This window comes from Cyclopterus lumpus, chromosome 9 (assembly GCF_009769545.1).
Source record: "Cyclopterus lumpus isolate fCycLum1 chromosome 9, fCycLum1.pri, whole genome shotgun sequence".
Classification (NCBI taxonomy): domain Eukaryota; kingdom Metazoa; phylum Chordata; class Actinopteri; order Perciformes; family Cyclopteridae; genus Cyclopterus; species Cyclopterus lumpus.
In genome coordinates, this window is record NC_046974.1 from 8537082 (window position 1) to 8607754 (window position 70673).

At 40.9% G+C, this 70673-nt stretch overlaps 5 protein-coding genes across 16 annotated transcripts; 1 reads left to right on the top strand and 4 right to left on the bottom strand.

Moving 5' to 3' along the window:
- Positions 1–295: 295 nt before the first annotated feature.
- mxd1 (MAX dimerization protein 1) lies at positions 296–15841 on the bottom strand. Of its 6 annotated transcripts, none has more exons than XM_034541773.1 (7): positions 15666–15841; positions 14926–14995; positions 14215–14314; positions 9167–9196; positions 5284–5398; positions 4337–4493; positions 296–3659 (listed from the first exon to the last, which is right to left on the bottom strand). In XM_034541773.1, the coding sequence occupies exons 2-7, from the start codon at positions 14990–14992 to the stop codon at positions 3463–3465; spliced, it is 666 nt and encodes a 221-aa protein (XP_034397664.1). In that variant the 5' UTR covers positions 14993–14995; positions 15666–15841; the 3' UTR covers positions 296–3462. The 6 variants fall into 6 exon arrangements, with proteins under 6 accessions (XP_034397664.1, XP_034397663.1, XP_034397660.1 ...); XM_034541772.1 differs by having other exon boundaries at positions 14926–15006; XM_034541769.1 differs by having other exon boundaries at positions 14926–15108.
- A 911-nt stretch (positions 15842–16752) lies between these two features.
- Positions 16753–19897, bottom strand: snrnp27 (small nuclear ribonucleoprotein 27 (U4/U6.U5)). Its single transcript, XM_034541774.1, has 6 exons — positions 19730–19897; positions 18887–19022; positions 18436–18530; positions 18258–18337; positions 17411–17475; positions 16753–17064 (listed from the first exon to the last, which is right to left on the bottom strand). Exons 1-6 carry the CDS (start codon positions 19764–19766, stop codon positions 17010–17012), a joined length of 468 nt encoding a protein of 155 aa, XP_034397665.1. The 5' UTR covers positions 19767–19897; the 3' UTR covers positions 16753–17009.
- A 293-nt stretch (positions 19898–20190) lies between these two features.
- add2 (adducin 2 (beta)) lies at positions 20191–33453 on the bottom strand. 6 transcript variants are annotated; one of them, XM_034541766.1, is made up of 16 exons: positions 33304–33453; positions 32299–32495; positions 31702–31843; positions 30898–31049; positions 29281–29361; positions 28698–28847; positions 28370–28513; positions 27975–28073; positions 27498–27674; positions 25302–25550; positions 24071–24181; positions 23880–23966; positions 23657–23783; positions 23107–23193; positions 21750–21783; positions 21471–21565 (listed from the first exon to the last, which is right to left on the bottom strand). In XM_034541766.1, coding segments are annotated over exons 2-16 (1788 nt in total). In that variant the 5' UTR covers positions 32446–32495; positions 33304–33453; the 3' UTR covers positions 21471–21564. The 6 variants fall into 6 exon arrangements, with proteins under 6 accessions (XP_034397654.1, XP_034397655.1, XP_034397652.1 ...); XM_034541767.1 differs by having other exon boundaries at positions 21472–21565; positions 23107–23190; XM_034541763.1 differs by lacking the exon at positions 21750–21783 and having other exon boundaries at positions 20191–21565; positions 33310–33453.
- Positions 33454–37558: 4105 nt separating this feature from the next.
- On the bottom strand, positions 37559–45032 carry figla (folliculogenesis specific bHLH transcription factor). Its single transcript, XM_034542011.1, has 6 exons — positions 44847–45032; positions 42416–42562; positions 42216–42305; positions 40789–40941; positions 38598–38648; positions 37559–37602 (listed from the first exon to the last, which is right to left on the bottom strand). The coding sequence occupies exons 1-5, from the start codon at positions 45030–45032 to the stop codon at positions 38634–38636; spliced, it is 591 nt and encodes a 196-aa protein (XP_034397902.1). The 3' UTR covers positions 37559–37602; positions 38598–38633.
- Positions 45033–47510: 2478 nt separating this feature from the next.
- On the top strand, positions 47511–66287 carry hk2 (hexokinase 2). 2 transcript variants are annotated; one of them, XM_034541101.1, is made up of 18 exons: positions 47511–47789; positions 49464–49626; positions 50229–50377; positions 51438–51557; positions 52336–52431; positions 53822–53921; positions 56372–56555; positions 57454–57615; positions 57851–58084; positions 59018–59322; positions 59417–59565; positions 59708–59827; positions 60841–60936; positions 61466–61565; positions 61762–61945; positions 63255–63410; positions 64594–64830; positions 65145–66287. In XM_034541101.1, exons 1-18 carry the CDS (start codon positions 47727–47729, stop codon positions 65287–65289), a joined length of 2763 nt encoding a protein of 920 aa, XP_034396992.1. In that variant the 5' UTR covers positions 47511–47726; the 3' UTR covers positions 65290–66287. The 2 variants fall into 2 exon arrangements, with proteins under 2 accessions (XP_034396992.1, XP_034396993.1); XM_034541102.1 differs by lacking the exons at positions 47511–47789; positions 49464–49626; positions 50229–50377; ... (3 more) ...; positions 56372–56555; positions 57454–57615 and having other exon boundaries at positions 57970–58084; positions 59085–59322; positions 65145–65470.
- The last annotated feature ends 4386 nt before the right edge of the window (positions 66288–70673 follow it).

A 70673-nucleotide genomic window follows, 5' to 3' on the forward strand; every position in this document is an offset into this window, starting at 1 on the left:
TGAGCCGCAGTCAGATAGCTGTGATCAAGAAAACCTGGGATTTTGCCAGCAGATTACTCTGAAAAACACTGGATGGCTGGCAAAGATCAAACTCCCGGTGGAGGCTGTCTATCATCTGTTGTGCAAAAACCTCCTTATTACCATCTATTCAACCTCTCCATGAATATTATTCATTCTATGGAGACACTGGCGTGTTGGGTTCCCTGGTTAAAACCTTAATTTTCTCCCAAAATACAATTGCCTTGCAGGCTTTTGTGACGTGAACCACGCATCAAGACAATAACAAGGTGATAGGTAGGTAAAGAAGGGTTTCAAATGTTTTATTCCTTTAATATCAATAGCAAATACAAATTGCTGCTCCACGATTCATTTTCAAAGGGTTTTTGTTTCCTCCACATTTTAAGTGATTTCTTTAGACAACAGTGTCCAAATTATCCAATTTTTAAAAAGTAAGTGCACAAAACTCCCTCCTTTAATTTATTGTTCAATAAACATACATTTGACCTTTCTGAGGAGAAAGGCGGCAGGCGACAACGATGTTCATGGAGCTATGACGCTGTGTGTGTGTGTTGCTGTGTGTGTGTGTGTGTGTGTGCGTGTGTGTGTGTGTGTGCGCAACGCATGAAAGCACCACGCCTGTGACGGTCACAATGAAAAGGAATGGCCCTTGTGATACATGTCGGTACATATCATATATACTCATACTTATTGTATACTTCTGTTAGGTTGTGTCTGTTTTTAAGGCATCATCAGCCACTTGATACACATGAACACATGTTCCCCCTGAAGCTGAAACCTGTAGCTTAAACAACTGGTCTGACTGTAGTCTTGTTCTTTGAGATATTCCACACCTGCCTCTTTAAAAAAGGCAGATGCAGAGAGCACCAGGGGAGGAAGGGTGGAGGTGAAGAGCAACAGTATGCAGGTGATCGTTGACGCATACACTGCTCCACCACGCACACCTGCCTCGCCTGCACCATGGATGCACACGCACGCACACACACACACATACACACACACAGAGATGGAAAATAGGAGAAAACAGTAGACTCCCATAGACAGACATTAATGCTTAAAAGGTTAATACATGAAGTCTTTGTAAAGTGGACTTTTTTGCATTTAACTAGTAAACAAATGAACAAAGAACCAGAACAGAAATGTATCCTTACTATTTTCTTTTCTTTCTTTTTTAAAAACCACCCGCCCTCAACCACCCCAAATATTTCTCTCTGAAGACAGTGACGAAACACACACACACTGTACACATGCACACACAGATGGCCTTTCAGTGAACACAACTGCCCACTCGCACCTTATTTTCATTACATGTCCCCTTTAGTCCGTCCTCCTTTTAACGTGGCTACACAGCACCTCTCCGTTTTTGAAAAAGTTTCAATTTGACAAAAAAAAAAAAAACAGCAGCATTCCACAATCAAAACACTAAACATTCCTAGATCTATTTTTTTTTTCCTATTCATCTTCATGCTTTCGCTGAGATTTGCAAGCGGTGGAGAGCAGGGACGTCCCATTGGCACTGTGTTGCTACACTGCAGGGTGGAGGACATCTACATTCGAAAAGCTGCAATCCTCTCCCTGCCTGTGATGATTTTGAACCAAACAAAACGCTAAATCCTCACGAGGCGGAGCAGCCATTTTGTTTGAGGTTCCGAGGCACGGAGATGTGCAAACAGCTTTGCCAGAGGAATCGTCACCACCGCTTAACCTGGCCACCAGCTCCTCTCATTTTTATACTTTTTAATTTAAGTTTTTATAAATTATTCTGATTTTTTTTTCCTTCCTTTTATTCCCATATTTAAAAAGGGGAAAGAGAGCTTTGAAAACAGCAACAAAATTATGATCAACCACAGAGAAAACATTTCATTTTCGACACAAAAGCCTCGAGGCACAAGAGACATTTATAAATACTCTATGGGTTGACTAGGCTGTGCAAACAAACTACACATTATAAACTCTCAATAAACCTCACAAGAAGACCATAAGCTATGACTAATTAAATATAGTTCTATATATTCATATATATATCTAGTATATCTAATAAATACATTTGTTGATAGACATAGAGATATTTCTGTAAACTATTTACATTAACATTTTTGCAGAAACAATAAATAGCTAAGTAGGCAAAGCAAAAGAGGGAAAATCTGTTTTTTTTTTACATTTTAGTGCTTTTCATATGTGAACAGTGTGTGTGCTCACACAGAAAAGTCAACGCCTGCTCTTTTTCAGGCTGATTCGGCTGGTCTCAAACTGTACTCTCCCTTCATAAATAATTGGCAGGAACCTCTCCTTGCAAAAAAATGATGCTCTCAATCTTACCTGCCTCTCGTCATTATGGAATGTGCTCCAGTCTCTCGACTGCTCTCAGTGGATATGCTCTTCCCTTCCTATTAATACCTGGTGAACGGGGCAGCGATGAAGTAGTGCACACAAATGTCCCAGCCCCTGCCAAGATATACCAGCGTTCAGCCTGAAGGCTGGGGTTAAAAAGTTTCCAAACCTGCTCGTGACCTACTTGACATACACACAGTTACGATTAAAGGATGCTGTAAAAACGCCACAGTCATCAGAGAGAGGCAGAAAACATCAAACCCACCCCTAAAACCGTCCTTTATACCCCGGCCCCTTCACAATCTCATGCTGCACACATTTCTTTTGTTTTGGTGTTACTTTTGTACCTCTGAATGGCAGGTGGACAGATTACAGGGTAGTGAGTTACGAGCCTGCCAATGCCCGGGTACCAAGGGACGTATTGCTGCCGGCACAAACAGTCCAACACAATACATCGTTATACTCGAGTGGGGGGGGGGCTTTACGTTTTTCAGAGACAGCATTTGGGAAGAAAAAAAAAGAAGAATAGTTTTGTTTACAAAAGCAATCATAAGTGCAAAGTACCATGCACAGATGGTTTACCGGTGAGCAGGGCAGAAAAAAAGCCCGACATCATGTCAGTGTTACACCTTTGGGAGGACTCTGTCTCGCTGGAGGGATAGAGGGGTGCATGTGTGTCTAAGTGTGTGTGACGTTGGGGTGAAATCTCATAAGTGCTTCCCATGGCTCTTGAGGCGTAGAAAACGAGGCAGTGGGATATTGTGTGGTAACATTCTCTGGCTGAAAGTTGTGTTTCTGATGAATGGACGGAGAGACGGAGGGGTGGAGTGTCTTTAAAATCCCACTCGTTTGATTGGCGCCGAGCAGATTGGGTGACACCCTAAAGACTGACCGCTGACGATGGGCTGGATTGTGGGCGGGTGTCTTGGAGGTGCTGAAGTCTGCAGAGGTCCTGCTGGACTAGAGGCCTCAGACTTGGTCAGTCCTGGCATGTATGGAGCGAGTAGGGGAGGGAGGGGAGATGGTGAGGTCTGAGCGAGATTTGGGAGTGGTGAGGCAATCTAGGGGGTGGGGGGTTGGGGAGGCTGGAGTTGGGTCAGTGACCAGTGCCGTCTATAGGCTGCAGCCTAACTGCTTGGCCTTCTCCTGAGAGTCCTGCAGGAGCAGCAGGCTGGCGCTGGAGTAGCCCTCGTCGCTGCAGCTGCTGCGCAGGCTGCCTCGCTCGTCCCCCGAGTCGCTCACACTGCTGGTGCTCCACTCCAGGTCACCCAGCAGGTAGTCCGTCCCCTCCACATCCACATCCAGGTCCTCTGTTGGAGCAAAGGAACCGCACACATTGTAATAGATAGAAAGATAGTTGAATATTCTCGTCATTTGTTCGAGCAGCTGTACTGGTGAACTGGTGAACTGCAAACACAAAGAACCCTGTACTGGCAGCAGCAGTAGGCCGAAGCTAATTGCATAACTTACATCTGCACGTACATGCGTTCATGATACTGTATGCGCCTACAGTCCATCTCTGTTAGTCAAGATATTGTGTTTTGCTTTGCTCCCCTGTGTTTGATACCTTAATCTAACTTCCATTGTTCATACATACAAAACATTGACGGCCCTATTGTAGACTACAGCTGATCACTTTGTTAAGTGATTTAGACTCAGATTAGTTAGTTAAGCAGGCTTAAAATCCTCAAAGACACATCATTGTGATTAAGGGATCATATCCTGATTCATTAATCATCTCTCAAATCCTGACAATAACATTTGTAATTGATATTGTTTTAAAGTAAAGCAAGTTTGTTTATCACATTTATAAAGCTTCGACTTTGACTAGAGGTCACAGTACTATTAGATCACAGTATTCAGTAGTATTTTGCAAAATAAGGAGGATAGCGGTTAACAACAAGATAAATGACTGTTTTTTTTAGCTTCAAACCAAACTTTGATATCATAGGAGGCTCTGAGCAGTGAGTGCATTATGTGTGTGTACCTTGGTCAGAGTCGAACTTGTCGGACACAGTGGAGCCGGTACTGTCCATGCGGGTCCTCTCCACCCCGAGCTGCTCCAGACGCCTCCTCAGGTGTCTCCGCTCCCGCTGTAGCTGCTCCACAGTGTGCTGAGCTCTCCTATCGCTCTCCTCCAACCTCTGCAGGGTGGGACGAGAAAACAACACAAGGAGAAACTGTCAAAACTGTTGCTCTGTGTGTGTTAGGCAGAATCATGCAAAACAACACTGTTATCACAATTGTGAATGTTCACTGACTAACGATGCTCTAATAGACTTGATGCATCAATGCATTGCCCAACTAAATGGTTGCATGAACCAGAATGTTCCATTAAATAATGGCAACCCTGAGATCATTGTATTCAGTGCTAAAGACAACATAATACAAGTGGAGGCTCCTATTGATTCCATTTCTTTGAAGTAAAAACAAACGTACAAATCTTGTCCCTAAATCATTAAATGGCTCAAAGTCTTAATACATTTCTGACTTACTTGGCCAGCGAACTGTTCCCAGAGTCAGAACCAAACATGGTGACGGTGCATTTAGTTATTATATAAAAACCTTGACCAAAAAAGATTTGCACCAACTGAAACTACTTTTAAACTAAATACTTTTCAGTTGATGCCTACCTTTTAATGGAAATTGTTAGATTTGTCTTTTTAAAGTTTTTACTTTTATTGTATTTTTTATTTTATACCCTTTATCCTTCTTACCCGTTTATTTAAACTTCTTAATGTAAAAGGGTTTTATGCCATATTATTTCTCCTTACCCGTGTCTTTTTTTTAAACTTCAATATGTAAAGCAACTTGAGTTGCAATGGGATGGGCTACATAGCTAAACTTGCTTTGCCTCTTTGCATTGATTGTGTAGGAACCAAACACACACATGAACACACACACACACACACACACACACACACACACACACACCCTGATATGATCTTTGGCCTTCATCAGCAGGCTGAGGGTGGTGTGCCGGTTAGCATCTGCTCCTAATGGAACGAGCGATTTCAAGCGCTCCAAACACAGCCTTAGATTTGCCCGCCTGAAGACAGAAGAGAAGAAACAAAGAGAGAGAAACTGTCACACATGATTTACTTTTTTTCTAGTCTGTTACACACAAGCATGTGATTTGTTGAGTCTACAAATCCAAGTTTATTCTTGGCCTTGGAAATGGTAGTTCGACAATAAATAATAAGTAACTAACTCACGGTCGACTTCCAGTCCACAACTTTTTTCTGGAGCTTTCAACCACATCTCATGGTCGTCATCCCAGTTGTATTAAGTGACTTTAGTGTATTGAGCTTTTGTGGCATGATGCCAACTGAGCCGTCTCATCATGACAACTCCACCCGCTCATGATGACAATGAGATGTGGTTGAAAGCAACAAAAAAAACAAACAAAAAAAAAAAAAATTATATATATATATATATATTTTTTTTTTTTTTATACATGATTTGCAATTGTTGCAAGTCTGCATTAAACGGATTACTAGAGCAGTCGCAATAAATAGAAATTAATTGCAATGGTCATTTTTGGTACAAACATTCATGTTTCACATGTCATGACTTTGTTTTAAAAAATCCATTGTATCATCAGCCTTTTGCTGTACTTTGAGTTTGATGCTCCAGTTCCTCATTCGTATGCGCGGTCGTGACTAAATGATTTGCACATGTAGAAGTCAGGAGACTCTCCGGTTTGCTTTTTCTGCATTGCAACATTACTACATAATGATGCAAGGATTTCTGAGAAACAGTGTAAATCCTCACGTGTCCTCAAATGTGCTGAAATCCAACTGACTGACATATTTTCAGATCTGAACTCACTATTAATGTCAGCTGTCCTATAACACAGCTCACAGCCGCTCTAAGTTGGCAGCCTTGGCAGTTGCTACGGTCAGGTGGGTGTTTGCGACCGCTTGACCCGCTGTTACACAACACACACCTCCAGCTCCAGCCTCGGCAAAGTGCGTACGTGTCTGTATGCCCGTGTGTGCCTGAGCGAGTGGGCGTGTGTACGTCAGACTCTTCCTGAGAGCGAGTTTATAAAAAAAATGTTTGTTTGGCAGCCGAGGGCTGGCTGAATAAGCTGTTCATTTATTGTCTGCTGCAAGTAATCCTGATGTGAGCGTCACAGCCGGAAAGACTTTACACATGGAATGAGGGTAAGACTGATTTCACTGTGGGCAGAGGACACGCTCAAATATATTCTCATCCTTTGCCAGGAACGGACTGGGAATGAAAAACCCACCAAAACCCAATTACAAGTCCACCCACACAACCCATGCTACACTTAATGTAAACAATAATTGGACAATACAGCATTTTCAATAAACAACCAACCAATATTTATCATGTTGTAGGTTTAGTTCCTTCATTAAATCATTGACCAAGAAAATGGTTTAAATTGGTGGATCATCTCCTAATTTATTTAAAAGAGATTGGTAGCATTTCGATTGCCAACATGCTGACGGTCATAGCCAACGGTGCTAACGGCTCTAATAGTGCAGACGGAGCTAACAGCGTGTACCTGATGGGGCAACATAAAGGTGGATGCGACGCTGCCACGATGACGCCGCCGGTCGGTGCATCGTCATCAGCTGTAATTGTTTTTAAGAGGTTTTTCGAGGGCTGTGAGCAAACCAGTGGAGCACGCTCACATGCACTACGAGGATGCATGGCCGGCCCGGCGATGTCAACAAAGCAAAGAGAAGCTCGGATAACAACACGCACGGAGAGGGAGAGCGACTGCATTCTACGCTCAGGTAGCTTAATTGGCTGCTCTCACCTCTCTGCTGCTGTCAGACTCACGAAGCTGCGATCAACGACTCATTATGCCTTCTCTGAATGTCACCGGAGATGTGAAAAGGGGCAAGGCCAAGGTAACATAAGGCATAGTTCATACTCGCCATAGTGAAACTGGTGCAAGGATCACGAATCAAACGCTATCAAAATGTTTTTCTGTATAATACAAGACTTCTTTCTTTACAGAGCTAGTATAAAGGTGACAACGTAGTCCATGAATTTGAGATATGATATTGATATGATGAGGTTTATGGCCTTTTGACGGTTGTACTCATTGTCTTCTGCATTTTTCATAGATTTACTTTTGCACGCCATCTGGCGTCTCGGACAAACACTAACAGCGTTGAGCGTAAACGCCTTGGTTCATGCTGCGGTGCCACGCGCCAGTATGAACAAAGCTTTGGAATTAACTGGCTCAAAGGTAATTGGCTGGTAGCACACAGCACTTGGTTATTGTTATTCATAACATTTGTATATTTAGCATAGCATCGGCCCCAGTTGATAAGCAACGCATTGGGAAAACGCCCAGTGCTCCAGAAAGCCAGTCCATCGTCGCCCTCTCGGCAAGTGTAGCCTTCAATCCCAAACGCATACAAAACAGCTGTTGTGCAGTGTTCAGCTTCTGAAACGAAGTGCCCGTTTCTCAGCTGACTCAGTCCAAAGGGCATGAGGACTGCCATTACATAACACTGAAATGCCCTCGACAGTGTTATTCTAACATAATCAGCAGGGCGAGCTAATGTTCGTTAAACAACCCTGCCGAGCAGCAGACTCAGGAAAAAGCAACGGTCACATAATGTCTGAGTGATATAAAAACTCTATCAACACGCAACGTTATACCACCAACAGGTTATTCTGGTTCAGGTGAGGTTTGTGTGGAGCTACAGGCTTGTGTGTGCAGCCGAAGGCCAGAAGCTTCCTCTGAACTCTTCTCTGACCTAATTTCGCGCTTGTGTCCTTTTTAAATGCTCACGACTGGTCCAGCAGTAAATCACCCCACTGTCCTCGCTCTCGCTCTCGCCCTCACCCTCTGACCCCCCAACAGTAGCTGCTCATGACCAGCTGGGAGGAAGGCAAACAAGGCGTTGTGGTGGCTCGAGTCGTGTTACGCGGATGTAAACATGTGCACGCTCTTTGTTCAGTGTGCAACAACATAAGGGGAGGGGGGAGTTGTACAAATTAGGACTTTGAATGTGTGTATGGAGCTTTCACTGGAGGCAATATTGCCAGGGAGGGGATGGGTCTCGTTGCACTCCTCTGGCTTTGCCATGAGTAATTTACTCTCTGCCTACCTATTATGGCTTTCTATCATCAAGCTATTGGTGGGAGAAACTGGCTAAAGGCTATGAATGTTCTCAAGTGTAATACGACGGGCTGTGGTCGTCATTTTGACTTACTGCAGGTGTCTCCACACACACGCTCATGCATACTCATGCAGAAGGCTAAGTCCCAGGCAGAGGCCTCCGTGCCATACATTATTCAGTCTGTCTACTGGGCTGCTGGTCTGGGTCAACTAACACAGGCAGGATGGAAGCACTGAGACTGACAGGGACCAAATCATTTAATTGATAACTACATATCAGCTTTCTGGCCTAAAATGTCCCTGAGGAACTCCGAAAAAGTAACAGCAGTTTGATTTCTGTGAGGCTGTACTTTGACACGTGGTGTTTTGAGCTAAATGCTAATACCGACATGTAACATGTTAACATGCGAACATCTGCTAATTAGCGACACGGACTACAGCTAAGGATTGTCATTAATTCATAAAGCAGTATTGGACACATTTAAAATGTTGACCCCATATCAATTTCAATATCCATCTGGCTTTTTCAGTTTCCTTTTAAACATTTAATTATGGCTCGATTATACTGAGAACCAAAATTAAAATAATGTATTCTCTCTTAATTCTAATTCTGGGTAAAATCAACCCATTTAGAGACACGTTTCATGGTAAGAGAGGAACAGCAACAATTTCAAAAATAAGCACAAACAGGACATTTTTACATACCTGTTCTTTTCCATTTCATTGTGTGTAGACCTGTGGAGATAAAACACATATGAGAAACCACACATACTAACAAGGACACTGCTTAACAGGGTAAGGTTTCCACTTTGTGTGCCATCATCGCCGTCCAAGGCCTTACAGCGGGCGAGTGAGAGAGGCAGAAAAGGCTATGTGGGAGTTTTTGAGCAGTCAGAACGGCAGACAAAATGAGATTCTAAGAAAAGCAGGCTGAGCATTCTGATGCCTGTGGCTTGTTCTATGGAGGAGATGTGGGCTTATTTAAGGACCACACTTAAATACGTAATAAAGAGGCCAGGGGTAAACATAGTAACAGTAACTAGCAACAGAAGCGAGGGACTGTGCCCCCTCAAATTGCCCGATTATCCACTGTGCATGTCGTATACTGAAAGAGGCGGTGGTGGGGAGTGCTGAAGGTAAACTGCGAGATGGACGTGTGCTAGCGGCCAGATTGACTTCTGCATTGCAGTAGCCCTGTTTCTAACAGCCTGCTCAACAGGCAGGACTTACGCCGTTATTCCACCTGAAGGTACGAAGACAGAATGGAAGAACAGAGTTGGTCTGCCGCTGAGCCGGCAGTGGAAAAGGCAGAGATCCCCTCAGCATTCCCGAACCCTCATCAACCTCCACCTGACCTCCTGATCCACCCACCCCAGGTCCCAAAATAGCCTGTCTGCACCTTCAGCTCTGCTGGTCTCCACGCGGCCCCCATGCCATGGCCAAGATCCCCAGAGGACACTCACACACACGTTGATTCACCTCAATGTTTGACAACTTACTGTCAGGACTAAGCTCACAAATAATGTCTTCCAATATTGCAACCACTGAAGCGCAATGGGTGTCATGCCCGTGTGTGTGTGTGTGTATGGTGTGGGGTATCATCTTGTTTCAGCTTTGGATGCTCTCTATCTCACTCGCCCCCCTCGGGCCAGTGAGCATTCCTGTGCTGGGCAGACAGCCGCTGGTGACATAACAGTGCTAGCAGGGAAATGATCCCACTAATTCAGGCTACATTTCAGGCTCTGGGACACGTCCCCACCTCCGGCCCTGCTCTAGTTCTATATCAACACAGTGCTCTAAAGTTAATATTAAAGACAGGTTTGATGTCCAAAACTGCAAAAATAAGACAACGGTTGTATGAAAGCCGCATTTCCTTTCGAGAGGGTTCAAAAGTCAGTCTGGTCCCTCTGAATCTACTCTTCAATAATTTTTAAACTACTCCTGGCAGCTACGATCGCAGCTTCCGTGCCTCTTGAAAATGACAGTGATGGGTTGTGTCACTTGGTACCGACTAGTGAAGACGATGAATGCCCATTCTAATAATAAGTGTGAGTCTTTAAACTCCACATACAGTGTTGACATTCAATCTTCCGTGACAGATCCCCGGACGTAGTCCTACTAGATGGGGTCTGTGTGCCATTATCTCTTCGGGGTCCTCGATAGAGAAAGTTTGAGATTATCAGATTCTAACTGGAGAACTGAATAGTAGCGTATTCTACATGAATCTACCATTTGCATGAGCGCAGGGTGGTGAGTATGGAGGGTTCGCCTGCTCAACATGGATGGCAACATCATAGAGCACTTTTGCTGCACAGTGTTGTGTGTGGAGGGTGGGGGAGGACCCATGTAATGGAGAAGCCGGTGCTCTCCACCGCTTGCCAAGGGAGAGAACAGAGCAGGAAAGACACAGAGGGATGGAGGAGGTGAGAAGAGAGAGAAAATGCAAGTGGGAGAGAGAGAGAGAGAAAGAGAGAGAGATGAGGGGGATGGGAGAGTCACTACTACTGACACACATGAACACATACACGCCAGAACCACAGTGACTCCCTTCCCCCACTACTCACACAACAGAAACTGGAGGAGCTTGTTCATACTGGGGTGACATACATATATGCATATATACTGTACATATACATGGCTGCCTGCCCTACATTTCACCAAGTCTCAAACGCAACAAAATAACTTATCATGCCTGATCAATTAATGGTCATCTCTCGTCTGTCAGAAATCCCCCCTGCCCCCCAAAGAGGCAAATTCATTCAGCCAGTACTGATCTGCCTATTAATGATCAAGAGCCAACTTCACGACAGACCATATCAAATAATCCAAGCTGAGCAGAAGCCCCTTATTAATAACAAGTGTGGCTCAGTTGCCTTTGAATAGTAATGAGCAATAGCTGATTGAAAGCTTATACATGATCATAGAAGGAGCTGGTTAACATAAACTTGTAAACAAATAAAATGGTAAAAGGGCTGATGAGCTAAAAAGATCTAATGGCTGGGGGACAAACCTGCAGCAGCTCGTAGTCTACTTGACATACAAAGCTAGTCACACATTTCCTCCACACGGCAGGTCTAAAAGTGTAGTGTGACATGTGAGGACATGTTCTGAGCTGGAGGCAGGTGTGTTCTTGCAGTAGTCCTCATCATGCACCTTTTATACTCTACAGACGTGTCACCGTCATAAGAGAGCTGCAGGGATGACGCATTTTTGGAGGCCAAACTGGAAGTTAACCGCGCACTGGTTGCCTCTTTAAAAAGCCAATGGGATTTTTCCATTGGCTTTTGGATTAATGTAGAAAATAAGCTCTGAGGTAAACAACGTTTATGACGTAGCATGACTTCATGTCACCAACACGAAGATAAAGGCAGACTAGTCGTTTTGTAGTCTCATTTAGAAGCTTCACAAGAGGGGTATTTAGTGTTATATTATTATGGGTTGTAGGACATACATTTAAAATATCTTGTGTTAAACACAAACACGATTTCAGGCAACCATTGCGACGCAGGAACCGAAAGTCATAATGTGCTGAATCATATACAGGTTTTATGACTTAATCCTGCTGCACTCAATTGACTAAATTAAGCTGAACGGATAAACTCTTGACCAACAGGCTAGACCGAATAATTGAATAGCAACATGTTCCTTTTAAAAGAGCAGTATTTACACATGTACGCAATTATACAATGAAATACAGGTCATTATTCTGAATTCTTAAATCTTTTGGCAGATGACGATTAGTCGATTAATCTAATAATCATTCATTTGACATGCTCCGGTTGTAGCTGCACTAATGTGAGTTTATATCTTTCGGTTTTGGACAGTTGGTAAAAACAAGACATTTAAAGACTTTGCGTTTGACACTGGGAACTGACGGACGCTATTCACTATGTTGTTAAAAATTGTACGAACTAAAAAACGAATTGAAAAAAATGATGAACTTATTAAGCAGTAGCGTGTATGATGGTATGGAATACTCAAGCGTCTGTATATAGCAGTCTTCTAACTTTAGATCTGCCGATAATATAGCTGCATATGTACATTGGGTTATGAGGGGTAACATGCATATACATGAACACAATTGACATGCTTCACATCCTGTGCTCTGTAAATTGGATGCTTTAGGTCAGATATAGAAGTCCAACAACGTGTATTGGCCTGCCATCACAGATGGGGACAAGGTGTGATAGTTCAAGTGCACATGTTTGGACAGTAACTCATTGAGGACATTAATGATGTTGCCCTTGTTCGTGCGTCTGTCCAATCCTGCTCACTCTCTCACCTCTCCACGCCTGGTCAATCACTGCATGAAGTGGGCATTTTTTATGCCAGAGATTCGGTTTCAGAAATTAAAAAATTCACGTACATGGTTGCATCTATTTCAGCTGGATACATACATTGGGTTTCACAAGGTAAGGGGCCTATGTATATAAACCTATTTATATCCTTCTCTCGTGTGTTCTGCATTCATTCCAGTGGAGGTTGATGATGTATAGTGGGCCCTCATAGCCGACATACCTCAAAAGTATACAATCAAACTGAGTGGGTTGAACGTCAAAGACGGTGTTAAGAAGTGGATGTAGTCACTTTCACAACACCCATTGGTTTGTTGAATGCAGTTTTAAAGCCTTGAGTTTGGCTGGCTGGCGCCATCTTGTTTTTTTGGAACCAGAAGTGAACCAGAGAGGGTAGAGCCGAGTACAACTGAACCCTAAAGAAGATATTTTAGGCGACCAAAATGTTACAATTAACTTTTATGAACTGAAAACTGTTAAAGTCATCAGACGAAAACACGGACAACTCCCAGACCGCACCACGCCGTTGTTGTGACCTGTCATTAACAAGGTATCCACGGGCAATACTAAATTAACAACACATATACAAACACTCAAATCTTGTAGGTCCTATAGAATATGGTTCCACTAGTGCTGCCTTCGATGGAGCTTCTTTAACCTCTCCACCGAAACAATCGATGCAGTCAAAAGCTGTGTGTTCAAACGAGTTTCCCGAACACAATTTCATGAAACCCAAAGTGCACATTGATTTGTGGAATGTGCATGCAACATAAATCTGTCCCAATATGATTGATTGATAGAATTCTGTGTGTGTGCAGTAGTGTCTATTGACTGGCGCTGTCCGACCATTCTCCCTCTGTGAAATGTCTTCTGCAGTCACCTTGACTGACCCAGTTTGCCTTATTGAGTGGCCATTCGCTTTAGGACATACTGATGTTTGCTGCTGTCACTCATGTGCTTTGAAGACAAGGGGTAGTCAAAACAAGGCCATATATACTGCACTGCTCTGGTCAGATGCTAACCAACATTGTGTTGCCTCAGTACCTGTACTCTGTGTAATGACAATAAAGTTGAATCTGAATCTGATTCAAACCCAATAGACTCACACATGCTGCCACATCGTGTATTATCAGGTGCCTTTTTCTGTAGTGGCAGACACCAAAAAACGGCAGTTAGATGAATGTAATTTTACTCTAGTTTGAAATATATCTAATTGCAGCACCAAAAAAAAAAAGAAAAGCTAAACAAAATGATGTTAAATGTCCTAATTCATGATTTTGTCACTACAAAGGGCACATTATAAGTGTGCATTGTCAAAATCTAAAACCAATCCAGTAAACAATGAATTAACGTTGCTGTGGAGACACACTTGAAGATGGGGTATTATGAGCGCCTTGTTGCAGTGCTGAACATATACAGTGTATATATTCTGGCCACAAGGAGCTGCTATGCCTTTACCTGCTACTTGTGTTTTTCTTGCTTTTGCTTTTCCTTTTCAAGCTTTCCCTCTCTTGGCTGCTGATGAAGGGTGGAATGGAGGCATAGCCGTGTTCGGCTTCTGCAAGCAAACAAACAAACAACATGGTGGTCACATGTCCAGATATCTGGCAATACAAAATATAGCCAGTGAAAAGAAGCCAAAATAGAACGGTTGCCAAATGGGCCACATTTGATCCTGAGTCTTTTGGAATTCAGTAGCAGTGTTTTGTGCTTAAGTGCAGGGATGCAATGGATGGATTCCATGCAGTATCTTTATACAGTATGTTCTCCCCTCAGCCTGGACAATGATGTCATCTTGAACTGGAATAAACCCCACTAGCAAACCACAACAGAGGGAAAGGAGGGGCCTGCATGAAAACAAAGTATGCCTGCTCATCTGACTGCATCTGCCACATATGCATTCATTCTTTTAGTAATTACCAAAGAGGGGAAATGCATGCGTTTGCACAACATCCCCAAATGTCTCAATAGTAATATTTTTGAACACCTATTTTGACAACGTTACTCGATTAACGTTACTTAATGTAAAACACATTGTAAACAGGACAGCAACAGGATTTTAAAATAGATAAAAAAATGTCAAGTGTATTAATTAGCGTGATTTAGGGAGAGTGCTGTCATTTTAATTTTTCATTAAAAAAACAGACAGTAGAAGACAATACACTTTACCTCGTTCCCTGCGCTCGAGGTACTCTGCTGCTTCGATCAACATCTGCACCATTCCGATCGCCGCCATTTTCTAGAATAACACTGATAATATAACAATCCGATGAGGGATTCTGTGGCTCTACACAACGTGCCTTAGGTCCCTTCTTCTCAGGTGGCTATTCTGACAGTTGAGCTTTTTTTCCTCTTTTAAAAAAAAAAGAAAGAAAAAAGGTGAGAGCGACCGTTAAAGGGTAACAAACGGGCTATTTACAAGTTAAATGTCCTGAATACAGCACCAATCAGTTTACGCAGGACTGACCTCTTCCTTAATGGTTGTTAGAAATGGTTGACGTTAAGGGTTTGGTGTTAGCTGAGGCTGACACTTCTTCAGTAGCTAATGTTGCTTTGGCCTCTTTATTAAGCAAATAGCGTCAGTTTGGTTTTTAAAAAACAACGTTTTTTTAAATAAAGTTCTTCGAGTAAATAAACGGTTGGTTGAGAAAAAGGGCTTGCTTGTCATAAAAAACAACAACAAGCCGAGTAGTATTGCTCTGTTTGGTAAAAAAAAAAAAAAAAAGAAGAAGTTGGCTAACGTTTAGCGCTCGTGACAAGTTGCCAGATTAACGATGAAGCGTTCTCGCTAGCTCGGTTGTAAATATCGTCAGCTAGTCGGTTAACAAGACCGTTCGCCTGATGTGGAAATTATAGAAAAACCAGCGAACGTTAGTTGTCTTAAAGTTCAACTGACAATGTCGTCCAACCTTATCGGTTCAGGGCTGTGTGGCTGGCTAGTGTTGTGCTGGCTTATCGCTGAGTGCGCGTAAAACGTCCTGCTGGAAACGCAGATAGCGACTGACACCAACTGAGGAACAGTGCCTGTTTATCAAACTGCTTCCAAAATAGTGGCTTGTTGATCTGGATGACAGCAAACTACTGTACTTCTCCACAAAGCTCCTGTGTGCTGTGATGTGATTGGGTACTGGGCGTAACAACTCGCGCTCCGATTGGGCGTTTACGCCGTCAGTCGTAGAGAGGGTCGGCGCTGATTGTCACTGAGAACCTGGTTCAGCCATTTTGGTCCTTGGATTCCGTTGGCGAAAGCACACTGCGCGGAGCCAAAATGGACGCCGTTTCTGCCGTACACTTTCGCTAAGCGTGATTGGTCGCTCCCCGATAAACTCATCACCTATTGGTCGTAATTTGCAAGAGCTAAAGTGACAACGCCCTCTCTGCCATGCTGTTTCGCGGTGTATGGCAATGATTGGCTTCCGTGGTGTTGTTTGTCTCATTCCGTGTTTAGCTAGTGGCCAGATTCACATGTTATCTTTTTATTGGTCTCTTGCTTCTCCAATCACAAGCAATGCATTCGCGCAGGCGCTAACTCACTGGTTTCCCCGAAAAATGTCAGTAAAAGGCTGCTTCAAAATGAGACGGATGCACATTTTACAGCAGGGGAAAAAAACCTGGACCTCAAATAAAACCGGAATGTGTCTATGGGCTGGAAGACGTCCTTCGTCCAGGACTACATTTAACCAGCTAATAATATAGCCTTATACAGAACACATTAGATACCATTTGATGACACATACCAAAAAAACCATCAGTATGCCACACAAGAATGCAACAAGAGAAATCTCTGACTGTAGAATACATTACACAGTATTTAGATTATCTGTTGGGCTAGACTCCATAGTACTAAGATCACATTGATCAATTTACAAATTCTTAAACGTTAGCGTTAAGACATTGACACCTACATATGAGAACTGTCCCAGCACATTATGACAGATACAAAATTGCACTATTTGATTTCCTTTTCATAATCAGGACTGCAGCGACACATTTTTTTAAATGACTTTATTTCAAATAAAACTCCACACACAACACACCTCAGCAACACAGAATGACATGCATTGTTACTCCAATCAATTTTTCGACAAAGCGGAGTATTGGTAGGAGACTATCTTGTAAAAAGAAAGAAAACAGTATATACACAATTGTTGTATAACATAAAACCGGTTTGAAATAACAAGAAATAGCACAATATCATCCACTAGTATGGAGGGGATGAGCTTCTCAAGTATCACAATGAGTTGCTGATACTTTCAGGCGATGAAGTCCAGAGGTCTGTTGAATCCACCTTTTCTGTTCATGTACTGCCTAAAAAATAAATAAATATATATACACACACATTACATCACTGTTACCCTCGCAACACTCGCAGATTACATCATCGAGCACCAATGGGAGAGCCAGGATCTCCGCATAGAAACACCTGCAGAGATGATTGGCTACAATAACAGTGAATCATTCTGAGAGCGCTCACTGTGAGGGGACTGAATAGTTTACACTAACTCAGCAACCACAGAAAACCGGGGTTTAGACAATAACTTCAAAATGATTATATATTAGAAATATGGGCTTGTGAAACAATTCCAATTGTTGCGATGCTACACAACCAACAAACAGTTCTGTGCAACTAGAAACATTTGTTTTGTTGACGTACCTGTATTTTCTCTTCATGCTCACATTGATAGCGAACGCATTGACTGATCCATCAGTTTTCCTCCCCTGTTCGAAAAAAACATCGTTACTGCTTCTCACATACATAACATATTATAAATAAAAGTTAAATAGTAACATATTGCATATTAACTAAATGTAGTAGTCTCTGCTCAACTCCCATTGCTCCTTTAATTCACAAAACAAAATTTGAAAGATAAGCATTCGCAAAACTTCTACAATAATCATGAAGCCAAAATGTCAGGCAGAATTAGGTTGAGATTGGACGATACAATGAGTCACTGTTGGTAAACCATGATGGCAGTTTTCAAATTGCATTTGACAGATAAAAGTAACCCCATGTATTTCTATATTGCTGAGTTTTATTTCAGTGGCTAACTCCATATTTCCTTCAACATCACATGTCTGCAGCTGCTTCACAGAAATGCATGAAACAGGGGAAGCCACTGGAAGGATTTTACTGTGCAGCAGTTGCATATACCATACATTATGTAAATTAGGGGGGGAGGGGGCATCAAGGCTTGTTGTCCTGAAAAAAAAAAGTATGCTAAATATGGAAGCATGACTTTCCTCATACCATCAAAAGAAGCATGTTAAAAAGGAAAATGTGAATAGTGACCACTACACAATCAGGAGCTACCTACAATGCAAGTCTTATAATGCTCTGATAGTTAAAGCACAACTGTGATAAATTGGTACGTGGAGCAGGCCAAACAAGGAGGAATGAAATGCAACAGTATGCCTATCTTCAGTTCAGCTGTTGAATTAACTTCTGAAATAAACTGCACCTCCTTGTGGGTGCAGAACGTAGAACACCCTTGTGCTATTACCTTGCTGGTGTTAAAGGAACCAAATCCCATCAGTTTCATCATCTCGATTTCTTCTTCTGTTTTGCCCTCCATGTCTTCCTCTGTCGAATTTGGGCAAAAACATTGATGTCATAAGCATAGAAAAGGTTGAATTTTCTCATTAATTCATGTGAATATAGCAAATTAATAATTCTAATACCCGAGATCTGAATTGTCTTTGCTGACTTTTCCGTAGCCTCTTTTTGCTCCTCAGAGGGGGAGGGGGAGGAGGAGCGATGACGTCTCGGGGGAGACCTGCAGAGGGAACATGGTTGTTAAACGGCCTCAGGACGAGTTACCACAACTAATGAGGTCAGAAACTTCAGCACCTTAAAGGGATTAATATTGTTTATGATTTGTGTAAGTCTATTAAAGCTTGCAAATACATGTGCTTGTTCTCAACAGGGCAAAGAGTACCAAATGTGCACGCTAAACACTCATTTTCTGTGACAATTCACTAGATTGATATTTGGTGGCAGTATACATACACTAAAACTTTACCATTTAGGAAATATTTTTGCAGCAGGATAGCATAAAAGGAATGACTGCAGCCATAAGTGTGTGTGTGTGTACATATAATACCTTTGAGCAAAGAGAAGGTGTTAACTCACCTTGAACGTCTCCTGTGAGGAGATCGTGAGCGACTTCTCCTCCTCTCTCGATCCCGATCTCGAGAACGAGAGCGATCCCTTTCTCTTCGCTTTCGCTCACGTTCACGGGAAGTTGAGCGGGAGCGCCTTCTCTCTGCTGGAAAGGAGTAAAGATCACATTAAACTGGTGGATATTAACAGGGCATATTGACGTCCACGTATTAACATTATTCTGAACAGTACAGTGAATTTAAGAGCTTCTCCTCAGTTTTAAAAACAGGCTACACCTGATGCATGTACAAATGTAATTGGCACCATTCCAAATGAGTTTTGTAACCAGTTTTTTTTTGCAAAGACATCATTTAAATATCTGCCATGAGGCAAAACATCACCACCGGTCTTTGGTGTCAGATAAACCCGAGATAACATGATATCAATCAGGGATGCAGAAATAAGGTTTATTGAATATATCTGACCTGGTACCACGTGTACTGGCCTAATCAGAGTCCAGAAAGGTTAAGCTCTTCAGGCTCTGCCACTTGTTAATTACACACTTAATATGCTCAAAAAAACAGTTGAAAGTTCCAACTACAAAACCAGTCCAATATAAATTACAGCTTCAGAAATGCACCTACAATGAATTCGGCAAAACATCTTGAACTTTGTGTAACTAGAAAGGCGACAATGACGCTTTACACGAGTCACACTATAACATGTAAAGTCATGACGGAAAGGAAACCCGTTCATTATCATATGAACATGAATATCGTTCTCTCCGTGAAAATACGATCAAACATCGTCACAAGCTGACCATACGTAGTGTTAACGTTAACTAAATTAGCCAACTTCCTTTTGGTTTCTTACCTCGTCTTGGAGGAGTTCGACTCCGACTCCTTCCCATTTTCCTATTAAATCAAATGTAAAATCGACGTAGTCGTAGAAACAAACTAATTTGAGCCGAGAAACAAGTGTATTTCGTTGGATCAATGGCTGCTTCCGAAGTCAGGCTCTTCTGTTGTCTCTTTTGGTCGCGAGCTTCCGGTGACGTTTCTTCAGAAGAGCGCCCCCTAGCGGTGCGGAGGAGAGCCGTCAGTGTTTCACCTGTGTGCGCATTAGTACCACCCAGAGGCACCGACTAATAATGAGTAGTAGTATTAGTGTTATCAATATATTATAGTACTTAGACTGATAATGAAATATCTGTAAATATAGAAACATATGTTATGCTATATAAATTCATATTGTATATTAGTTGTTCAAATAAATACGGTAGTAACAGAACCTTGACTTCAAAGGAGAAAAAGATAGACAAACTAGATGTCCAGTTGGTTTAAAATCAAACTTGATCTTTAATGACTGATACATGGTAACCTTGCAACACTCACTTATACATTCTAATATAAAATAAATTAAAACCATGGGCAAACATCACACATCAGCATTTTGATAACAGCTACTGGTTAAAACAAAAAGTAATTACAACTGTTAGGAGGTATTTTGCACACATACATTTAAAAGAAAATGAGAAAATCGGAATGTTTAGTACCATTAGTATCTTCCATTACTGGGTTTCACACTGCATTGGCAAGCAACAAATTGTTTTGGGTAATAGAGGCATTATTAGCGTTTGTATTTTGTTGCGAGCCAACATATTTTCCCCTGCTTTCTTTTTCCGTGTCCTTCACTGCTGTAATAACGTCACTAGGCTGATAGTTTTACACAGAACCAGCATTCAGAAGAGCACAACAAGTAGTTATTAATATATTTCTACATGTACTGCAACTGTGCTCACATAGCAAACCTGCAACATCTATCTGATAATTAGAACCAAATCATGACTAGAAGATGCTTATGATGATTAAAAATGCAACATATTAGAATGTCAATATACAAATGTCAAGTGCCTATATGTGGATAAGGGGTGCATAATTCAAGGGGACTTCAATTTCCACCATGTCTTGCAAAATTGTGGATAAAATAAAAAAGAAAGGTATAAAACAAATTCTGAGCGGCAAGTGCACAAGATCACACGAGTAATCCCTTTTGCAGAAAGGAACGTGTTTGAATGCCTCTACAGTGAAGTTAAGTAATGGTTTGATAGCACAGAAGGTGAAAATAAGATGCAAGTAATACAAGACTGCATGTGTGTGTGTGAGAGAGACAAGCGTCAACATGTTGGTTTGTATCTGACCTGGGTCAAATAGTTTGTGAAAATAATTGTCAGTGTTTTCTAAGACGAACCGCCACTTAGATCAAATCAGTGATTACCAGTGTTACAGTAAAATAGTTGCTAGTCAATTTAGTACACCTTCAGTGTGTGTGAATGACATCTTAACTGACTGTTTGACTACATCTGAAGTGGATAAATCATCCGCTACTCCGTCATACACAAAGAACTGTTTCACAGTAGTATTTCACCAAGGTCAGGGGCTTCTGAACGCCTTCAGGTCTCCGCTTTCTCTTTCTGCTTCTTGCTCTTTTTCAGGAACGACGGTGGCTTGAACTTCTTCTTCTTCTTGGTTGGGGACTTGGAGGGCGAGCCCTCTGGGGTGCCGCCCTGTGGTTTCGGGGGCTGAGCGGCGGGTGGGGAGGAGGTGTCGTTGGTTGAAAGAGCCTTCATCCCTTTCTCCAGTTCCTCTGTGGTCTGCTTCTCCTCTTCGCCTCCGTTCTGTATGGCTGGAGAGTCGGTCTTTGCCTCTTCTGCTCAAAGTTTTGTAGGAAAAAAAAAACAAGGAAAAAAGAAGAAGAAGCAAAACATTGAATACTCAGCAACCAGACAGGGAGCCTTAAGTTGGGCGGAGCTGCAAAAATACATGGTTAGACATGTCAATGCAGATGAACATGCTTGCCCAATGAGAAGTAAATTGTCGTTCTCTGTACTTACTAGCGAGACAAGACCAAAGCACCAGAAGTGTGCCCTACGAATGAGTGTGGAGCGACACAGAAAGGGACAGACACACAGTCAGAGGGAGAGAGTACAACTGAAACAGTAGGTACAGAGACAGATGGGCTGAAATGTGGCAAATGTAAATCAAACAAAAACAGCCAAGACAAAAGACTTTAACAATAACAGAAATAATGTCTGATGTGCATTTACTTTTATTGATCCCCTCCTCCACCAGTCCACATGTAAGTATGTCCTTGGGTAAGATACCAAACCCAAAATTGCTCTCAAAGGCTGTGCCATTGGTGTGTGTGAATGAGCATTTGATTGTCACTTCAGACCCCCTAAAAGCCTCAGTTGCAAAATTCTGTAAAACCACAAGACAAGTTTTTGTCTTTTATAATTGTAACTCAGAGGTGTTTTATAAGTGTACTAATGCCTAATAGTTATTATTCAAACTGCTAAACATTCATCCACAAATATGAATGCGAGAGATGATTTTCCGCCGTAAATGATCGAGCCAGACTCGAGACTCACTTCAGTTTCTGGACCTAAATGGTTGATTGGACCCTGATGTTACCTATAATGTTGGTATGTGATAAATGATATAACTACCTTTTAATTGGGCTTTTTATCTTCAGTTTGAGATTCAAAAGTTAAAGATAACCTTAACCCTGTCTCTTTTTGTATATTTCTTAATTATTTGTTCACACTAAGGAAACACCCTTTGTATTGGTGTGCTGTTATACTGTTCTATCTTAAAACTCAAACCCATCATCCCCACTTGTTCCAAAATTAAATCCCTTCTGCCAAATATGTTATTTATTTATTATATTTTATTTCGGACGGTACCTTTAACTGACCCGATTTCCATAATAACCTCCACCGAGGGACGGACCTGGGAGATCCTGTGGTTTCTATTAACTGTCTACTCCCGTTGCTCGTCTTACGTCTGCTCCAATGCTCTTTTTAAACCTTTTTAATCATTTAATTAATCATTTAATTTGCTTTAGGGTATTTTTACCTTTACATTTTTTGTATTTTATTTTATTAGTTTTTTTTATCCCATCTTAATCTTTTAAAGGTTTGTTTATGATAGTGGGACTTTTTGAAAAACACAAAAAATATCTGTCTTTATTCTCCTGACAGTGTGGATCAGCACTTTTGACAAGAACAGCTCACTCGAGTGTCTATATTTTTATAAAATGAAAACATAATAATCATCATAAAGCATCCAACTGCATATGGTGCGGTGTAGCGAGTATTTGAAGCATGAGAGGACTGAAGCAGAATGCTGATCAGATACGCAGCGTGCAAAGCAAGCAGGGCAGAAAGTGAGCGCTCTGCCAAGCCTCACCTGAGAGAGGAGAGGGGCTGGGCGGAGGGCCCTTTGTAGGGGAGGTAGCAGGGGGAGACTCCTTGTCATTTGCTACCTCCTCCCCTACTTGCACAAACACACACAAAGACACACAGTGAAGGACAGTGAGGGTTTAGTTGTGCAGAAAGTTAGTGTTGGGAACACAGTTTACATGGCAGTCACACGTGAAATCCAGTTTGCTTCAGGGTGCTGTGTTGTGTATGTGCACAATTTCTAACGTTTTCAATCATGCAACAGGAATTCAGAAGGAAATCTTCTTTATCCCCTCTCCCCCGGCTCCGTAATTATTTCTTTATTTCCGCGCCAATGCCCTTAATGCACCAGCGTACATACAGGTGTAACGTTTGCCAACATACCTGGCCATATACAGCATATGGAAATAATGTTTAATAGCTAAATCTAAATGGCTCTTTGGACAAATCTAGCTCTACACCTGAGAATAAAGAGACATCTACTGTATACAATGACTGTTATAGTACTGTCTCTGTATGGTTAACAATCTAAATAGAGAGAATTGAATGATGCATACCATTGGTCCCTCCATCCTGTTTCTTCTGCACCTCCTTGCGGTACTCCTCCAGCTCCTGGTCTGTCAGCTGGTTAAAGGGGTTAGGAGGTTCTGGCTCTGGTGGGACATTAGGTGGGCTGACTGGAGACTAAGAGACAAGCCGAGACAAAATCATCATTTTTAATGCTGCAGATGAAGAGGAGGACAGAGAGTGAAAAAGGCAGAAGTCAGACAAGCAGTTTACCGGAGGGCTGTCAACTGTTATGACGCCGGCGAGGACCTGAGACTGTGGTCCGGCTGTCTTCATGTCCTGACGATTCTGCTGTCGGATCTGAGGAATATAACAATTATTGTATAACATTTTTCATGCGACACTATGCGGACGGCAAATATAGGAATTAAGGGAGACAGAATAGGCCAAAAGCAAGACGTCACCTTGTTTCGCGTCTCGATCACCTCTCGCGGGTTGGTGAAAAGAGGCACAAACTGGTTTTGGTTCTCTATCTTGATGGCTGTGCTGCCGGCCTGTGTCATCTCTTTCAACCACTAAAGGAAAGACAGCCAACATCAAAAACAATATCTCATAATCCATGTCATCACACCAGATCTGTTTAAGTTCTATATCGTCAGAACTTGCCGTGGAAAGTTTTCACTCAGCAGTCTTGCTCCTCAATTCTGCTATTTAAAAAATATCTTAAAAAACTCCTCTTGATGGTGTAGAAAACAATGTATAACATGTTATGAGAAGAGTACAACAAATATGTGTTAATGTAATCCTGTTTTTCCTTCTTTTCTTTCACAAGGTCACAGGGGTTTCTTTCCAAGCCACCTGTGCATTTTCTTAAGTTATTGTTTAACTTTTCTTTTTGTTTTCTTTTATTTGAACATATAACAAACCAAAAATACCAAACTTCAAAAGACAAATTAGCAGTTTCTGACTGAATATGTCAAAAAAGTAGAAGATCCCGCACAGCATGTGTTATTTAGTCACTTTCTTTCTTAAAAATGATGTTTGTAATCAAGCAGCTTTGATAATGTGGATGTTTGTCCACCAGAGGGAAGACTCTGCACTGCAGTAGTCATCACAGGGCAGCAGGCTTTCCTCTGCAATGCAGAGAAGAGAGAGAGGACGGAGGAGGAGAGGAAACAGAACGGGAGAGCCAAGTTCCTCCCACTGATCTAAGACAATCCACCTCATATTGTTTTCGGCTCTAAACAACTCGTCACTGCAGCTCTGCTTTATCTTTTCTCCGAGGGGAATAGAGATGATGAAACTAATTCTTCAGTGTACAGAAATATATCCATGATTGAATGCACATCACAAATAAGCCATTTCTTTTCAAATCATCAGTTAGATGGTGAGTTTACGACTCTTTCTGTGTCTGCTTCCTCCTTACATGAGTCATCATCTTCAAGGCTTTTCCTCCTTCCCTCCTCACTGCTCACTTTATCCTCCCTCTTTGTTCTGATCCCTCTGCTCCCTATATTTTTTTATACCTGCATATCACAGTGCGCACAATATTGTGAGTATTATCTGCACAAGTATTGCAGTTATGCATGTATTTCGATTGCTGCTAGGACCGTGCACCAGATTTTTTGGCGATTCCTTAACTCCTATGGCGTAATTGGTTCAATAAATGAAAAGTAATGATTTCCGGAGCCTCACAGTGGTTCGCTGATGTCCCGGGCTGGCTTGCTCCTGGCTGACTTTTTGGTAGGTGTTGGGGGTGTTGAGCCATCGAGTCCTCTCTTGCTGCTGGCGCTGAGCAAAAGGTTGCTGCCTCAGAGCCGGGTGGACTCCATCGTCATCAAACTGGTGGAAAGCCGTGGCGGTTGCGGGCACCTCCACCTCCCTCCGCGTCCGAGTCCGTTCCAGCAGCACAGGGAATCGGTAGGCGTAGCCTGTACGGTAGCCCTGGAAATCAGCAGAAGAGGGGGATGCTCCAACTCACCGTTTGGTTGACAGAATAATGCAGAAAGCAGTTACTTTTCCAAAGCTGTGGAACACTTTTGCTGCACCATGTCATGTTAAACTTGCAATACTGTAGTCCTCTACCCGCTGTGTCATTGTATACACATACATATATACTGTATAGCCTTCTATCAAAATATTACCAACGTTCTCTGCAGAGCCAAGAAGTCCTAATTTCTGCCCATTTGAGAAAAACCCGTTGGCTTATTAAATAGAGCCAAATACAATAGCCACATAATATGTCCAGAACAGACAACATGACACAAAGAATGAAAACATGTCACAGGGAGGAAAATCTTCCTGTTCAGCTACATCACAGTTTCACATATCTCGGATCATCATCATCAGTAAACTCAAATGGGTTAAGTCTGTCCTTTAACTGTCTTTGGTGTACTTATTTGGCCCAATCCATCTAAAAAAAAAAAAAAAGGGCAGCTGATTTAAAACTTAAATCTTAAAGTGTAAGTTTAAAAAATAATACTGGACAACATTTTAAATGGGAGTTTAGAGTTTAAAGAATTTAGAGTAAAAACTAAGCAGGTTTGTATTTCTTCTTTTATAATTTTAAGATTTTGGTGCAACATGATTTAAAGTTAAAACATGATTTATGTCTGGTTGAAAATAAATCCTTGTTGTTGCAACTCAGTCTTAATGAGCTTTAGAGGAGCTTGTTTCCTTCAGACAGAGCCAGGCTAGCCGGTTCCCCGTTTCCAGTCTTTATGCTAAGCTAGGCTAACTGACGGCTGGCCGGCTTTCTATTCAATGGACAGTTTAAAGTGTCCATGTTTATGTCAATCTTTTCATGCAACTCAAACCTTTAACGTCTGATGTCTGGGATTGTGTAGGTGACCCCAGAGTAACATCTAGTCAGAAAGGTCTTCAGTAGCCTCTGTGGGTTTTAGTTGCTGTTAAGTTATTGCTGATGCAAACTGAACATTTCCTGCTGCTTCTTTCCATCAATAGTTTTCCATCAGCAAACCACAGGAAGGCTATTATGCTTTTTTTTGTGCAGTCACTACAGGAAAGTATTTGTCACAGCTCTTATGCTGCGTTCACATGATGAACGAAAGATGGTAGAGACAGGAAAGATTCTCCTTAGCAAGCCGGTTGTGAGAGGATTACAAATACTGATTGATCATATAACACAAATTCAGTGAGCGCTGCTACAAAACTTGTATTCCCTTGTGTGGGTAGAGGATAGGGATGAACCGATCGGATATTGATATTGGGCCGATATACTGACTCAAATAGCTGGGTATTGGTGACAATGGGCCGATCCATTAAATCCATTCTTTTTGTCTGGATATACAAGCATACGGTAGGCCGCGTAGTTGAGGGAGATAAACATGTCAGCTGTTTGGAGGTATTTCCCGCTTTGTAATAGTATGTGACTTAATATTTATATTTTGTTTTCTTAGTTTAGTAACTAATAATGAATAATTTCATAATGGAATTGAAATTCCTGTTTAAGTATTTGACCACGAACCCTAACCCAGTGTCTGCATTTGATACCTGAAGCCCATCTATCGGTACCAGGACTGAAAGAAATCGCATCAGTGCTTCCCTAGAAGCAGAGCGGCCTGATAATAGTTTGTTTTCCTCAAAACAACCGTTTGGTATTTTCTAAAAGAAATTAGCACTCACTCACTCACTTACTCACACACATAAAAAGCAATGGGACTGTGTAATCAGCTTTTTACCCCCGCAAGACGGGGTATTCGCACCACACACACACACACACACTGTTCATAAACTGTATTGTAATCTTCATAACCAGTAAACAGAACGTTGTGTGTAAAGTTTGGTGGAGTGGCCCTTTAACAAAATCTAAATAATGAATCCTCAATCATGGCTGTAAACATGTTTCTATTTAGTATAACTGCTCCGTACCAAGTTATCCATGGTTCTCATGAGGGCCTCAAATTCGTGCTCCCCGATGCGGCTCTTGTGCAGGGGTCCAAAGGTGGAGCCAGCCCAGCCCACGGTGCCGGCCATGTTGGGTTTATGGGTGGTCCGGTCCAGCAGAATCAGGTTATGTTCACCACCGGCACAGCACAAAGCTGACACCTGGCAAAAAAAACAAGTTTTAGAACAAGCTGCAGCTTCTCTTTGGCAATTTCTAATTGAGGAAAAAGTGACTGAGCTAATTTTCTTCTCACACATTTTTTTTTTTAATTCAACACATCAACCTCAATGAAATTACAGTCACATGTGTGCTTTCTACAGGCCACTATTGGTCCTATAGGATTACTGCAGGGTGTCTTTGGCACGCAGTACTTCTCTAGTGTATTATACTGCAGTGCAGAGCTGCTGGCACAATTACAGTCAAAAGTGATGAAAACATGAGTGTGTGAGTGCGAGAACTACCTGGATCTGGCAGGCAGCCTGGATGTGGTAGATGGAGTAGAAAGCCTCCTCCACAGACTCCCCCAGAGCCACGATGCCGTGATTCCTCAACACCAGAACCTACACATCATGACATCAACCTTTACACAGCAATGAAAACCGCCCTCATTATTTCTATTTTAAAACAGCTGCCGGTTATTGAGAAATGTCCCTGCAGAACGAGAAGTCACGCGAAGACCAACTCCCAAAGTTAAGCCTCTAAGCAGCAGCAACAGCTTCAGTAATTAATCCAGGGTAAGAGCAAAAACCTTTGTGTCGTTTGTTCATTCATTCATTCAGAAAACTGAATGTGGGCTGAACGGGAGCAGTGACCGGGCAATGAAACACACAGACCTTTTCCCTGGTGGTCGACTCACCTTACAGGTCGGCCCCAGGCTCTTCTGCAGCTCCACTCTGTCCTCCTCATCCTCCATGACTCCGTTGTAGTTGAAATAAGCCACATCACCGACCAGCAGAGCCTCATGGGACAGTGGCAGGAGGCCGCACTTCATTGCTGAAACCTGTAGAAGGGTTGGCTGTCAGTTTTGGCAGCAAAGGTCATGTAACAGGCGAATGATACCAAACTCTAAAATATGAAGTATCTTAAGAGTATGAAGTGTTATTACTCGTATCCATGTGTCGCTGGATGTGACCAGTGGAAGTGCAACGGTGTCTCCTCTAAACAGGACTCCCAGGCTGACTCACCGCGGCAGAGGCCGGCGTGTGGAGGTGAAGCAGACAGCGAATATCTGGCCGGGCCGAGTAGATGGCGGAGTGCAGGCTGAACTTCTCAGTGTCCACGCCCAGGTTGGTGCTACCTCTCTCCACCATCTCACCCAGGATATTCACCTTTACCTGGATACCACATGAAAGCGGTTTTAAAACGCTTGTGCATGAAAGTAGATTTTGGCTCAATTATATAATTAAAATGCAATTAAAAAGAATAGCATCATATCAGTAACATCAGAGGGCTACGTGCACTTTTCCATAAACAGCCATGTCAACATACCCTCAGTGGCCACTTTATTAGGTACACGTTTGATCTAATGCGATCCAATACAACTGTTCAGTTCTAAAGTCTACATTTGAGATGCCTATAATGTTGAGACTGTCATACTGTGATGGTGTTGTACTGAACCGCATTAGGCATTTCTAATATTCTGCTCCTCTCATTATAATGTAGTCCAGTAAAACACCATCTTTATAAGCCCTTACAGCTGTACCTAATAAAATGGCCACTGAGTATGTGAGTGTGACCGTCATCATGGCTGTGATATGTCTTACTCACCAGACTGGATCCAGTCGCCTCGCTGTAGGCCAGGCCGTCTGGAAGCACCAAGAAGTGTTCCTGTTCTTTACTGACACGCAGCTGTCAGGGAGGAAGAGGAGCGTTACTGAAGACAGATGATGGAAGAGATGCTAATCGAAGATAATATGTTGTTGTGTGAAAAACATTTCTCTTAAATATCCGCTGTGTTTAAATTCAAACGTCTTCAAATGTATGGAAACGGAAACATTGAGTTGATTATGTTGATTTTGTGAATAAATAAATGAACCGCTTTTCTCTATTCATATTTGCAAATAACCCTAACGTGCGTTAAAGGAACACTTCATCAATTACTCACCCTGCGTTACTTTGAATTCTTTAAGAAAACTTTGTTTATCTGGCATGACTATACGAGGAACAAAGAATTAAAAAAACAGAGAAACGTTGCGAAGAATTTAAATAAATGGCGGTCGTGTTCAACAACAGCCAAACATTTGGGCACAACTCGTGCCGTATAATCCAAATATTGTTTCTCCAGTCGGATACTCAGTACTTCCCAAACATGCATCTTTGCTAACACCTTACTACTGAAAACAATTTTGACTCGTTCGAACGAGTGGCGCCTGCATGAGGCCATTGATGCGTGTTTTAAGGAGGAAGGTTTTAATGAAGATGCATGCGTTTGGGAAAAGGGGAGCAGACCACTGGATAAATGAGACTTGGATTTTACTGCCAGAGTTTGTAAAAGGATGTTTCGTTACTTTTTTGCTGTTGTTAAATCGCAGCTTCCATTTACTTACCATTCATCTTTCTCACTTTTGTATGTTTATTGATTCTTCATTCACTGTGAAGGCACGGAAATTTTTGTTTTCTTCAAGAATTTAAGGAAACACGGGGTGAGTATTTTATGTGCAAATGGTAATTTTGTGGTTGAACTAAATCGACAGATTACTGGATTACTTCTCGCATGTATCGCACAAACAACCTGATCAACTCAGTTATTTCCACGTATTAGATAGCCTTCCACAGATTACTGCTAAACAAAGGTGATCTTATATAGTCTGTGGCTCAGTGGAGGAGCAGGGTCGTCCTTCAATCAGAGGATTGGGGGTTTGATCCCCATCTCCGCTACTCCATGTTGATGTGTCCTTGGGCGGCGTGTGAATGGGTGTGTGGTTAGCCCTTGCATGGTAGCCCCTGCCATCAGTGGATAAATGTGTGGTAAAAAGCGCTGTACAAGTACAGTCCATTTACCATTTACAAATCTTTGTACCGAGCACCGACATGATGGAAACATCTTGTCAGTAAGTATGTCTTCTCCCTCACAACAAAAGGAAGAAAACAATCTGCGCATTTTAATACTCATACTACCATACGAATTAATAGGCCAGAAAAATATTTAGTATGTCGCACAATTTCGGTCGCATTTTGCAGCATGCTGTTTTTGTTATTCTCACACACATTCCTTTGTGCAGCGGATATATGAACAAGAGAGTCAAAGTTCAATGTTACGATGAGGTTGAATGTCTCAGTGCGTACTTTGTAAGGGCAGTATGTACGGTAAGAAAAAATAAAAAGCATGCCATTTGGAAAACAGTCTAAGTCAGGAATGTAATGTGAAAAGGTGTTTGCACTGACAGTGAGACAGGTGCGGCTGATCTGGGCCCAGCCATACAGGTCAAACAGGCGATGGACACTAGCCAGCTTGCAGCGCATCAACCTCTCCCCCTTCACCATGCTGCCCGGCTCCCAGCTCTGCAGGTCATTGATGGGTGTGACCATCATCATGTCTGTGGGAGAAAGGCAGAGTAGAGAGAACAGTAGAGATGAGGCTCTGCAGACACAAGAGATGAGGTTCTTTTCAAAGGGACACATTTCAACAAGGAAGACAGAATTGATAGCGCAACTTTAACTTTTACCAATATTATTGGTACATGGACTTTGGCAACCTCATATCATCCTCTGCATCAAAAAACCTAAGGCTGAGTAGAGGTCTAGGCAGCTAGAATAAATTAAAACATCTGTGTGTGTGTTCAAGACCTTTAACGCTAAAGAAACAATTACACAAATACATTGTGACAGTTTTCTCTGTTAAATATCGTCCGTCGTAAAACTTGTCGTCTACACTCTCCCGATACTTTTACGGCACATTTTTCTCATGATTCCTAATAATAGTGTTTGTATATAATGCACTGGTTATATTCTTAATCATGATACAATCTTTAGGGGAGCTGCAGAATTAAGTTTTAAGTTGAACAATAAAAAATACAAACACTTCATTAGTTTGAACTTTGTCATTGACACTGCCTGCCCATCTTTCTCTGCCACCAGTCCCATGATGCCCGAGTCAGTGTGTAATAGAATAAATAAATAATACCGGGCCTATAAGTTAGTTACAGTATATGCAGCATATTATGAAGTTGTTTAGTGTTCAGCACGTACTAGAAGGGGAGACGGGCAGAGCGGCTGGGGAGCCATGTGAGGCCATGAAATCAGCCAGCTGCCTCAGTGCCCATAGGTTGGACGAGCTGCCCCCCTTCTTCATCTGTTCCTGGATCAGCACATCCAGCTCCTCTCTGAACGACTACACACACAAACACAGATATTAATACGTCGAACACGCAATACAAATAATTTCAGTTTCATAATAATACTCAATGTGTAGGAGTTGAACATTTCTGTTTTTGGCGAATCCTGAATTGTCTCATTTCCCCCCCCCCCAAAAAAACGTTGAAAGATGCTATTGACACATACAAATTGACGGGTGATAAACACTCCTGCACTACAGGGGCGAGTAAACATATTTAATGAGTCAGCCTCTCTCCATCCATCCTTTCACTTCATGGTCACCCTCTCCTCTTCAGCGTCATGCAGCCTCCCACACATATGTACGAGCAGCTGCAGGCCAAGCTGTCAAGTAGCATTTGAGAACAGATTCATTGTAATGTGAGGAGATAAACTCATTTAGAGGAGAGGAGACAGAGAAGAAAAAAGACTGAGACATTAAAGCATTCACACGCTGACAAACAGACAGCTCACCGGACTCTGAAGAAGGCTGGAGATGTGTTTCTTATGCTGGGGTCCGGAGCTGGGTGTGGATTGCTGAGGAGACGGGAGGCCCTCAGGGACCCCATCACTGGGGCTGCGCTGCACCGGGGTGCCTTTGGGGGAGGGGGACTTGCTCATCTTCTACGTATTGCAGTGGGTGTCTTAAAGCCAGGAGTGGGTGGGGATAACTGGAAAGAAAGGGTGACAATATTTATTTATTAATTGAACTTTTTAGTCAATTGTTGTATTGGGTTCAGTGTCTTGCCCAAAGACATGTGGACAGTCTGCAGATCAACATCATAATACATCATAAAGCCAGAAACACATCGGAAATAGCGCATATCCCGGCTTATTGGAATATTGGAGCAATTCATGGCAAACACACAACAAGCTGCAAGTGTTGAGCTTTCTCTTGCCAGTGTTGTTCCATCATGGATTGTTGTTGTTGTTTTTAATTTTTTAAAAGGACAGTTTGTATTGTGAAAAAAAGTTTCAATTCCTCCCTTTCATCATTTTTAATTAACTGAGTGGTCACAGTTGAAAATAATAGCTTAAAAGACATTACAAAAAGGTTCAAACAAATAAAACTATTCAAATTATACGAGCCGTATGATTCTAAAGCAGCAGCCAAAAACCTGTTCAGATGAAAGTTGCTGGCTTATTCTAAAAACATCGGAGTACATTTGAAGATGGGAGAAGTGCAGTGAGCAGTAAATTGTTTAATCTGGCTGCCTACGCTTCCAGGAGTGCACAAAAGCCCTGATCTGGGATCAGGTGGTGCACATCAGCCTAAGCTATGGAGAGATCCAGTAAAGACGATCAAATAATGAACAAATTGTCAGTTCAATCAATATTCTTACTCATGTACAATTCAAACCCATGTAAATCCGTTTGCATCTTGCATTTGAGTGCAAAAATAAACAGCGTATTGGAGTGCACATCAAGCCTGGATTTCCTTGTATTTTTATAATGGCAGCATTAAGAGGAAAAACCTACCCTCACATTAAGCATGCTGTATTCCTCAGGGCACTGGCCGGTGGAAGTGCAGCGCTATAGAAAATGAAGCATTAGCAGGGCTCACATGCAGCGTCAGAACCAGTAACAGGAAGTTAGCAAGTGATGCGGCTCTGTAACTGGAGCAAGAGTAAAGAGTTACCGTAAGGATCTTCAGAGAAGCCACTCCCCGATTCTCACACACACACACACACACACACACACACACTTACACAGTGCTGCAGGGAGCAGATAAGGTCCCAGACACACCACACCCTCTCTCTCTGCTACATCTCATTGACCGACTTGATTAGTCGCTCACTTGATAAATTGAATAACTGTAACATAACTATTATGTGGATCTGTAATCACATGCGTCGTCGATTCCCATCCCTCATGTCTCTGGCTTCCAGGGCGAGCTTTTAAAAGATGCTCACTCCCTCCAACAGCACAAAAGCAATCCATGTGCTTTTCTAAATAGCACATTTTTGATTTGCACACAAGAAACTCGGACAGATGACTAAACCTTTAATGGAGTTTCTGGATGAACTGTGCACTTTTATCCCGATGACGCCAGGCTGCCTGCACTGAAAAGCATTGAAACAGCAACATCAGCTCTTTAAAGGAATAACAAAACTCCAAAATCATACACCGACATATGATCATTATGTTGTCTTGTTTTAATAATAAAGAAAGAGCTGCTGTGTTCAACTTAGTAATAAAACTAAGGTATTTACTTTTCAAATAAATGGGGTTTTCATTGTGATTTGATGGTCAGTTGTTGGTTGTATGCACTCACACACAGATATGTATATATGTTCATTCAAATATATCCAAGTAACGGTTTAAACAAAGTCGCTGATCTTAAAATTAGGACCAGCAGTCTTTCTCTAAAAGCCTAAATTTGAGAGCGGCTCTCTCCTATTGTCTCATAATAGAGGTTGGTTCAGAGTGTTTCTGCCTCTGGGGGTAGAGGGACCCAGCTGCTGGCAGGCAGCAGACAGAAAGAGTCTCGCTCTCTCTCGCGCTCTCTCTCTCTCTTGGGATGGTCCTAATGACTAAGGGGAGACGTAGAGATCTGGCTAGGCTGAAATAAAATGGTGGAAAACAAATCTAATCACAATTATTTATTTTAACCTGGTAGGTCATGGTCATTTTTAAATCATTGTTAACATTTACATTGAAAAAGTTTCTCCCCCCCATATATGTAACAAACAAATGTATTTTCTTAAGGCTGTATGATTTGTAGGCACAATATTACATTTATATTATAATAATATCATATTTTGAGAAAAATTACACCTCTAATCTACATCTTTAATGTTCAGCTATAGATCTGGCTGTTGGCCCGACATCACTTCCTGTTATCTTTAGTCTCACTGTGATCTTGCTGAATCCCAGGAAGAAGGAAAGCTGCCATTTCGTTCGTATCAAACAGCAAAAGAAGAACTGCAGTTATGTTTAGTTTAATAAATATTCAACAAATAATATGTGTTGCGTTTACCTTTACCAGAGTGTAAACTGTGAGATCTTTGGCCTCATCTACCTTAAAAAGAGGATGACTGAACCATATTTTTTGATGGTTTATGTAAATTTTGTTCACATACATGCCACAATTTCAATTAAAAAGGACTTTCAATCTAATATCCCTGCCGAACACAACACACTAAGTTAAGCCTCCACTAAAATAAATTATTATGGCCCAAAACTAAATTAATTTTAAACATCATGCAGACGGAGTGCTTTCTATAAGTGCAGCATATATAAGATGGACATGCATGAATGGTGTAGTGGTACAATACATTTAGATTTAGTCTCAAATTGGACATTTGGCTTCCATCTCAATGTAAATAAACAGTAGCAAAATATACAAAACATTTAAGAAAGGCGCAAATGAAAAAACTGCTTTTGGTCAGAGAGGTACATATCCCCCAATCATGTTTGTTTATCTTCCTTTCAGCATGTTTGAGGTTCAATAACTACAAACTTATATTAAGGTGTTTTAAAACGCAGACATCCTTTAATTGATCTAGGACACGCCTTATTGCAATGTATAATCAGTTTCTATCCCAAGATCTTTTTAGTATGAATGATGGGGGGAGATTACCATATACAGTCCCATCAACACTGAATCACATGGGGAAGGAAACGGAGGACAGACGTATCGATCATATAGTCACGCGAGTGCAGGGCAACATATTGTGCATCTACAGCTCCATATTTCGACGTGCATGAACAATATCGTTGTCGTTTTTGTTAGCCTTCTCCGCCCCTCCACCCGCGCGCTGCATGGCTGCCTAGCAACACTCGCACGCGCTGCAGCATCAGCACCAGGATCCGCTAATGGCCACCCACTAAAACGCAGAGGCCATGCAGCGACAGCTCAACCCTGCAGGACTCTCCCTCCGCAAAGAACCGCGCATTTAAAAGCCATCCCGTTCAATGGCCGGAGGAGCTCATAATGCCCCGCATGTTAACCCCGATACTGTCCCGAAAACAAATCCTCTGTGCAATAACAAACAGCCATCACGCTAATGAGCGAGATTACACAGCGCTGTTTAAAGCACCGGGGAGGCACTGCCATCACAGGCTTGTGAATACAAACTGCCCTCGTCACGGGCCTTCTTCTGCAGAGCACAATGACGAAAATAAAGCATGGCCAATATGGAGAGAGGGTGCTGTGCGCCCGTTAATGATGCAATTTTAATAACGTTATACAAGCACATAGCACAGTGCATCTAGAGAGGGAACATGGTACACATCAGGCAATAAAGGATGCTATAGTATTCGGATCACCGGCGCGCACACACGGTCCATGCACGCGTCAGGGAGGACCTTGTAGGTTACTACGCCAAGCCATTTAACTACGACAGCCTTGTCCGACACAACGAAACGCAAATGATTGCTGGTGGTGTACTCACCTCAGTGCATCCTCGGGACAGAGTCGTCTTTGCGGGTGCGGCACACCCACGTCCGGAACCGCGTCCTCAGACAAAAGCAGATGTGGTTAATTGCGATCAATCGGTCCCCGTTGGGATGCGACTCCGGGGTTCCTTTGTCAGACTTGTTCAGGGCCTCAGCTGATACCAAGCCAGTGGACCCTGATGTTTTTCCATCGCTCGGTGCTCCTGGACCAGCCCACTGCCACGCCTGTCCACAGTCCGACACTCAAGGGCTCCCACTCGCACAACTGCAGTGGGAATCAACCTCTTGCAAAGCACTTAGTTATTGTATGTGTAAAGCCTATAGGTCCAGCCCTGCTGGGTATCTAATGCTGGTTCCTAAAACGTTGTTTAGTTGGCTAGGCCCTGTTCAAGTGGGACTAAATGTTTCCCATCAGACAGGCGCCACCTTCTGTTGTAATGGTGAAGAGCCGTTAACCTACACTGTAAAAAACACCCAGAAAATAACAGTATATTTTCACAAGTACTGTACTTATATTTAACCTGACTGTTTCCATTTACTGCCACGTTATACATCTAATCTACAACAAAATACAAAAAAATTATACTTATTCCATTTGAGTCATTATACTAATGCTACACTGCGAATACAGATTTCACACATAAAATACACTAATATCTTGCTATAGATCATGAGACCACAATAAAGATGTGCTCAACCTTTAAAATGCTGTTTAAATATTAATGCATAACATATATTGATTCTACTGACTACTTGTTTTTTTATACATTTTTCTGAACATGCTTATGACTTTTTTACTTTAGTAAACATTTGAAAGCAGACCTGTGGTATTGCTACTTTTACTTAATTAAATAAACCGTACTGCTTCTCCCAATTCTTTAAAAACATATGCTACTCTGGACACATGTCCTAAATTACATGAATTAATACATTTAAAAAAAACACAAGCTACAATGGCTCATTTCAACTCAGGCTTTTTGATAAATATGTACAAATTAACATTATGAGAGCCAGAATGTAACAAAACATGTCTGTCCGCTTACATGCCTTCCTTCAAATGGACAATTCATGAAAGCTGATAATATTAACTTAATATGTATAGCAGTATGATGGTATTCCTGTTACGGTGAAGAGACGATGTTAAATGAGAAGGCATCTATTTGATTTAATAAAAAACAAACCCTTTCAGACAGTCATGTAAAAGAAAACGGAGGCAGTCTTGCTTATTTTATTTAAGGGCCGCCAAGAATACAGTTTGTAAAGCAAAAATAAAAACATTCATATTTACTCAAACAAAATGTAAATTTCAGATGTTAAATTAAATAAGATAAATAAATGTGCATATTCTTCAAGAAAAATCCTTTCTTCAACAGGCCCCTAAAAATAAAACAAAAATTATCTAATATAGCACAGTTGCTTTAACACAATTACTACATTCAGCGACTTGTTGATGGTAATTGATAATCTGAATTGTTGTTTCCCCCAGTGCAGTGATGCAGGTGTTTTTATTTGCCCCCTGACATCCCAAATTCTGGTTACACGAGGAACTCAGCACACTGCTGATCACACTTAAGAGTGAAGTTGGGTGCGACCGATTGAAACATCCAACCAGAAGATGGCACTGTAACTGCTTTTCAAATCTCTGGGAAACATTACTCTAATTTTTTTCTCTGTGCTCCAGTGTTGTTCAAAATAAATAAAAAAAATTAGAAATTCGAAGAGGGTTGATTACTTCTTTGTGTAAGGGTTTGTTGACATCGCAAATTACCAGTCATGTTTATTTCAATACAAGCAGAGGCACAATCAGTCTTAATAACTGAACCCATCAGTCAGTGTGCTGGTTCTGTAAGCACAGGGACAGTGTTGCGATGGCAGCAGGAAGACACTTAACACATACAGTTCGGTTACGAATGTCAGTGAAACGAACATATACTCAAACACTAACTAACATTTTGACTTGTCATAACAGGCCCAGCGCAGGTGTTACCAAAAACATAAACAATGGCTCAAGTGTCCCATTAGGACGTGATAGTGAGACACCATTCAGGACCCTGAAACTGATGCAGCCAAATGGGTCATTCATTTTATTACACATTAATTTCCTAATATGGCAGTCACAAAAAAAAGAGTCAGGTGGTTGTTTTGTACCAATTTCATAAAATTGACAATCATCTGTCAAACCACATTAGGGCAGCATTTGTATACTATTAGACCAATGTAGCCCAATAGTACCATTACTACCACAACAATGAAGAAATAGATGAAAAAAGAGGAAGGCAAAGAAAAAAAGATGACAAAATCTTACCAACTTTTGGTATGATTTTAGCCATCTGGATTTTAACTGACTGGATATGTATACATGAATATCTAACCTGGCAGGTCTCCAATATTGGTCCAAGCCATGTGCTTTAGGGTTGAGGCATCTGTGGAATAAATAAGGTGATAACGTCCGAGTTCTGAATAGTGCATTTTCTTAATGCAATAAGCCGCATGAATAAGCAATACATTTGCCATCAATAAAAACATTTTCAGCAACTTGATCAACTGACCAGGACATAGCTCTTGCGCTACAGGTTCAACTTGTGTTTTTTTGACAGGTTTCCTCATCTGGGCAGCTGTTGCGATAGCACGTCAGGCCAATGGAATAATAGAAAAGTGTCCCTGTCTACATCCAAACCTCTGCACCTTGATTTATACAATCAAATGAGGTACTTGTGAGGAGGCTTTGAATGAGTCTGATCACTGGGCTACACTGAAAACAATCAAATTCTTTGTGTTGATTGCCAGCTGTAATCGTGGTATATTCCTTAAAAGTGTCTGATTGCCTATTGTTTGAAGGGTCTGCATTTATTCCTGTGTACAGTATGAAGGCTGCCTGCATTATGCTCAAAAGGTTACGTCAGTCTACAACTGATGAAGATTTTGTATTTACATGAATTAATTATTTTATAAAAACAATAATTATGAAATACAAGATTATGTTTCTGTTGGAAATGGCTATGTTTGATGGAATCTGCAACCTCGCAGCTAAGCCCCTAAATCTTACACACTATTCTTTAAAAAGGTTTGGTTTTTGGTTGAGCAGCTTATACAAACCTAGTTCCCTTTCTTTACCCTGTTGGTAGTGTAACCCATCACACAGCAGCTTTTAGGCATATTGTTGGTTATTTGCTATCAGACTAAAGCAACAAAGAGTCACACAAAGTCAATGGAAAGCAATGCTTTGTTTCCCTACAGGTGTGGCCGGGACGTAAAGGTTTGCTGTCTCTAAAGCAAAAATAATTTCTTGAACGGCCAATTGGTTATGCTTGAATAAAACAATGTAGTAGAACTTAAGAATATGCTGGCAGCATTAGGTTGGTAGTTTTAAGCACATGGCATTCAAAGTCAGCCCCTCCTCCCCAACTCAATGAGCAGTGGGAGAGAGACGTTAATGAGAAAAAAAACAGTGAATCAGAGAAAGAAAACATTGTTTTCTAATTGATAATGGAGGGTACTTTGGCAAGTGCAAAAATTCACACTCATCTGCACAACCCTGCGGGAGGGTGTTGCATTAATGGCTTTTTAATGAATGCAGAAAAAAGGCATGCTTTCTCGTCGGCTTTGTGTTTGGAGGGCCTAAGCACATAAAGACCTGATTATACAACAACCGGCTCTCATCTAAAGTAATCTAATACTGCCACTTTGTATCATACAGTCACATTATAAAAGGGGGTCTTGTGCCTCAGGTGTGACAAAGCAGCTGTATTTCACAATCTGAAACACCATGTCTTTGACACAGTCTCAAAACATACCGTATGTCAATACCAATTGCTTCAAAACTGTAATATTAGAGGGCTTTTGTACTGCACTGTATTATAGTATCCAAATGTTGCCGTTGTTGTGTACTACTCCTGCAGCATCCTGATCATCTACTCATCCGACTAATAGTTCATATAAATGCCCTTTTTGAAAACAAAAACAGGATACATTAAAACGATTGTATTCTGATGTATTTTTGCATGTTTATATGTCTGTCAATTCATGTATGTAAAAGGACACAATATTAGATTCCATTCAATATACATAACGCCACAGTTTTGTGTTTAAATATATAGGTGAAATAAACTAAGAGATGGTCCCTAGTCAGAAGCGAACCAGGGATTTCAATTCTAGTTTAATTTTTTTATTTTACTATAGAGTACATCAGAAACAATATGGTGTTTTTAACCTGAGGCTATATTTTATGGGTTTATGATTAGGATGGAACCACAGTAACAGAACCTTGAGTTATGTTCTTGTTAACACTGCATCCTCTTCGCAATGGAGACAAGTATGATGTCAACCTCATCAAATGCAGAAGTGTAAACCCAGAGAGAGAAAAAGTAAACATGATAAAAGGTCAAGATGAAGTTCCTCTTTCTTAATTGTGAGTGATTTTTTTCCCCCCTTTAGGCCGACTGTCCATCTTCTTAAATGCTGCACTACAACAGCTCCCTGGCCAGCGTCAGATGTAGCTGGAGTGTAGCCGAAAAACACTAAGCATAAAATTAGGCAGAATGCTAGGAAAGTGAAATGAGTTACCAAAGTCTGATCGGGTGCTACTTGGATGATGAACTGGTAGGGGGGCATCCCACAATGTTGCAACATCAATCGGGTCATATCTCCGTCCTCTGTTCCCGGTTCTGGGGGCATGGAGAATCCATCTTCCATACGCTCCTCTGACATGTTCAGCAACTGTCAGGGGAAAAAAGCATGATAGAGAAAATAGATCAAAATATAACCTTTTACTTTCAGATAATTACTTGCCTTAGACTTGAAGAGTAACTATGACAGTTTAGGATCACTGACCTGCTGCATTGTATGATGAAATGGGATGCGATTGTTACACTGTAAGCAAATATGGGGTAATTATGGGGGGAAAATTATATTTTGTCCTCGATTGTCATGAAAAGCTTTGAGAATGTTGGAGTGTTCCTGCTCAAAAAGGGAGACGAGCCAATGTTAGTTACATAGCAGTTTTAATATAAGCATGAGGGAAATACACCCTGATAACTACATTGTAAAATTTTGTGATGATAATGTGATTGAGGCTTCTTCAGAAGGACACTGTACTATCAAGTGGTGACAATAACCATGTCATTCAAAATGCTGCCTAAACACAGGAAATGGTCCTTGACCCGAAGCAAGTCACTCACCATGAGCCAGTTATCACCAAAAACAAGACAATCAAGGTGTTTTTGTACAAACACATAACTTTCCACATAGACAGCCTTTATATCCTGGAATACACACATTGCAATAGACTGCAGCAGAGACATTACTTCCTCAACAGATTGAGGCTGCATGGAATTAGCAGTCAGAGCATGATGATGTTCTACCAGGCAATCCTAAAGAGCAGCATAAGATATGTAATTACACCAGTCATGAAACAAGCAACAAAAGGATTTTAACATCCTCTCTTTTCTGAATATGAATCCCCAAAGGCTTAATTCTAGTGCAATAGTGTAATGTGCAATGGATAAACAGATACTTCAGCACTTAAAATCGGCTTTTTTATCTCTTTTAATTTTCATTACAATCATTTAGTAGGTGATTTTCTTTTTCCCCAGAGCTGATGCAGTGTTTTCCTTTACAGATAAATGTAGGCAGGTACCCTCACCAGTCTGGATTCAAGGCAGGCCACTCAACAGAGACTGCCCTCCTTGCATCTTCCATCGCAAACTAAAAACACATCTTTTTTGACTATACCTTGAATAGGGAAGGTAGCGCCGTAGTACCACTTTAGCAGCACTTAAATGGCTCTTACTGATAGCACTTTGTAGTTTAACACTTTAGTATCACTTTAATGACTCTTACTGATAGCACTCTGTAGTTGAACTTTATTATAAAGAAATTGTACTTTCTCGATTCTTGTTCTTTGATTTTCTACATATCACCCAATCCTAATTTACATAAACTGAAATGTATCAAACCACTAATGATAACTGCACAGTGAAAAAAAAACTCACATCTTCCACCCTCCATAGGTCATTGCCCAAGCCCTCAGTCTGGCCATAAGTGATTGCATTCTTTAGGAAATCAGTTCCACTGCCATCATCCTGAGAAAAAGAAAATAACAATAATCAACATTTCAAAGTGTCAGGTTTGTCAATGGAAAGAAACCAAGGGCGCTTGTTATTTGATAGAGTCCTGATGATGCAGCACTTACACTGTCTGCGTCTTGCAAAACTGCAACGAGCAATCGAATGTATTCCGTCGCAGCTTTGAGTGTGTCCACTTTGCTGGGCTTCCTGTCTGGTCTCATTAGTGGCACCATGCGTTTCAAGCGGGAGAACATGGTGTTCAAGTTCCTGATCTATACAGAAAAGAGGCTGAACTTTCACATCAACTAGCCAGATTAGATCATCCAACAACATTGGATTTAAACAAAGCAAAACAAGGATGAATAAGAACATCCGTCTAAAGATTGACAAGTGTTTTAGTCAGTGACATTTGTCTTGACTTCATCCTTTATTGCTGATTGTATGAGTTATAACACATGAGCACAACATGCACAAGAAAAATGTCCTCTTGTGTTAGTGTAAATCATAATGTATTGTTTGCAGTTGTATATATGTTATTGAAGGACAGTTGCTCTTCAACAAACATCTCTCCCCCACCTCCCACTCATACCTTTCCTCCACACGCCTCTTCGCTCCACAATATACTTGTTCAACACAAAAGGATATTGATTCCATATGAGAAATAAAGTAGAATATCAAGATCATCTTATAAATAATTTATGTTAAGTCTTCACCACTTTCGGTCTATTGGTTTTAAGACGGGATGCATTACATAGCAAGTAAAATGTGATAAGAATAAGACTGACCACTTAGTGCAGGTACATGGCATGTTTTTAATAGAGAAAATAAATAGGGTTCTGTACATCAACCCGAGCCAGCACAGGTCTTTAAATACTGACTCAGTCAACCTTTGACAGTTGCATTTCAAATCGATGTAACTTAGCCAATTGAATGTTATTAGCTCTTTAAAAAAATCTGTACAAATCACTACTGTCACAATACTTTTATACATCCATACATATAGACGTAACCTCTTCCAGACAGCAAGATAACATGTATTAACAATAAATCATAAACCTTAAATCCATTTATTCAATTCCCCAGTTTACCAGTGTATGTGAAAACATTTGCTTTCTTTTACTTTGTGCCAAACTACATTTTCATTTTAAAAAGGGTCAGGCTTACTGCCAAACAAAGAACTCTTAAAAACAAGGGACTAACCAACCTACCTACCTTATGTAAACCCTAGCTGTTCCCTACCTTATGTTAACCCTAGCTGTTCCCTATCTTATGTTAACCCTAGCTGTTCCCTAGCTTATGTTAACCCTAACTGTTCCCTACCTTATGTTAACCCTAGCTGTTCCCTATCTTATGTTAACCCTAGCTGTTCCCTAGCTTATGTTAACCCTAACAGTTCCCTATCTTATGTTAACCCTAGCTGTTCCCTAGCTTATGTTAACCCATAGCTGTTCCCTATCTTATGTTAATCCTAGCTGTTCCCTATCTTATGTTAACCCTAGCTGTTCCCTAACTTATGTTAACCCTAACAGTTCCCTAGCTTATGTTAACCCTAACTGTTCCCTAGCTTATGTTAACCCATAGCTGTTCCCTAGCTTATGTTAACCCATAGCTGTTCCCTATCTTATGTTAACCCTAGCTGTTCCCTAGCTTATGTTAACCCTAACTGTTCCCTAGCTTATGTTAACCCTAACTGTTCCCTATCTTATATTAACCCTAACTGTTCCCTAGCTTATGTTAACCCTAGCTGTTCCCTAACTTATGTTAACCCTAACAGTTCCCTAGCTTATGTTAACCCTAGCTGTTCCCTAGCTTATGTTAACCCATAGCTGTTCCCTAGCCTATGTTAACCCATAGCTGTTCCCTATCTTATGTTAGCCCTAGCTGTTCCCTAGCTTATGTTAACCCTAACTGTTCCCTAGCTTATGTTAACCCTAACAGTTCCCTAGCTTATGTTAACCCTAACAGTTCCCTAGCTTATGTTAACCCTAACTGTTCCCTAGCTTATGTTAACCCATAGCCGTTCCCTATCTTATGTTAACCATAGCTGTTCCCTAGCGTATGTTAACCCTAACAGTTCCCTAGCTTATGTTAACCCTAACAGTTCCCTAGCTTATGTTAACCCTAACAGTTCCCTAGCTTATGTTAACCCTAGCTGTTCCCTAGCGTATGTTAACCCTAACTGTTCCCTATATTATGTTAACCCTAGCAGTTCCCTAGCTTATGTTAACCCTAGCTGTTCCCTAGCTTATGTTAACCCATAGCGGTTCCCTAGCTTATGTTAACCCTAACTGTTCCCTATCTTATATTAACCCTAACTGTTCCCTATCTTATGTTAACCCATAGCTGTTCCCTATCTTATGTTAACCCTAACTGTTCCCTATCTTATATTAACCCTAACTGTTCCCTAGCTTATGTTAACCCTAACTGTTCCCTAGCTTATGTTAACCCATAGCTGTTCCCTATTATGTTAACCCTAGTTAAAGCTAGGTTAGCTGCCCTCCTGTCAAACACATGACCACACTATCAAACATTAATACAGCATTGTTTAACACTCACTCTCAGTCGTTCTTTGGCGTTGACCAGTTCTCTTTTTTTCACAGTTTGATTGAAGTCCTCGGCCACAAAGTAAACGCCGTCTTTTACCCGTTTGAACTTTTCAATGCTGCTGTGTGCAGGGAGCGCGGACTCGCCCGTTAACCGCTTCAAAATATCGCTCATTAATTCCTCCTCTGGCACCTTCATGTTTAACCAATTACATATATGAGACTTGACAACTTGTTGCTTCTGTTAACTTTTTTTTTCCGACTGCAAATCACTCGTGTAAACGGCGCAAAGACGGGGAAAAAAGCGCGAGCTGCCGTAATCACACCTGTGCAGCGTCTTTAATTAGTCCCCTGCAGCAACTTGAGGATGCGTTTGACGAATATACGCCGTGCAGGTATGACGTGTTCACACTACGGAGGCTGCTCTACTTCTTCTTCCAAAAATAATACGTAACATTAAGCATTATAAGGAGGCCTCGGCGTGCTTCTTATCATGTTGGCGAACGTAGGCCTATGTTTAAATTGGGCACGCATTGGGTTTTGGGAATCGTGCACTTTCAAATTAGTTAAATAAAATGGAGGAACGAGAGAGAGGGAGAAACACAAATAAGGAAAGCTGACAAACTGAAGGTAAAAAAAGCGAGTAAAACAAGAGTAGAAATTAGAAGAATGTCAAGGCCTTCTTATGTGCCGGGTGTCTATTCTACGTTTTTAGGTATGTTATTCTCAACAAGAACTTTACTAACTTAACATGAAAGGTTCAAGTTTAATAACAATAATATTCCAAGGCCAACGTAGAAGCCATGAAATGTTTAGCATTTCCAGACATTATTCTATTGGAGTCATTTGAGAAGTAATTGTATTTGCTATCTCAGACAATCGGAACAAAATAAATCAGGTCAAGCATGTTAGCCTTGAAATGACAGGAGGTCAGAGAAAAAACAGCTTCCCACAGCACTGATATTGGCAAGAGACGGGGCTCGATTCTCATCGAAGTCTGCCTTCACTGAGAGCGCACACACGTGTCCCTTTGTGCTTCTGATTAGCACCCTTAAGGAGAATGCCGTACAAAAGCACCCCAAATCATCCTGATCAACTCAGAAAAAGTGGGAGTCAACAACCTCAACAAGGTATTGCTTCTTTCATGAAATGTTTTTTTGTGTAAGAAAATAAGTATCAAATTGTGAATGTGAATTTGGTAATGAGTTCGAATGAAGTTTAAAAGGACACCGAACACAGGTGATTTTGTACTTGTAATTTTTACCTGGGAGGACACAAGTTTCATGGTCGACAGGAAAACATGTACACAGTTGCTTTGTGCATACTTGTTTTAAAACACCTGTTTCTGTGTTATAGAAATAAAGAGCTGTCAAAGATATTTTTTCTATTCCATAAAGCAATGTTTTTTCTACCCAAAACGTATATGTTGTCAAAAGTAGATTGCATTATTCATTCAGGCTTTTTATATGCCAAAGAGGATACCTTTGGAAGGATACAAGTAGAATCTTTTTAGTCAAGTTACATTACTGGACTACTTTACCAACAACATGTCCTATTGCTCTCAGACTTCAAAGCAACTGTATAGAGCGTTTAATGTGCAAAGACTCATGTTCAAGAATCCATGTACCAACCCTTCAATACCTCAAAGAAGGGAATCATAACCTCTTGTTTTGCTATGGTTGCCATGCCATTTTCTGTGTAGCACTCAATCACCGAGAGCATTTTCCCGCTGTGTTACTCGGCCTTCCTTTCTTTGTGCCAATGTTCCTTCTTTGTGATGTACTTTTTTTTTTTAAACGGCTCGTTTTCTGCAATATGTGGATAAATCACTTAGTTTTTCCTTCTATTTCAGCTTGTGGGCTTTGTTTGCCGTTATTTGCTGTAAACATCAACCTCTCGTTCAGTTATCCTAAATTATCTGTACTGTTCTTTGCTCACCTAACTCATGCATATTTATGCCATATACATTCATATTTCAATACATGCCTGATTTTATGAGGACCATGTATGTGCCTGCTTTCATAAGGTGGGCAAAAATAATGAATCAAAACAGTTGAACATTGTAATGACGTGTTTGATCGCTTGACATGCGATCAAACACATGTCTTCAGCCTCTGACACATAACTCAAAGGCCGACTGATGGTAGTGTGGGGTGTGTATCCTGTGAACAATATAACCCCAATATAACACCATGAAAGTGACAGACAGCCACAGGAGGATACACACCCCAAACCACCATCAGTCTGCCTTTGAGTTATAGTGTGTGTGTGTGTATGTATGTGTATATATATATATTTATATTTATTGCTGGTTATAAAAGGACTATACATTTTGGATGAGAAGTAATAATCTGCAAAGTAGCTTGAGTCCGCAGCTGAATGTAGTGAGTGTAAAGTAGCCTATCCAGCATAAAATTGGAACAATTTAAGTTCAATGCCCTTGAAATCGTGCCTAAAAACAGTACTGGATGCCTGTAGTTAAAACAAATAAAAAATAAACCTTCATTGACTATTTATTTACAAAAAACGAACAATGTTAAACACTTCCTACAGGTTGCAAGGCTCCCCCTTCAGGTCCATGGACAATATTTAAAAAATAAAAACGGAGATCACGCCGGGCCTTCTCTGCAGCCAATCAGCGCCGTCGGTTCGCGATGACGTCATCAAGCTACTCGTAACTTCAGGAAGCTGGAAGTTTCCTACGGCTGCGTTGTTTAAAACTTAACTTTCAAGTTTGAATTCCCGAGTTTAGACGAGAAACCGACCGGCGCGTGAAATAATAATTGCTTTCTGCAGTAATTGTGTAAAGAGGCTGTCCTTGAAGCTCAACTGTGTTGAAGTCTGAACGCAGGCGGACAAAGCAGGACTTAAAGTCGCCACACATCCCTGCAAGATGTTAGCCTCGAGTATTTTGGCTAATTTCTGTACGGAACACCACGACGAACAAGCGCAGAAAGTGAGTACTGGTGTGAAACACTGGGTTTGTTCTGGGAGGTTGAGTCTTGAACTCGGGTCCAGCAGTTAGTCCGACCCCTTGTTCCAGTTAAAGTAATAGCAACGTTATGAACGGAGCGACGTCTTCCTGACCCAGATATGAGGTAGTCGGCTACTGTTCAAACATATTGCACGTAGGTTATTGCTTCTGGTGTTGAATACAATGAGTGTGTTTAATGAACACATGTGTAATATGGGTATCTACTGCATCGACATCTTTATAGCTATATAACGCGAACCATGCACATGTTAGTACGGCCTTGGAAGACATGTCAGAGTAGGAAAGGCACAAGAGGAAATTAATAATTATGTCTGAATAATAATGGACATATAGATAATCTGGAGCCCTTTTTAACACAAACACCTGTACAACTTCTAAACAGCTTAATTCCTCATATAATGCATTACATATACTGGTTATCATTTCTTATTGTTTTATTTCTTATTCAGTGCAATTCCTGATTGCAGTCAGTGATAGAAAGCATAGCATTGCCCAGTAACGCTGAACACGGATCTTTCTTACTGACGCTTTATAAAAACTGACTCCTAAAATAGTTGAATGGAACTCATTTACCTATTTGTCTTTCTGTTGGATGCCATTGCTGCCTGTTTTGTGAATTGATTTTGGGATGGTTTCAGCTGTCACCAATCCTATTGGGCCTCTGCTCTTTGGGCAAAGTAAAAAATAAAGTGTCCCTTGAAACAAAACATAGCATTTGCACTTAATACTTTGGTTGATGCCAGGCACATATTACAGCGTATTCCACTCAATCTTTACACCTAGCCTACTTGCTGTGTCAGACAAAACAGTAGACTGGGTCTTTTTGTTTTTTGTCATAACATTAGATGGCAAAATCTGTTTTTCATGGTCTCATTCAGAAAAAGGCCTTCTCACCTCTTTTTGTCAAGCTATTTGTGGCGAAACTATGCTATCCCCACCATCGCCGCTTTCACATTGCAGTACAGACGAGGTGTGCCTGTGACGTAAGCCAGCCAAAGCTTTTGTTCTTTAAGTATACAAGGTATTTGTTCAATGTTTTGCCAAGATACAAGATACATGTACAGACCATGGAGGCAAGGTGACCCAGTAGAAAAGCTGATACATTATACAAGTCCTCTTTATGAAGAAAAAAATCCATTTAATTTAATTTCACTTCCTATCACATGTTTCTCATCTACTTTATCACAAACATTGACACCAGAAGTGTTATTTGTACTTGTGCTAATGAGCTAGAACTAACTAAGGTGTAATCCACCTCAAATCAAAGCCCGCTCAATATTACATCAGAGCTGTCTGCTTGGACTGCATGCTACGACACTCATTAGCTGTGGAGCCCAGTGCAGCTGTTGAAATGTTTGTTTTCGGTTATAGAAATCCTAGCTAACATCAAATTGCATTAGAGAATTCCAGAACAGACCTTCCTTAACAAGAACTTGGCATGGGATTTGGAACAGCAGGTTGGACAGCAGGTGATAGTGCTATGTTAAAAATGTCATTGATAACCTCAATTAGCTGGTTGGCTCATGTTACTAGTACACAATTAATAGGATAGCCATCTAAAGAGGTTTTGAGCTTTTCTTAATGCAGAACTGTCCATTTTTTATGTAACTGTTTCTCCTCTCTACAATGGCTTAGGTGGACAATTACCTGCACCATTTTCATCTGTCAGATGAGACTTTAATGGATTTGTCAATAAGATTTCGACGAGAGATGGACAAAGGCCTGGGCAGAGACACCAACCCCACAGCTGCTGTCAAGATGCTGCCCACGTTTGTGCGCTCCACTCCTGATGGAACAGGTAATACCGCTTTTTAGGCAGGAAATGTACACAATGGGTCCATTGAACACATGTTTGACCCATTCACATTAGAATGCTGTTCAAGTATCAATAGCCCCTGAACTCCTCTCCACCATTATTGTTATTCACTTCTTAAAGTTAAACAAATCAGACAATCTGTTTGTAACTCAGTATCAGGCAAAGGGTCCATATCATCCATGATTCCTCTGAAAGCCAATCATAGTGTATCTAGTCAGAATATCACCCTGGAAGAAATAGTGTGTCTAGATTTGACTGTAACCATGAGATGGTGCTTTTTTCACAAAAACACAAAGTAGATAGAATAATAATGTTTTTTTTGTTTAGGCCATGGTTTGCATGCGGTATGTTTCAGTCATTGCTGGAACTTCAATAATGTTTTACACCCCTCTGTTATAAATAGTTATTTTTCACACATTTTTCACATCATCTGATTTTCAGTGATGGAATGGAAGTATAAAACAAAAATGTTAAGATGGTACTCTGGTTGAAACTTGAATTCCGTGTGTGTGTGTGTGTGTGTGTGTGTGTGTGTGTGTGTGTGAGAGACATGTGACATATGATGTTGTGTGTTTTGTTCAAAGAGCAAGGTGAATTCCTGGCACTCGATCTTGGCGGATCAAACTTCCGGGTACTGCTCGTCAAAGTTATGGCGAACGGCAAGCAAGAGGTGGAGATGGAAAATCAGATTTATGCCATTCCTGAACACCTCATGAGAGGCAGTGGGTCAGAGGTAATAACACACAGATAATATATACAGTACTTTACTTTACATGTCATTTAGCTGAATCTTTTATCCAAAGTGACTTACAATAATGTTACATTCATACACTGTAGACACAGCTACAGGGAACAATTCAGGATTAAGTGTCTTGCTCAAGGACACATCAAGTAGGGTGATTAAAAGACGGACCTGCTAACAACTGACCCACTGTCGCCCCATTTATACTGCAAACAATGTGGTGTACAGTACATGTCATGGACTGTCTTGTAAAAATGTATGTGGCAACTCAAGCAAAACCCTAGAGCGCCACTCCAAATCCCTTTTTACATTATCAATTTTGTAATTTTTAGAATTGTATGCATTTTAACCAGTTGCTTATTTTTCACTGGGTTGAAATTTGTACTGAACATCAAAGACACCCCAAGGTGTATGTATTTATGTAAATAGCAAAAGAGTGGAAATGAACATGAAATAAAACCAGCACATGTTATGTAACAGCCGGTGATTTCCTTTTCTTTCTTTTTTTATGGAGTAAATAATTTAATGATCTGAATTATTTTTCAGTTTCAGCAACAAAGTTATATTTAACAAGGAATACATCTACTGTAGATGTCATAGGACTATATTAATATGAAACAGAATACACATTTGGTTGCGTAAAAGTGAATGGAGATATTAATTTTCCTCGTCTTTGTCGATGTGTCCTTGGGCAAGAGGTGGCTGTGGTGTATGAATGGGTATAAATGTTAGTTAGTTAGTTCTGATGGGCAGGTGGCACCTTGCATGGTAGCCCCTGCCATCAGAATAAGTGTGACTGGCATGTAGTGTGTTAACCGTAATCTAAATTTAACTAACCTCACCCTTACCTTAAACCAAGTCTTCACCCCAAAAAGCAATGGGACTGTGTAATCAGTTTTTTGTCCCCGCAAGACGGGGTATTCATTCACATGCATAGACACGCATAGACACGCATACACACACACACACACACACACACACGTTGAAAATTAAACCCTCAATTTTCCAGCTGATGGTTAATAAGAAAACTGACCTTTCCTCTCTCCTGTAGTTATTTGACCACATTGCTGATTGCCTGGCTAATTTCATGGAGAAGTTCGGCATAAAGGATAAAAAGCTCCCTCTGGGTTTCACCTTCTCGTTTCCCTGCCAGCAGACCAAGTTGGATGAGGTGAATGATTTAAATATTTGATGTACTTCAGGTAATTCTCCAACCATAAGTGAGAAAGTCCTGTATCAAATGCCAATGGAAATGGCTTTGCGTGCCCTCGTTGGCACTCATGTCATAGGTGGCCGACCCCTGCCGTACATTAGTAGTATTACAGTACAGCTATGTGTTGTCCTGCTACTTTTACCTTGCAGATACTGCTTTTATCAGTGCACTTAAAACATCTGAGGAGGTTGGCAAAGCCAGCTTCTTCATTTAATTCTCTCTCAAATGCTTCCTGTAATTTTATTTTATATTCTGAATTAGTTTAACTCCCATTTACTTGTTTGTTTATTTTAATTATATAGTAACTGTTTCCTGTTATGTCAAGTATTTAGGAGCCTATAAACTTTGCAAAAATTATCCATTCAAATGTATGGAAAAATGTACACACTTTACGCATTTACATGCATTTCAAACTCCATCTGTTTAATCATACCGCTAGAAACTAAAAATGCTCGACATCTTTCATACATTCTGGTTATCATGCTCTGAAGCTTAGCAAAATGCCCTTCTCAGATTTTGATGTTGGTGTGTATTAGGGATGTTAATAATTATAATAATGTATCTGTTTATCGACGATAAGATTCTTGAACAATGAATGCTTTTAGTTAAAATGTAGGTTGGAGGAGCGGCTTGTCACTAAAACGAGAATAGCTGGTCTACCTTAAAGGTCAGCCCAGCTGAAAAGAAACGGGCACAAAATATTTGTTTTACTGTGTCTTTATTTTCCTATTTGCAGAGTGTTTTGGTGTCCTGGACCAAACGCTTCAAGTTAAACGGAGTAGAAGGAAAGGATGTGGTCAGCCTTCTGAGGAAATCCATCAAAAGACGAGGGGTAAGCGTACAAAATCTAGTTTCATGGTGTATTATGTACTATTTACCTACATTTTAAAACATGTGCAAACTTACAAAGACCTAGAAATCGATTTTGTTTAGTCTAGAGATTATGCATAATGCATGAAATGTATGTAGTTATATAATGATGCAGTTCTGACCCTCTCTGATTGTCGCTTGAGGGAAATTGGCTAAACGAAGCATCCCTGGCAGCTCAGTGATGTGCAGCATGGCAAACCACCAGTCACCTCTTACTCACCACTTGTGGGAAGCATTTCAGTATTGAGCAACTGAACTCACATTTGTCCTGAATTCCACATACGGAGAACAAGCCTATCAGGGGCTATTATTAGTGTCAGATGAAGGGCGAATTTTAAAGGTGACGCGATTGCATGCGATGAAAAGCCTTGAGATTAAATGCCAGTTTGCTCAGAAAGCTTGAAGTGACGCAAATATGTGTCTGCATAAGTTGCAAGTTCTGTCCGAAGACACATTAATACTCAACAACCGCTTGGTTTTGGCTTATGTGCACATCCGCTTCAGGGGGATGAGTAAAGAACAGTGGGAAAATAAAATAAATAAAGGTTCTGCTTTGTGACAAACTCCTCCAGCACACAGAAGAGAGGGAGGGAGAGATTTAAGTGGCCGTTTTACATGATATTTGTCCTTGTATTTCAGCCGGGCGATATGACGTTATCTATTGTCAAACAATATGAAAATGTCATCTATAATATATATTAATTTTTTTATCGTTGTTCTTGCGATGTTAACAAACCAGCAGCAAAACTGCGTTGTGACAATATTTGCGTCCGTTGGGCGATGATTTACATGCAGATCCCTGCATGTGGAAGCAGAGCTGGAGCAAACCACAGGCGTCTCAACATGTAATTATGGGTCTCAGACTCCAACAGAAACAAGAAGAGCTCGTAAGAAAGTCAGACCCGACCAGAAAATGAGAAAATACAAAGTATTTGTCATTTGGCAAGAATTTAATTCACACGTAAAAATAGGCTTAACCATGTGGTTGTGTCATATAGAGTCTAGACTGTTAATTTATTGAATTACCAGAAAAGATGCTATATTTTGATATGTATGAAATTACAGACATTAAATTACCCATATTGAGGTAGAATATTTTGGCCATATTGTTCAGCCCTAATAAGAAGAAAGGTGTTCCTTCCGGTGGTCCATAACTTTACTGGCCACTTGCTAAAGGTAATACAGCAGTGTCTTGAATGAATGCCTTAAATCCAAGTCCAGATGTGTTGGCCACATCTGCAGGCACCTTGTGCAAGTCGATCTAAAGTTCTGTGCCTATTGCAACCCCCAAAAAAACCTTGCCTCTGTACAGATTTTAATTACGATTTAAATCCAATTAAATCTCATTGCAGGACTTTGACGTTGACATTTTGGCTGTGATTAATGACACAGTAGGAACCATGATGACATGTGGCTACGATGATCATCACTGTGAAATTGGACTCATTGTGGGTGAGTTCAGAATTTCAGGGGAAAAAATGCACTGTGTCTGGGGATTGCCAACATGTACCATGTTATACTGCCTATTGTGTACTAATGTTGGTAGAGCAAACATACCCATGTTAATAGGCAGTAAAATATTCTTCCACATGTGTAAAGTTGTGTTGAGATGTGGCGACTTTACAGATAGTGTTTTACATAGTTTCCTCCTGTGAACCCTCGTGCCCTGTATGGAAGCATCTGGTCTGATAGAAGAGGGTTCTGTGGGAAGACCTCCAATTGCTCAATGTCAATGCCACATGCAAGAACAAGGTTGAGGGTGTGGCCAAAGCAGTGAGTGGGTTTCTGTACTCTCTGACAGAAGCCAATCCAACAATGAGATAAATGCAGCACTAAGGCAATCATTGTCAATATCCACATGAATATTAAAATCTCCTACAATAATAACCTTATCAGTTTTAAGGACTAAACTTGATAAAAACTCTGAAAATTCAGATATAAATTCTGAATATGGACCTGGTGGCCGGTACAGTATAACAAATAGAATTGGCTGTAATGTTTTCCAGGTTGGATGTGAAAGACTAAGAACAAGGCTTTCAAATGAGTTGTAGTTTAGTTTAGGTTTAGGATTTATTAATATGCTTGAGTCAAAGATGGCTGCTACTCCACCTCCTCGGCCGGTGCCTCGAGGAATGTGAGTATTAATTTGACTTGGAGGAGTTGATTCATTTAGGCTGACATGTTCTTCATTGCTCAGCCAGGTTTCAGTAAGACACAATAAATCAATGTGATTGTCTGATGTTAAATCATTTACTAATACAGCTTTAGATGACAGAGATCTAATATTTAGGAGTCCACATTTAACTATCCTGTTTTGTTGCACTGTTGCAGTAGTGATGTTAACCTGTATGAGGTTATTTTGTATGACTCCTCTTCTGGTTACTTTTGATTTAATTCATTTAAGTGGCCGTGGGACAGACACAGTCTCTATAGAGTTAAGGTTAAGGGTGGGTAACTGCTCGAATGGAAGTGCAGAGAAGGGTGGAAGACTACAACTCTGCTTCTGCTTCCTGATCTGAACCCTGAGTCATGGATTAAGTCCGTTAATCAATTTGGTCAAATTTTCAGAAATGTGACGCGCTCCATCCAAAGTGGGATGAATGCCGTCTCTTCTCATCAGATCAGGTTTCCCCCAGAAAAGTCTGAAACATGGTACACTTTATTCTGTTGTTGCATGTTTTACGTGCCTCCCAGTCTTGTGCTGTGGTAAATGTGGACAGACTTGTTTCCTTGAAATTCAATGGGAGTTGTCAACTGCTTCTTTTAATCTGCAAGTTAGATCTCATTACCCTGCTGAACAGGTTCCTCACTGCCTACAGTGATGAAGCAACAGGAGCATGGTCCCACAATCATGGGATTTTGTTGGGGAAGCCCTTAAATGCACACAAATGTCAGCGTATTACAATGCCAGTTGTAACATTTGTTCTTTAATAGTTATTTATTGTAGCCCACTCAAACAGGAAGCTAGTTATATGTAATATACCCACACCTAATTGGAGTGTGTAGGATTGCACAAACTGCTTGACTGACATCTGTCTGACTACCCTGTTGTTACACATCTTGACATGGAAAAGCATACAGTCAGGGCCATAAGTATTTGGACTGACACTAATGTGGCCTATTTACATGACTGCAATGGATTTAAAATAAAGCAGTCAATATCTGGTTGAAGTGTAGACTTTTAGCTTTATTCAAATTGTTATAACAAACATTTTCCATTAACTGTTCAGGAATTACGGCCATTTGTACACCGTGCCCAAGATAGAAGTAATTGGACAAACTAACATTATAGTGAATCTAATTATAATTTTTAATCCTTGGAGGAAAATCTTTTGCAGTCAAAAATTGCCTGAAGTCTTTCACCCAAAGTCAAAGCTGAGTTTCCTCCCTTGAGATGCTTGGCCAGGCCTTTACTGCAGCCTCCTTCAGTTGCTTCTTGTTTGTGGGTCTTTCTGCCTTCACCTTATCTGAAGTAAACTAAAAGCATGCTCACTTGGGTTGAGATCAGATTTGGGACTTTGCTATTGAAGAATATTCCATGTAATTTGCCTTCAGAAGCTCTTGGGCTGTTTTCACAGTATGTATTGGGTCATTATCCAGCTGTACTGAGAGGTGCCATCCAATTAGTTTTGCATCATGCTGAGAGAGACCACCTACCAAATACAAATTCAACTTTTTTATCTGCTTAATTTATCATGAAATAACGAGGGAACAGGCCACTCCTGGCCATCAAACCATTTGTACGTCCAATTACTGAGCCTCTGAAAATGTGGAGGACTGTGTAAAAATGGCTGTAATTACCAAAGCGGTTAATGCAATAGTTTTCTTATATCCATTGAATTAAAGCTGAAAGTCAATGAGAACCATGTAGTCATTTTTATGCTAACATCTCTTCCCTCAAGGAACGGGGACCAATGCCTGCTACATGGAGCACATGAGGAACCTCGAGCTGCTGGACGGTGATGAGGGCCGGATGTGTGTTAATACAGAGTGGGGCGCTTTTGGAGACGATGGTTCCCTGGAGGACCTGCGCACCGACATTGACCGTGAAATAGATGCAGGCTCTCTGAACCCTGGCAAGCAGCTGTGAGTGTCTTTGAGCTTTTCTTATATGGTACAACATAAGACATCCCTTCACTTAACTCTGCTGCAGACAGGCATGTATTAGAGATGCCTTTATTTTTTATTTATATTGTTCATATCGGTATATTCATATTATTTTAGTTGATCCCTCCCTTTTGGCTGACCTACTCCTATTTCAATTTACTGTTAATGCAAATTGTATACAATTTGTCATGTTTAATTCAGCATAATGCATACACATAACTTTAACTCTGATTTAGCATTGTAACAGATGGATGCTATTCTAGATATCATTACTATTAATACTCACTAGTGAATTCTACGCTATGCACTGTATGTTAAAAAAAAAAAATATATAGCTTTAGGTGTGTGTGTGTGTGTGTGTGTGTGTGTGTGTGTGTGTGTGTGTGTGTGTGTGTGTGTGTGTGTGTGTGTGTGTGTGTGTGTGTGTGTGTGTGTGTGTGTGTGTGTGTGTGTGTGTGTGTGTGTGTGTGTGTGTGTGTGTGTGTGTGTGTGTGTGTGTGTGTGTGTGTGTGTGTGTGTGTGTGTGTGTGTGAGAGAGAGAGAGTCCTTTAATCATTTCTTGTGAACGTAATATCTCAGGAAGGTCTGGCGGGGTTTCTTGCAGCAAAAAACCCTTGTGGGATATTATCATTATATTATATTTTCTGTCAAAGGCAGATCAGGTAGAAAAAGACTGGGAAAATGGTAAATGTATCCAGTCCTTTAGAGCTGTCCTTATTAAAAACATCACTGATTTCATGAGAGTTTATCATCTGCTAGTTGCATCTGTGTTTGGCTGCGCATGTGTAAAAACATAATACATACATTTGGTGGGTCTGTTTAAGGTATGAATCAAACTCTTAAGGATGTGACGATAGTTTCTTGTGTTACTGTACAGGTTTGAGAAGATGATCAGCGGCCTGTACATGGGGGAACTGGTGCGTTTCATCCTGCTGAGAATGACCAAAGAGCAGCTGCTGTTCCAGGGCAAGGTGACAGCAGGGCTCCTCACCACCGGAAGCTTCAACACCAGCTACATCTTTGCCATTGAGAATGAAAAGTTAGTTTGTGTGTGTTTGAGAGAGTCTGATGCAGTGATGTCACAGTGGTAAAATATATATTATCTCCTTAGAACTGAAGCAATGCCATATGCAGTGCTGGCTTTGCACTCCTGAGCCACAGTCCATTGTGTGCCAGTGTCCATTCAATCTTGCATTTTGTTAGCTGCCGACTCTTCTCAGAATCACACTAAGCAGTCAAAGTTACAGTATATATTTTTATTCTACTCCCTGCAGGGATGAGGAAGGTCTGGCAAGCGCTGAGAAAGTGCTCCGGGACCTGGGTCTGGACCCGTCTGTTGAGGACTGCATCACCACTCAGAGGGTGTGTCAGATAGTATCTACACGAGCCGCACACTTGTGCGCTGCCACTCTAGTGGCAGTGCTGCGGCAGATCCGGGACAACAAAGCAGCTGAGAAGCTGCGTACCACTATTGGAGTGGATGGCTCCGTTTACAAAAATCATCCAGAGTAAGTATCTCACAAACATACATACACTTTTGTGTATGGAGCTTATTGAAGTTGGCATTCAATAAGCTCTTAGGTTCAGTATTAGATGCCTCTCAGCTGAAAAGAGTTGAATAGCACACATACAATAGCCACAATTGAACATGTTGAATGTATATATAATATATAGTATATTCATTGTGTTTACCATGAAAAACAATAATGACTTTCATGTACTCTAAAAGCAGTCTATTGTAGGAATGGAATTTGAGGAGAAAGAAATGTGTGTTTAGACCGTTCTAAGCTCCAGTGAGTCTTTTGAAGTCCTTCAGAGTCGAGCAATGCTGATGAAATATCATAGCAACCAGCTTGAGATGCCGGTTAGAGTTCATAAGCTTATATTAATAAGCAAACATATATACTTATACTTATAAATAATATAATATATATATATATATATATATATATATATATATCTCATAATAATAAAAAATTGAAAAAAAGATATATATATATAACATAAAAATCAATGTATGGTGATAGATTTTATAGGTATTTTAGTTTAATTGCCGCGTAGTGGGTTAGGTGGGTTATTGCGGCGTAGCTGGTTAGGCTACTTTCCATGTTTCCTTGCCTGTCTGATTTCCTGTTGAATACTTGTGTTGTTGATGTCGTGCTTGCGTGCCTTTCCGGCATCAACTGATCTTCATCCCAAAAAAAACAGCCTTTCAGTTCTGTTTGCTATGTCACAGTATGCATTTTGGTCCTGTCTTAAGAAAAAATCGTAAATAACATGGTATAATTAAAACATTTCTATATATATATATATATATATATATATATATATATATATATATATATTTATTTATTTATTGTGCTTGTTTGTTGAAGAGAAAAGCAATAATGGAGGTGATTCCAAACGACACCGATATTACAAAGTGTATCCACTTGTTCTAGGTTTTCCAGGAGGCTCCACAAGATGGTACGCAGACTTGTGCCAGACTGTGATGTGCGTTTTTTGCAGTCGCAGTGTGGCAGTGGGAAAGGTGCAGCCATGGTAACGGCGGTAGCCTACCGCCTCGCCGCTCAACAAGCTGAGCGTCAGCGTATCCTCGACACCTTGCGCTTGAGCCGTGAACAGTTGCTGGAGGTGAAGAAGCGAATGAGTGAGGAAATGGCACGAGGCCTGTCGAAGCAAACCCACGAGCAGGCGAGTGTCAAGATGCTGCCGACCTTTGTTAGAGACACACCAGATGGAACAGGTAGCTTTGACTTGTTATTGAACTCGGGTTTCTCTTTTCTATTTTACTGTTATGTAAATGTTCAGGATTCTTGCCTTTTTGTTGCCTCCCTCAGAGCATGGCGACTTCTTGGCCTTGGATCTTGGGGGCTCCAGCTTTCGGGTGCTGCTGGTGCGAGTGAGAAGTGGAAAAAGACACAATGTGGACATGCAACACAAGATCTACAGTATCCCACAGGAGACAATGCAGGGCACTGGGGAAGAAGTATAAACCCCTCTTATAGTATTTGAAACTGGTCCTCTGACAAAAGATATTCTGATGACTGCATGATCCTACATGCACTACATAAAGATACGTAACGTCAGTATTTTTTATTTATGTTTATCTTCTGTCTCTTGCTTGCCAGCTGTTCAGCCACATTGTGTTCTGCATCTCTGACTTTCTGGAGCACATGGGCATGGCAGGAGCATCCTTACCTCTGGGGTTTACATTCTCCTTCCCCTGTCATCAAAGCAGACTTGATCAGGTAATGTTTAATTCAATATGCATTATAAGTGTAATACTAGCGATAATTTGTAGCACAACGTATTGAATCTTCCAGTAGTTTAGCATATTTTCCTGAACTTCAGGTGTAAATGACATTAGGTTGGCTGACACAATATCAGTTTGTTCCCCGAGCTTCATCATTATTAGTTTAGAAAGGATACTACTTTTGTTTGTATTGATTAGCCAAAACCAGCATAACCACAGCGTTGCCATCAGTGAACTATGGGAAATGTGGTTCAGCTGATGACGACGAAGGGAACTAAACCCTGAATAACCAGCTCTTAAATTTGTAACGTCTAAAAAATAAAGTTTAAAGTCCATGAAAGAAACTTGTTTTAGTGGATTGTGTAAATGATTTCAGTTATTTGAAATGTGGTTTGGTCAATTACCTGCAAAGTAATCTTGTTCCGCAGCGCGACAATGGGCCTCATGCAAGCACCTCTCGAGCAATCAGACTCGTACAAGCCTTTTCTCTTCAGCCCAGACCCGTCGTAGGAGTCACATGTGAATACTCTGCTGTTAACCAGGCCTCAGTGTATCACTACCGGATTGGATATGTCATTACTTTTAAATTTGAGTTTGCAAACCCTACATAAATTATACTTGCGCATAATTATTTCATAATTTGACACTGTTGTCTGAGGAGTGTTCGGAGCATTTGCTCTATTTGACGTGACACTCGTACAAGCCCACCGTACAAATAAATAAGAAAGTTATGATCAGAACATCTAAATGTCCTTGCATAAAGTTCAATGCCTATAACTACTTTCTGAGCTTTTGAGGAAGACAGAACACGGGGTCTGACCTGGCTAATGAGAAACAAAGACATCAGAAATGTTAATTCATCTTCAGACTGTGCAAACATTTGGATTCATTTGTCGTCATGGCAAACAGCTTTTGATTCATATTTATATTTATGTATTTCAGCATTAATCATCATTTATTTTTCATTCTAAGAGTCTCACACACAAATCCATATGATTGTTTGTTCAGGGCATTCTTCTGAACTGGACAAAGGGTTTCAAAGCCAGTGGCTGTGAGGGACAAGACGTCATTACATTACTGAAAGATGCTGTTCACCGCAGACGGGTCAGTAAACGCATCACAAATACTTTGTCTCGACTTTATTGAGAAATGTGGCCTGTTAGTGTTGACACTAAGTACTTCAAAGAGGCTTATGGCAAAATACTAAATGGTCACACTGATTATGTCTGTTGCCTATAGAAATGTATTTGAGTTCGGTTTTTCTAGATTTACGTGTCATATTTGTATCCCTTAAGTTAATTGTCTACAGTTGCATTCATTATTTTAAAGGACGGCAACATTACAATGTAATCATTTATATGCTTAATGTGTATTTGCCTTTACACAATAATACAATCAGTACATTAGCTGAGGAGAGTCGAGTCAGTATAGTCTTCTCTTATATCACTTTAATTACAATATGCTGAAAGGTTATTATGAAACGTCAAATAGTGACGACAGACTTATCAAAACGAGAGGGGCTTTTAATATACTTTAATAACTACTTATTACTATATATTTGTAATATTTGTATTACAAACATTACAAGTGTTTCCAGTATTATAGATGTCAATCACTTTATCACTGCTTCCAGGAATTTGACTTGAGCTTTGTGGCGGTGGTTAATGACACAGTGGGAACCATGATGACCTGCAGCTACGAGGACCCCCAATGTGAAGTGGGACTCATTGTGGGTAAGTCTGTCCCCGCTTCCTCTCTGGTAGCCAGTCTCTATCTCTTTTTGCCATTTTTAAACATTGTAATCAATTCAATATGACCAAACATTGAGTGGTGTTTTTTTGTTGTTGTGCGTTTGTTTTCACTTTGGAACGAAGCTCATCTGACAGATGTCTGCTTACAATAATGCTTGTCCACATTTCTTTAACTCAGGCACAGGGACTAATGCGTGCTTCATGGAGGAAATGCAGAACATCGAACTGGTGGAGGGGAATGAAGGCCGTATGTGTGTCAACATGGAGTGGGGAGCATTTGGTGACAATGGCGTACTTGATGACTTCTGCACCGAGTTTGACCACATTGTCGATAATTCCTCAAGCAACCCTGGAAAACAGAGGTATTGGATGGGTAGTTTATGACATTATAACATCGACTTTATGTCCATGAAAAACAACCAAAAAGGGCAAACACTCGCATTAAACAGCATCACTTAGTCACAAATAATAAGCAAGTAAAAACTAATAAACAGAAGGTACAGACAGCCCAAGATCGCCACAGAGAACAGCTGGGAAACATCAGTTTTCTGAAAGAAGAATTGTGTAGGTAATAAAACAAGTGTGTAAAGTGCTCTGAGTAGCGTAAGAGTCCTGGACGGAGTCTGAAAAAGGGTGTTAGTTAGTGACATTACTTGGTTGTTTGCCATTGCTCATCTTTTAAAGCTATGCTTCATTGCCTTTACATTTTGCGCCTTTCTTTTACTTTTTTGAAATCTCACCTTGCATGGTCAATGCATAGTGATTTTATCCGCCACGTCCATTTATTTAACTGTCCACAGTGGCACTATATGATAGCTCCCCGATTAAACAAAGAGAAGCAGATTGGCAGTGATGCACACTAGAGACTTGCATCATTCTCTGCACAGGGAGCCATTACTCCACTGTATCTTTACATGCCATTAATATTCCAAATGAAGCTTACTGAAGGCAACATGTTAGTCACTTTTTTAAAACAAATTAAAGCAAGGAGAATGAAAAAAAGGTTGAGGTGGTAGAGAGCAGGGCACAAAAGAAACAAAGGATAGAAACTCATTGTAATAACAATTGTCTTAACGCCCATGGCCTTGCAGAATCGTGTGGGCAAATTAGTTTTGCTGTCAATCCAAACGCAGTTGGCTGTTTGATTCCACTGTTGCTGCAGTTTAGGTTCAATAATTATACAGTTTGTGCCTGAGCTGTATCAGAGTTGTATTCAGTCGTAGTAGATAATAAGCTGCAGTTTATGTTTCTATGGATTCAATGCACAGCAGATCTCAGGTGGGCTGATAGTCCTTCTAACTCACATTAATAATTCTAGGTTGATTAAATCAAACTTTGCTTTACACACTGCCCACCTGGCTGTCCCTCACCACCTCTGATCTTTTGCATGGGACTTCTCCGGTGGCATCATCTAGTTTGCCACTTTTGGTTTGGCCGTCCCCTACAAGGACAAAACGTTTTGGGTCTAAGTAACTAATGGGGCCAACACTTTTTGAAATTGGTCCAGCACCTAAAAAGTCTGAGCTTTTCTCTTTTGAAGATTGTGACACGACAATAAAAAAGCTTTATAGCATGATAACAATAGTACATTATATTATTCATTTGAATATTGTAAATGTTAACAATGTATTGCTTTGGGAAGTTTTCCAATCGTGTTTCTTTTTCTCTGAGGTATGAGAAGATGATCAGTGGCATGTACCTGGGAGAGGTCGTGAGGAATGTGCTGATAGATTTCACCGCTAAGGGCTTGCTGTTCAAAGGCAAACTGTCTGAGCGGCTCAAGACCCAGGGCATCTTCGAGACTAAGTTCCTGTCCCAGATTGAAAGGTGAGTATTACAGACTAGTCTCGGTAACCCCGTTCACTTGTTTCAGACTCTTGGAGATGCAGTCTAATTGTCATAATACTGATTGAATGGATATGTAGAGAATGAAGACAGTTATTCATCAACAAGTTAACAACTCAAATATATTTGTGTAACCTTTCAGGGATATAACATGTAGCTCATCAGTTGTGAACTAACTGAAGAGTTCTGGGGGCACTAACGCCCAATTATTCTGCCAAGACTGTTTAGGGGAAAAGCATTTATTTTGAGAGAAGATGAAAATATACAAGGAGGAAGGGAATAAGAAGCATTAGACATGATGTGAAAAATAATACGGACATACTAAAAGCAATAAGGCATGATCTATGTCTACACAAATGAAGCGCTGTGCGACCATAGCTTACCGGTCTTATTGTCTGTGTGCGTTTCATCTAACGTCTGATACCCTCACAGTCCTCCCAAGTTGCAAATACAATACAAATACAAATTAAAGCCGCAATTGATCAGGCCCTCGAACCTTCCTGCACGTCGAGGGTACGAGTAGAACGCGGCCATGCATTTCAGTGAGCATGAGACACTGCATGCACGAGTTAGACAGTACCAGGTCTTAAGCCTCTAATCACTAAGGTCTTTAGATTGTACTGGTCAAATAAAAAAATGTATCGAATAGAATTCATAGGAGGAGTTCATTATAGTACAGCGCCTAGAAATGGCAAAGAAATACTAATGAGAAACTCAAACAAAATTTGAACCGCTTTCAGGTTGGCTGACATTATAAACGTCTTACATTTATGTGGAACTAATTGGAAGTCGATTGTCAGTGCTCGGGCCCTAATAAGGTTGCAATGAACTAGTCTCTGTCAGCAACTCATTAACTGATTATATCCGTGCACTTATGGCCACACATATTTAAGTGTCTTTACATGTAGATTAAATTCCTGAATATTGCATGAACTCATGTGTCTTAGTCTATGTAACACAACGGCATTCAACCTCCAGTATTATCACATTAAGTTGAATGAAATAAAATCATTGCTACAAAGAAAGTCCATCACACACTGCATGTTAGCCATCTTGTTTCATGTGTATATATTTAAAGCCCTCTGAGGCAAATTTGTGATATTGGGCTTTACAAAATAAACTTAATTTAATTGAATTCTAACCCTAATTATGTACGACCCCAAAGTGACCGCCTGGCCATGCGACAGGTCCGCTCAATCCTGCAGCACCTGGGCCTCACCATCTCCACATGTGATGACAGCGTGCTGGTGAAGGAGGTGTGCAGTGTGGTTGCACGCCGCGCCGCCCAGCTCTGTGGTGCTGGTTTAGCTGCTGTGATCGACAAGATACGAGAGAACCGCAACCTGAATCAGCTGTCCATCACCGTGGGAGTAGACGGCACCCTTTACAAGACGCACCCTCAGTAAGGAGCTGTCTTCTCCCTACACAAATATTGAGTCTGCATAAGTAAACTTTGAGCCTGGGTTTTTCAGGATGCAGAGGCCTGTTCACGTAGCTCTTATCGACTTTGACTTAAGCACAGTAGGTCATCCTCATAAGGGATGGACCACATGCAGGACCATAAGGAAGGTCAAATTCAAATCAGAAGCATGATATTTTCGTTTGTGTTGTACTGCTACTTAAGGTTTTCTTCATTCTTTAATACCAAACTGCCGAGTTTGCATCAAATATGTGAGGATTGTAATGTAACACTTTCCTCCCTCCCTCTTCCTTAAGTTTCTCCAGCATCATGCAAGACACGTTGCAGGATTTGGCACCGCAGTGCCAGGTGACGTTCCAACAGTCGGAGGATGGAAGTGGGAAGGGAGCAGCGCTGATCACAGCTGTGGCCTGTAGGATGAAGAGTGAAGGTCAGCGCTGAATCGTCTCGACAGCGAACAAATGGAACCAGATTTACTACTGAGGTCACCAAATTAAAGTTACAACTTGGCCTGAGTTTAGATCTTTAGTACTGAAATGTTGAATCCTGTGTGTGTGTGTGTGTGTGTGTGTGTGTGTGTGTGTGTGTGTGTGTGTGTGTGTGTGTGTGTGTGTGTGTGTGTGTGTGTGTGTGTGTGTGTGTGTGTGTGTGTGTGTGTGTGTGTGTGTGTGTGTGTGTGTGTGTGTGTGTGTGTGTGTGTGTGTGTGTGTGTGTGTGTGTGTGTGTGTGTGTGTGTGTGTGTGTGTGTGTGTTCGTGTGTTCGTGTTCACATCCACATATGTGAATGTTATTTTTTTGTCTTCGTAATAAATATTTATTGTGTTAGCTGACATTGCATGGGACGGTGGAGCGTTTTAGCTTGTGTGTTAGAGAAGATGCACCTGCTGTGAAATATGACTGTTACAAGATGTGGAGCTCTTGGGTTTTCTTTTTACACTCCCTTTTTTAATTGCATCTTCAAAGCTGCAGGTTTCCACCTGGCTTACTTCATTTTATTGTATTGTTTAAATAAAGTCTCTCATCTATGTTAACTATAAACCTTTTGCATAAGATAAGTTTGGAATCGTTTATTCATACAGCAACTTTTCAGGATCTGAAGTCACAAAGTGCCTCACAGTGAAATACATAAAATAAAGGAAGCTGGAAATGAAATAATTTGGTCTGCAAGATGAATTATGTCTGCATTATTTTTGTATTTAGAATACTTTGTTCTCTGCGTTTAAATGTTGTTTTAATGTAGTTTCACATCAATTTTAAGAATAAGATTTGATTTGAAATACTCTTTTGTGAAGTTGTAAACATTTACTTTATTGTTATTAAATTTAAATGTGTTACACTCCATCTCTTCACTGCAATTAATAAGAAAAGTATCTAGAAGACTGCACTAAGATAATTTTTATAAAACAATTAAATGAAAATTAAAAGTTTTTATTCATTCAGCAGGTTTTTGTCGTACTAATTAAAAACCACAGGGACCCTGAACGGCCGACCTGGTGGGGGGAGTTTATTTATTACCAGCAAAGCAAAGGGCGAGTCTTCGTAGTGGAGGGAATACAAAAGGTTAATTGCTCAAGGACACTTCAACATGCAAACTATGGGCAGGGATCGAACCGGGGTTTATAATTGACTGTAAAAGGGAATATTCCTTTTTTTGTGCATACTGTGATATTCTTTACTATCTTTTCATTAAATTAATTTGAGAAGTTGAAAATGTTCCTCGATTTGGGTCGAGGCTTGCCATTCAGGGATGATGGCCCGCAGCCAGACCAGTGGAGAGCCACTGCCCCAGACCAGTGGAGAGCCACTGCCCCAGGCCAGTGGAGAACCACTGCCCCAGACTAGTGGAGAGCCACTGCCCCAGGCCAGTTGAGAACCACTGCCCCAGACCAGTGGAGAACCACTGCCCCAGACCAGTGGAGAACCACTGCCCCAGACCAGTGGAGAACCACTGCCCCAGACCAGTGGAGAGCCACTGCCCCAGACCAGTGGAGAGCCACTGCCCCAGACCAGTGGAGAACCACTGCCCCAGGCCACATCCGTCACACATGTTCTTAGCAGCTCACTATTTGTTGGACCAGTGTTCTTCTCTACTGTGACCAAAAAGCTTTGAACAAAGTTAATGTAATAACATGCATTTGATCTTTGATACAGTAATGTGGGTTATAATAAATATAATTCAATTAAATGGATTTACGTTATAATATTAGAGAAATTAGCTAATATATATTTGTACATTTATATAAATGCATGTACATTATTGTTACACTTGAATAAACAATAATCAAATGCAAAGACAGTTATTTAACAATATGTTCGGGAGGAGTTACAATTATAGTGTTACAGTTACAACAGGCCCTCTGAGGGCAGCCATTATGCTGATGTGACCCACGGTGAAAATGAGTTTGACACCCCGGTGTCATCTACAAAAGACTGTCACATTAAAGTTGGCCTTGAGCTGTTGTAGGTCTATTCAATGGAAGTCTCTTTGTTCTACTCCGATGGAGTCGAATCGATTCACAGGGAACTGAGCTCAACCAACCGCACCTTTTCACCTCAACGGTGTGCTTTCTCCATTCAGTGCCCTCATTTATTTCCTTTTCTTGTTGTTCCATGTGCTGCTGTGCCATGCAGCCTCCACCGCAGGGTAACATACGTATAAATAAATATCCAGCTACCGTTGCCTTTACACCCGGCTGGTGCAGCAGCAAACCAACTGAAGCCAAGCTATCAATATAGTCCAGGCCATATAGTGTGGATTTGGAAAATAGATAAAAGTGTATAGTGCCCTCACATTTTCAGCTTTCTCATTTAATTACTCAACCAAAATGTGAAGACAAACCAAGACGGGTGTTTGAAACAGAGAGTGTGATTGAGAGAGAGAGGAAGAGATGAAGAGAGGAAGAGATAACATATTGATATATATCCATTTTGATATGAGACTTGATATCTTCTTTGATGTTGGGTATCGTAATATGGCAAGTGTTGTCTTTGTTCTAGTTTTAAAAGCTGTATAACGATCCACATTACAAAGGATAATTTACCTCATGGTGTAAATCCTTTGTGAAGGCTCCAATACTCAATCATACAATATTGTTGTGCAGTATTGTTATCGCAATATTGTTGCCAACAAAATACGAGAAACTTTTGTCTTGTCCCTTTCCACTTGGAAGGGCAATATGGAGAAAATCTAATATCACAATAATGTTTTACAAATACCGCATGTCGTTAGTGTTTCATGAAGTCAGTGCCGTCTTTTCGTCGTCTCGTCTTACTCATAGAAATAAAGGTTGTTGACAAACGTGTTCTATATAGTTTTAGTGAACCACATCAACGACAATGTGCAGAAATGTAAATGGTCCTTTTTTTTCTTTTATACTTTTCTTTTCTTGTTTGACATAGACATTTTCACAGGTCACACATTGACTTGAAACCTTAAAGAAAAGTGCAGTTCAGACCAAAGGAAGACGTCCTACTCACAATGGTTCAAAAGGACAGTAAAGGAAAGGGCTCCACAGATAATACACATACAAACAGAGCGAGAGAGAGAGAGAGAGAGAGAAAAAAGAGACAAGAAAGTCACAGGGGAAAAGACTATAGCAAATACAAAAAAAAGTTCATCGCATATCCTTATATTTCTGGTTGTCTTATTTATTTCACTATACTTCTTCTACTTCTTTTAAAATCGGTTCAATTCAATTAATTTTGTATAGCCTAAAATCACAAATTACAAATTTGCATCAGAGGGCTTTACAATCTGCACACATACGACATCCTCTGTCCCGGGACCTTCACATCGGATCAGGAAAAACTCTTTAACAGGGAGAAAAAGGGGAGAAACCTTTGGGAGAGCAACAGAGGAGGATTCCTCTATCAGGATGTTTAGAAGTACAATAGATGGCAACATAACAGAGTTACAACACATTGTATGCATATGAAAGAAATTATTAATATAATGAGAGTAGTAGGAATGATGACAATGACAAAAATAACAGCAGCAGTGGATATAGTAGAATAATAATAATTAGAAAAGCAGTAATGGTATCAGCAATACTAATTGCAATGCAACTAATCAACAATTACAGCAGTAGGCGTTGGGCAGGACCAGGGTCCAGATATAACCACGATCAATAGAAACCTGTGAGGCGAGAGAGCACAAAGACTCCGGGGAAGAAGTAGAGTTAGTAATTTGCCTTGATGGAAAATGAATTCATACGTAAGGAAATAGAGAAGAGGAGGGAGGAGCTTAGTGTATCCTAAGATGTCGCCCAGCAGTCTAGGCCTACAGCAGCATATCTAGGGGCTGAACCAGGGCAAACCTGAGACAGCCCTAACTGTAAGCGCTATCAAAGAGGAAAGCCTCTACTCGTAAATGTGATGTCTGTGGCTCACAACTTAACATAAACAATTCAACCTCAAGGAAACGCTGTCTATCAATTTGGACTATGGTTGAGCACAAAGCCTCATTAAAGAAAACAGAGTGCGTCGCCTCTCACCATGCTGGAGTACTGCGCTCTCCTGCTATTAGCCTGTCATGACACGATGGAGCCGGGTCTCTGTAAAGATGTTGATACAAAAGTCACTAACCTCACAGCTTAGACTGAGAAAATGTGTTTCCCTCAAACTGTAATTCACATGTCCTTAAGCCCCGCCGCCACCTGCTGCTCCTTTGTTAAACTGTCAGAGTTGCCATGAAGTCCACCCTTTCACTAACTGCACTCCTGGCGTAGTTGTTCTTTCATTTCTGAGCAGAAAGATAAATGTATTTCAGAAAGAAGCAGACAGAGAGGGCTACCATATGCGTTTGAAAACGGGTGAAAAAGATCAAGATAGAAGCTAAAGCCCCCAGATCACCGTGAAAAAGTGAACCACCACATCACCTGATGATCGAAACAGAAGTCACGGAAATTAGGGAACCAAGACCAACCGTTCGAGTTGGTCTTGAGATTTTTTCGATAATTATTCATCAGTTATGTGGATATAATATGTGGGTGAAGGTACATTATAGAACAGCTGGAGTCTGTTAAGTTCAGAAAATGACATCACTTTACTGTAATGCCGCCATTAAAACCACAAAAAGACCAAATTGATGGCACATTATGATATTCCAACATCCAAATCGAAGACAGTATGTTCTCTTATATCTCAATAGCGATATAATATTTATATAATGTCCAGTGCTCTGTAGCATAGAAGTGCTCACACAAGAAGAATAAAAAACATGTTTTTTACCATGGATGTATAAAGAGAACTTGCCTTCGGATGAAAATACCGGCTCATTTAAGGAGAATACTTCCGTATTTGGTTAATACTGTATTGTACATTTAAAACCTATTGCCGGCCTCCTGCCTTGGCCCCTGCTGATGCCCCCCCCCCCCCCTCTCTACCTCCTTCTGTTTCATGGATTGTGGAGGTCCATTCATACATTCTGTCATATTCATGTAATGTGTTTACGTAACTCTGTAATGCTGTTCATTCTGTGGACATGACATCTATGGCTTCTGTCTATCCGGGGAGAAGGATCCTCCTCTGTTGCTCTCCTGAAGGTTTCTTCCCTTTATTCCCTGTGAAAGGTTATTTTTGGGGAGTTTTTCCTGATCCGATGTGAGGTCCTGGGACAGGGATGTCGTATGTGTACAGATTGTAAAACCCTCTGAGGCAAATTCGTAATTTGTGATATTGAGTAAATGCTTAATTACTTTCATTGACATGATCTTTCTGGAGCTGTCTCATCACCACCTGCAATTGATTTTGATATGTTGCAGTTGTAGCTCATCCATGTGCATTGTATCATGGAACAATAGAGTATATTTGCTAGTATGCATTCA

Coding starts and splice junctions, on each gene's coding strand:
- mxd1 (XM_034541773.1), bottom strand. CDS start 14,992: ATGGCGGCGATCGGAATGGTGCAGATGTTGATCGAAGCAGCAGAGTAC. Junction 9,197..14,214: donor AAGAAAAACACAAGTAGCAG/GTAAAGGCATAG, acceptor TTATCTCCACAG/GTCTACACACAATGAAATGG. Junction 3,660..4,336: donor CAAGTTCGACTCTGACCAAG/GTACACACACAT, acceptor TTGCTCCAACAG/AGGACCTGGATGTGGATGTG.
- snrnp27 (XM_034541774.1), bottom strand. CDS start 19,766: ATGGGAAGGAGTCGGAGTCGAACTCCTCCAAGACGAG. Junction 19,023..19,729: donor TCGAACTCCTCCAAGACGAG/GTAAGAAACCAA, acceptor ACTCCTTTCCAG/CAGAGAGAAGGCGCTCCCGC. Junction 18,338..18,435: donor AAAGACAATTCAGATCTCGG/GTATTAGAATTA, acceptor CAAATTCGACAG/AGGAAGACATGGAGGGCAAA.
- add2 (XM_034541763.1), bottom strand. CDS start 32,445: ATGAGCAAGTCCCCCTCCCCCAAAGGCACCCCGGTGCAGCGCAGCCCC. Junction 25,551..27,497: donor TGAGAACCATGGATAACTTG/GTACGGAGCAGT, acceptor GCTGATTTCCAG/GGCTACCGTACAGGCTACGC. Junction 23,194..23,656: donor ACAGGATGGAGGGACCAATG/GTATGCATCATT, acceptor TGTTTGTGCAAG/TAGGGGAGGAGGTAGCAAAT.
- figla (XM_034542011.1), bottom strand. CDS start 45,032: ATGAAGGTGCCAGAGGAGGAATTAATGAGCGATATTTTGAAGCGGTTA. Junction 42,563..44,846: donor ACGCCAAAGAACGACTGAGA/GTGAGTGTTAAA, acceptor TTTTCTGTATAG/ATCAGGAACTTGAACACCAT. Junction 40,942..42,215: donor ACCTATGGAGGGTGGAAGAT/GTGAGTTTTTTT, acceptor TTCCCCTGACAG/TTGCTGAACATGTCAGAGGA.
- hk2 (XM_034541101.1), top strand. CDS start 47,727: ATGTTAGCCTCGAGTATTTTGGCTAATTTCTGTACGGAACACCACGAC. Junction 50,378..51,437: donor TGAGAGGCAGTGGGTCAGAG/GTAATAACACAC, acceptor TCTCTCCTGTAG/TTATTTGACCACATTGCTGA. Junction 61,946..63,254: donor AGCAACCCTGGAAAACAGAG/GTATTGGATGGG, acceptor TTTTTCTCTGAG/GTATGAGAAGATGATCAGTG.